Consider the following 60,948-nt stretch of genomic DNA (forward strand, 5'->3'; position numbering starts at 1 on the left):
TGTCACATCACACTCAGAAGATAATAGAACACATTATAATCAGTGATACTGTCTGCACTGGATGTAGACTTCCAGTATGTTCCAAATTGCCAGCGTTCCAAATCAAGAGCAAAGAGAACCTATTATAATTAGTGATGCTGTCTACACGTTGCACCATCGAAAGTAAACATTTCACTCATTCTATCTATTTTTGACATAGGTTATGCGTTAGCGCTACTTCCTACAACTGGACAAATAGATTTGGAACATTTAAAATGATGTGTTCAGTGTAGACATTGTGTTAAAGGATTGGTTCACTTTGAAATGAAAATTAGCCCAAGCTTTACTCACCCTCAAACCATTGTAGGTGTTTATGACTTTCTTCTTTCTGATGAACATAATCGCAGATATATTAATGAATATCCCAACGCATCTGAGCTTTATAATGCCAGTTATAGGGATCAATGAGTATGAGGTGTCATTCCATCAATCATATGTATGTGCTCCATATGGGGGGTAATAATGGCCTTCTGAAGTGAAGTGATGCGTTTGTGTAAAAAAATATTGAAGTTATGAAATAAAATATCTTCCGCCAGACTGCCTTCCGTATTCAACATATGCAGAAAGTGTAAAATTCTTGCAGTTCACAAAGGTTACACTACATCCTACACCTTCCCTATTCAACTTACGGAAAAAGTGTAACTGACATGACGGCAGTTTATATCTTCTTCGTAACTTCAATACGGAAGGCGGTCTGGCGGAAGCTTCATATTTTACTTCATAACTTATTTAAATATGGATTTTTTTTTACACAAACACATCACTTCACTTCAGAAGGCCTTTATTAACCCCCCGGAGCTGGGTGGAGCACATATTTATGATGGATGGATGTGGATGGAAGCACTTTCTTCAGCTCATAATCACTGATCCCTATCACTGCCATTATAAAGCTTGGATGCATCAGGATATTTATTAATATTTCTGCGATTATGTTCATCAGAAAGAAGAAAGTCTTATACACCTAGGATGACTTGAGGGTGAGTAAAGCTTGACATTTCAAAGTAAAAAAAAAAAAGTTTTAATAATCTTAATAATTCTATAACAATATGGAAGTACACACCACAGCTATAATGATACCGAACAAAACAATATAATCAAAATCATTTTCTGACCTATTTTTTTCCAGCTGATGAATGATAAAAAAATTTGGGAAGTTTTGGGAATTGCATGAAAAAGTTAGCATAATTCTAAAATTGAGTTGGATCATTTTTTTATCCGATAAAAAGACATGCTCATAAACTACAACAGAAACACATTTATCGAATAAATCCATTGATGAGCAAAAAAGAAACTCAACAGAGGATGGGATTGGATAACTGGACTAACCAGCAGATCAGTTTTGGGCCTATTATTGTACAACATCTTAAATGTTGTTTTAGTTATTCAGAAATGCCAGAACCGACATCAAAATCTGACATCAAAATGATTCGATATGCTATAATGTGACTTTGATTGTCAAATCAAGTCACTTTTTACAATACAGGGCAGAGTTTCCCAAAAGCATCGTAAGCTTAAGTTGATCGTAGCTCCATTGAAACAAATGGAGCTACGAACAACTTAGGCTTACGATGCTTTTGGGAAACGCTACCCAGATTGTTCAAAGCAGCTTTACAGTGATAACTGGAAAATTATGCAACAGAGATTGTTTCAGCTGTACAGCAGCTCTAGAAGAAAATAGAGTTATTGTTTAGCTTGAGTCAGTTCAGTGTTGAATTAGTTCCATTGTAAAAATCATCAGTTATTAATTTAGTGCATTTCAACTATATATATTCATCTCTGTAATATTGTTGAATTTTAGGCATCCCAACAAAACACAACATAATTCAACATTACAGTGTTTTTTGCATTTCGTCTGAGGTGCAAGCCATTTATGATGTAGGATAAAAGAGCCAAAGCAACTTCAATTTTTATTATAGATATTTTGTGCCAATTTCAGAGGAAGTGACGATTTTGTTTTCTTGAACACATGTGACAGAGATGGTGCTTTATTTGCAAATGTTTTATGCGATATTCCAATTTGCAACTTTGGATAGAGACAGCAGCTGACAGCTAAATTAGGATCCACCTAACTTTAAAAGCAGCAAACATTAACTGTAGTAACTGTCAATATTGTGTTTAAATATAGTTACTCAATAATAACGTCTTGTTTATTGAACTGTTGCCTCTAAAAGCAATATCACACTGTGCTGTATGTTTGAATGAACAGCAGGACTGTGATCACGATGATATTCAGACTAGCAGCATTCTTGTCATCTTGCTTAGGCTTAATTGAACAACTAAATTTGAAATTATATTGGGGCACAATGGAAAAAAACTCACTCGATAGCTGATGTAGCCTACCGTTTAACTCAAGCCTTTATTTTAACAGTGCAGACGTTGTTCTTCCATTCATTCTGTTACTGAGGCAAGTGTGAAACAAGTGACTCAGAAACAAGCTGTGGAGGGAAATATGCTCCACTTTATTGGAACCATGTAATTAAATGCAAAGCAGATTACCCAGTGAATTCATACATCAGTGAAGGCTTGATTAGAGCCTGAGTATGTGACTATTGGCTTTTCTCCATTGCCAAAATAAAGCTTTTTCACTTACATTCTCAGATGTTTGGTGTCAGACAAGTTTTTGTATCTTGGCAACCATTTAATCTCCCCTTAAACATGGTGGTGTCTTGTTTCCCAGCAAACTACTCAAAGGTATTGGCAGGTCAAATGTTGTCATGGTTTTTCAGCATCAGTAATGTCAGGAGTGTGTAAACATCCAAAAACAATGAAAACAATTTTTCAACTTCAAGTAAAAGGGATAGTTCTCCAAAAATGAAAATTCTGTTATCATCATCACTAATTTGCCAAGTTTGAATATGTATTGATTCACAAGATACGAGAGTGGCCATAATTTTTAAGATTTTCAATGAAAAATGGCTTAAATTTAAATTTTATGTTTTTAATATGAAACTTTTTAATAGTACAATGACCTCTTCGTATGTCAACAGATAAAGGAAAATTTGATTTCTCATGTCATGTCCCCTTCAATATCATGTATTTGTAACAGAAAAAGTGGTTACATAACTTAAGGAGATTTCTTATTGTCTGTGAGTGCTGTGATTGTTTTCCCTCCGGTCTATTGCTATGTATACAAGATGATGCCTACAGTGTTGTAGGACTAGGATGGACGCTGTTCCCATTTTCTGTTATGCATGAGTTTCTTTTGCATTTCTAGTTGTCTTTCGCACCCACTTAGTGGCCTCCATTTCCCTTGTTTAAATGTACTCGCATTCACAGTCCTCCATGCACAGGAGGTTCTCTGAAGTTAAGCAGAACACATTCACTACCACTTACCTTCCTCATTTACTTCTCTGTCATAAAACTTTTAACTCACCCACCATTGGGTCTTCTTAGCAGTAAAGGTGTATTATTATGACTGATGGAGGTTTGGGTTGGAGGAGCTTTTATGAGTCAGACAGGAGAAGTGAGAGTGCTCTAATGAAAGATAAGGCCATCCTCCACAGCACTTATCTGCATGACGCAGACCTCAAGACGCCCTCTTCTCTTAAATGTATTAATGCATAATCAATTCCTGTCTCAACACACAAAAAGAACTGTTGATTATTCCCAATGCATTTAAGCGCTTTCACAAATACATTAGGCTGTTGTTCAAAAGCAGTCAACTGATCAGAAAGTAATGTGTAATAGCTATAGGGATGTGCAAAACTACATATTTTCACAATCGACACTTCAGTGGGTTACCTGAACAATTACAAATAGGTATTAAGTAAGCATTGTATAATCAAGGAAGTAGAGCAAAAAATTCCATTCATTTTGGCCATAGAGAATCTGATTTTAAAAACAATCAAACTGACTTACTATGAGATTCAAGGTTAATAATTGATGAAATATGCTTCTGTTGGAGCCATCATTCAGTGTCATTTAAATTTCATTTTTTAAAATAGTATTTAATAGCCAAATTCCAGGTGATCATATAAGAGACAGATCCATACATATGCATATAACACATTATCTCTTCATCACGGCACCTGTTAGTGAGTTGGATATATTAGGCAGCAATGAACATTTTATCCTCAAAGGTGATGTGTTAGAAGCAGGAAAAATGGGATTTGAGCGAGTTTGACAAGAACCAAATTGTGATGGCTAGACTACTGGGTCAGAGCATCTCCAAAACTACAACTCTTGTGGGGTGTTCCCGGTCTGCAGTGGTTTCTATCAAAAGTGGTCCAAGGAAGGAACAGTGTTGAACCTGCGACAGGGTCATGGCTCATTGATGCACATGGGGAGCGAAGGCTGGCCCGTGTGATCCGATCCAATACAAAAGCTGTAGCTCAAATTGCTTAAGAAGTTAATGCTGGTTCTGATAGAAAGGTGTCAGAATTGCATCACAGTTTGTTGCGCATGGGGCTGCATAGCTGCAGACCAGTCAGGGTGCCAATGCTGACTCCTGTCCACCGCCGAAAGCACCAACAGTGGGCATGTGAGCATCAGAACTGGACCACGGAGCAATGGAAGAAGGTGGCCTGGTCAAGTGGATGTAAAAAAAAAAAACAGTAATATTGTGAAACAATAGCTGAATTTTCAGCATCATTACTCCATCTTCAGTGTCACATGATCCTTCAGACATGATTAGAATATGCTGATCTGGTTTTCAAGAAACATTTATTATTATCAATGTTGAAAACGTACACTCTAAAAAATGCTGGGTTAAAAACAACCCAAGTTGGGTTAAATATGGACAAACCCAGTGATTGGGTTGTTTTGACCCAGCAGTTGGGTTAAATGTTTGACCCAACCTGCTGGGTAGTTTTATTTAACTCAACTATTGTTTAAAATTATTATATGTCTAGCTTAAAATGAACCCAAAATATATGTTGGACATTAAAAATCAGACACATAATTACTAGAGGCAACAATAATAATCAAAAGATGAACATTTATTAATAAGCAATTTAATAAATATTTATTATTTAATTATTATTAATTAAACATATTAATTAATGTTATCTTCCAACCTATTTTGGGTTAATTTTAAAGATGCTAAAGAGGATCTTTTCGTCGACTGAGAAACCAAAGACTGTTACTGAGTTTTTGAAATGAGCGCATGCGTAAGAACAACCCCTCCCCCACCCCCACCCCCCCCCCCTCCTTTCGAGGGAACTCGTATTGGAACACGAGTGTTTACCACCGGCATTCGCTGTGTCGTGTTAGTGGATTCATTATGTCGGACTCACCGCAGGTAACTCATAATCTGCAGTTGTTACTCCTGTCTCCTGACAAAAACATTGCATGCGGCGCCTGTGGAGTGTGGAAAGTTACTGGAGAGCGCAGCCGCGCTCGTCTCTTACAAGGAACGTCATGGCAGTGATTGACAAGCCAGAGGGCCAATCGTTTACGCGATGATCGCGTAAACGATTGGCCGATGTTTTTAAGGCCCTACCTCGTGCACAGATTATGTATATTAATATTATTCCTTTCAGTGCACCGAATAAATAGTATTTTATCATTTAGTAAAGACAGTTTCAAGTAATATTGCAAAAATGTATAAAACAAAACATCCTCTTTAGCACCTTTAAGTGATCAATAAAGTAATTTTTAAACATTAGTTGAGTTAAATAAAACTACCCAGCAGGTTGGGTTTAAGATTCAACCCAATCGCTGGGTTTGTCCATTTTTAACCCAACTTGGGTTGTTTTTAACCCAGCATTTTTTAGTGTAATATACATGTGTCACGATCACCATGTGCCCCTGTCACACCCTGGACTACATCTCCCACGATCCTCTCTGCCAGTCACATGTTCTCCCCTCGTTAATCACCACACCCAGCTGCAGCTCATTACACGGACTATAAAGGACTCATACACACATCACCTCACCGCTAGGTCTTGTTTTCACTTGTGTTACACTTCCAAGCGTTTCTCCTGTCTCTCTGTCTGTTCCGGTTCCCGTTACTGATCCCCGTCTGGTTCTACTGTTCTGTGATTGATCGCCGCCTGCCTTTTGACTACTGCCTGTTATCTGACTACGATTCTGCTTAGCCCTTGCTGTTCCTGTTTGCCCCTGCTTAGACCCTGCCTGTACGACCACGCTCAACATTTAATAAAGCTTTGCAATTGGATCTCTGCCTGTGTCCCACTTCGTTACAACATGTAATATTTTTGTGGAAACTGTGATACTTTTTTTTTTTTTTCAAAATTATTTGATGAATAGAAAGTTCAAGACAACAGCATTTATATGAAGCAGAAATATTTTGTAACATTATAAATGTCTTTAGTGTCAGTTTTGAAAGTATAAACTTCTGCCCCCAAACTTTTGAACAACACTGTATGAATTTTGACTAGTCATTTGACTCTTGATTCATGTCCCAATGTCCCTTATAAATGCATAAAATCGATTAAAGGGGTGATATAATGCTACTTTTACAAGATGTAAAATAAGTCTCGGATGTCCACTCTGGGTGTGTATGTGAAGGTTTAGCACAAAATACCCAACATATCATTTTAAATTTGTCACTTTTTGAGGGTGAACAAAAATGCTCCATTTTTGTGTTTGTCCCTTTAAATGCAAATGAGCTGCTGCTCCTACGAAGAGGGCGGAGTTTCAAGAGCTCCTGTTAGTAGCTCCAATTACCTCATGAAGATTCACTGAAAATGTCAGAATCTGTTCACACTTTTATGTTCAAACCGGAGTTGGACAATGATGGAAAGACTCAAGAAGTGACAACATGTAGAATGCAACAGGACGTTTCTGAATGGTTAGTTGATGAATTTATGAAGCTGATGTGGGATATCTTAGTCATTGATTAACATATTCTGTCATGATAATATATAATTCGCTCATGTGGGAACTGTTGTAAGGTGCCTAAAGAGCCAGAGAATATATGCTGCATGATGATAGAACAGGTACAGTTTAGTATAATTACAGTTATAATTTGTCATGTTGGCATCTTGCTTTTATGACATGCTATTGCATGTGTGTTATGTACTGTATTGCAATAACATGGCCTTTCCCCTTTGTTGCGTGTTCTCGGGGGCAGGGTTTATGTAAATTTTAGAGCTAGAGATGTCACCATGTTTGTTGTAGTCCTTAAACAGAGAATTCTTTAAAAGAAAATATCTTGCTTTGAACTTTGAGCGTTGTAACTTTGCAGACGTTGTTTAGTAACATCACACACTAACTAAAATTAAAAAATCGAAATCATAATGAACCACCCCTTTAAATGAAGTACCTAACAATAATTTAACAAATATCTGAATGAGATATTCTGACATTATCTTCTCACATTATCCCAATTCTAAACTGTTATCTACACATCATCATGAAATATTCAATGCATCCAATCACAATGCTGACAAAGGCATCTGATACGATTGATATGCTAATGTCTTGTATTTTCAGACACATCACGTTTATCTCATAAAAAAGAGAAAAATCAACATGAATCAAATTAGAATAAGGAGCTCCATCTATCAACACCACATGCAGTGACTTTTTATTGTGCGCCCAGTGTTTCGATGGTGCCCGGCATCACAATGAGGCCTCTTGAAGCCCTGGAATTTCCATTGCTTTGATTGAGCCAGCAGGTATTCAAACTAAAAGTGATCCAAATACATCTAGTCTGGATGATTGACAGGTGAGTTTGGCATTTTTTATGTCACCTTATTAAGCTTCAGGCCCTTTGTTAATTATCACCAGCTTTAGAAGTAATTTAATCCTTTAAATTCAGTGTCATTACGCTGTTTAAATGCAGTTCTGAAGGACAAACTCTAAAACCTTTAAAAGCTTTCAAGAACATATCGGCACTCTGTCATATGTCTACCATGCAGGAAAAGGCCTGAATTCAATCTACCTTTATAAAAAATGGATTGATGTGTTTTTTCTAAGACAGGGAAAAACAATATTTCATGAGTCCAGCAGTGGTTTCCATGTTCCTCAATGATAGCTTTCATGTTGCCGATCAAATAGGTTTTTCTTCTGGAGAAATAAGATAAATAATCAAACAGGCCTTCCCCTTTCTAGGATGTTCAAAGCAAAACACAGACAGTGGGTAAAAGTTAATTTTACTACATATGCTGACAAAATTGTTTCATGACATGTTTGTCTTTCATGTGGAACAATAAATAGTAATTAAATAGATCAAATAAGCACTAAATTAACTAAAATAGTTTACCGCTTTTTTATTTAAAATAAAAGTTTATTAGAATATTCAGTTTTTTATTAATAATATTATACTAGTATTGTAAAATGTAAAATAGTGACTGAATGTTTATTATATATTATAAGGTTTATTTATTTCACGACAGAATGGAGTCTTATGCAACACTTAACGCAACTCTTTTGGGGTATTGAAATTTAGTTAAAAATAAAAATATTTTCATTCACACAAAACTGGCACATTTTAATTAGCCAGTCAGTGTCTATTTTTGCACAGAATATCTCTATCTATTTGCTGCAATAACTAGTTAATATAGAAAAGCTGAATGGGTTGATATAAGATGCGTCTATTTCAAGGCCACTAGCCTTTAGATCCAACAGAGGTTTCATCCAGAAAGTCTTTTTTAAGGCAAAGTGAGGAAGAGGTCTTTCTTTATCTTTATTTTTCAAAAATACAGCAAAGCCTTTTAAATGAGGAAAAAACTGTGCACCTTTAATAATACAACGTTACTGTACTTCGGCAGAAGTGTCATTGTTTTAAAGATAATACATCTTCTGTTTAGTGGTGTTTCGTTCATGAATAATCTATTAAGTGAATACATTTTTCTCTTTCACTTCCAATGACTCCCTTCACTGAACAAGGGGGGCTTGTTGTCATATGATGATTCACGAATGTGTAAAAATGACTAATAACCGTACACAAAGCAATGACATAGGACATTATTGAATGTTACACATAAAAACAGTCACTTGTTTCTTTCCTGAATGAATCAGTATTTTATTTATGCGTTTTGGCCATTCATTTACACGACAACGGCGTTTTGGTGGCCTGAAAACACTCTGAAACAGGAAATACGTCACCTCCACTTGTGTTTTACTAACGTCTAAACCTACCCCAACCCTAAACCTACCCTTACAATAATGCAAATACGGTAATTAAATGACGCAATATTGATTTGTGTTTTATTAACGTCTACACCTACCCCAGCCCTAAACCTACCCTTACAATAATGCGGCCATAGCTGTAGCTAGCTCCACTAGTGGAAGCAGGGGCGTAGTTTGCTGGGGAGGATCGGGGGGAGGTAACCCAATATTTCAACATGAAAATCACAGTAGATCTATACTAACATATGTATAATTCATTTATTTTGTAACAATAATTTTGTTTCTAATCGAATATGAGTTTGTCATAATAAATTAATCAAAAAATAACCGATTGGTAGCGCCCAACCAATGCGCGTTGCACTTTCACCAAAACAATGCGAATGCCACTCGCCGAGTGGAGCTCTAATGTTTGAATGGAGAGTACGGGCAGCACCAAAAAATGAAGAGAACTGTTGCCGTCTGTTTTGCTACTTCATTTTTCAATAGTTATAAGTGACAAAAGTATTCACATCGTTGTTTTTTTTCTTCCTTAATTAATCTGACTTTTGAACGAATTGGCTTGAATGAACGATTTAAGTAGCTCACTCATTAAAACGTCAAATCGCTGCCACCTACTGGCGGTTTCAATATTTAACAATTTCTTTCTTTTTAGAATCACTCCGTTATGTTAGAATTTGATGAATGGTTACAGATAAATTCCATAAAGTTATGATTGATAGATAGAGAAGAAATAAATTATCCAATAACGCTACACATGAATTTTTTATTAAAAAAAATAATAACAGGCAGTATACCAACGCTCAACCCCCCCAATGTTGAAACCAAATCTACGCCCTTGAGTGGAGGTGACGTATTTCTGCCCTTGAGTAGAGCTCCACTCGCCCCCTCGGGCTGCAGCCAGCCCCTATTGCATTTTCACAAATTCGTATGAATGGGGATCGTTTTGACAACGGTGTCGTCTGAACGCGGAAAATAAAAAACTGGAAAAACTTCTCTGTTTTAATCATATCGTTATTGTGTAAACGTAACCTTATAAATAGAGGCTGCATTCGAAATCAGATATTTCCCTATATAGTAGGCGAAAAACAGTATGTGACAAAAGAAGTATGTCTGAATTCCCAGTACTCAAGTAGGCAAGAGGCAGAGATTCTGAAGTGTGCATAATATGATGATGCACTCTACTATCCCATGAGGCCAAGGGAGAAGATTTGTGAATGGCAGTGAAGCGACGCAACTGTCACTGGTAGGTCAAATTATAATGACAACATGGTGAATGTAGTACATCCGAATTACATTCTACACACATTCATACTAGGCCTATATAACATACTTTTTTTTAGCAGTCGTAAAGTAATTATTCAAAATAAGTACCTACTCAAGAGAGATGCGATTTCAGATGCAACCAGAGTCAAAAAGTCACTCAAAGGATCTGAATGAACCTCGAAATCAGATTCAGTTTGACTCACTGGAATGAATCAGAATCCCCACCATTACATATTTTTCTCCTGTAAACAGTGAATTGTCTCCTGTTGCAAAATTACACAATGTTCATCAATAGCTGCGTTTCAAATGCAGGAACTTTCCCCAGGAACTAGGGGAACTAAGGGGGGTACTCGGTGTGTTTCGACTGCAGGAACCAGGCTCTTAATGAAGTTCCGGGTAAAAAGTTCCCCCCTCAGAAAGTCCCTGCTCCAGAGGTAGTAGTTTTTCAAAGTTTATTTTCATTATTAAACACTTGCAGTCTGTATAATTCATAAACACAACTTCATTATTTATAAATCTCTCCAACAGTGTGTAATGTTAGCTTTAGCCACGGAGCGCTATCAAACTCATTCAGAATCAAATGTAAACATAAATAAGTATAAGTAAATAAGTATAAATACCATACTTACACGATTAGACATGTTGCATGATGAACACTTTGTAAAGATCCATTTTGAGGGTTATATTAGCTGTGTGAACTTTGTTTATGCACTGTTTAAGGCAAGCACGAGCTCTGTGGGCGGGGAGAGTGAGCATTTAAAGGGGCCGCAGCCTAAATCGGCTCATAGTTAATGATGCCCCAAAAAAAATTAATAAAAAAAAATCTATGGGGTATTTTGAGCTGAAACTTCACAGACACATTCACGGGACACCTTAGACTTATATTACATCTTTTAAAAAGATGTTCTATGGCACATTTAAAAAATAAGACAGATGGACCGACGACAAGGTTCAAGCTTTATTAAGCTTATATGCAGAGGAAGAAATCCAGCTGAAACTGGAAAGTTGCGCAGAGTCCTACATCACCAGACTTAATCTTCACCTTTAGACCACGTCTTAATCTTTAGACCGTGATGGAAAGTTCCTGGGACAAATTGTTCCAGGTATTTTGTGGAAAAGCAGCTAATGCTGCTGACTGTGTGAGTGGATGTGTTCCATTGAAATTTTGAGTTGAAGTTGGATGATACAACAATCATACTGTCCTATCAAACTCAGAACAAAGGAAGCTTTCAGAGAAATGACGAGAGGCAGGTTACAACACCAGAAGAGCTGCAGGTCTTAGAAATAGAGAAACAGCCCAGATGTCAACACTCACTACAGCACTTCACAGATCACAAATCTCTGAGTGGCTAGAAGGAAGACACTTTTGAAACCAGTTATATATCATGCCTGGAGTTTGAGAATGTCTCAAACTTTTGAAGCCAAATTTGTGGACTGATGAGACTAAAATTGAGCTCTTTGGCCTGAGAGTGAAGCGTTATATTTGGAACAAACCAAATCCTCCTCAAAGTATCATGCTGTGGAGTTGATTTTCACCAGTATAGGAGAACCTGTTTCAGTTAGTCTAGGGAGAAGATTGATTTTCCATCAGGACAATGACACCAAGCACACTACAAAAAGGATTAAAAAGGTTTGCGTACTGGAATTGCTGCAGTTAGAGACAGGCTTGAATCCAATCGAAAATATTTGGTGTGACTCGACAATTGCTGTCCACCGACGCTTACGCCTAATCTAGCAGAACAAATTTGCATTGAAGAATGGGTAAAAAATTCCAAATGTAAATGTGTGACGCTCAAACAGTCAGACTCAAGAAGATCCACGGCTGTTTTAGACTATGTACAAAGAATTAACTGGGAGTGGAAAGGTACTTTTGTAAGCGAGTAATATGTTTTTCATTTCAAAGAAATAAATGTTTTGGTCCGTAAATGTGTTGTTGAGGGAGGAAATTTACAGATTGGAAACACAATGGGGAAGAATATTCTGTCAAGACATTGTATTTTTTTATATTTTTTAAACATTTGTTTTATAATCTTGCACTTACACCCCCAGCCACCCCCCCCCCACCCCCCCCCCCCAACAAACACACACACACACACACACACATTTCAACACACTGCAGCCGTTTCATGTGTGCTTCTTTGCAACAGGAAGATTCATAAGCACAAGAAGTGAGAAAGCAAATTGACAGCAAGTAACTTCCTTCCTGCTTGTTATTGGTGTCAAAACTGAATTCACTGTAGTCTATCATGACTGTGAAGGAGAGGCTATAGTGTTACTGCAGATGTTAAAAAGGGCGGTTAAGGCTTAATCTCCAATACAAAAATATTAGCATAATTTAAACATGATTTTAAAAAAACATTTTGTTAAGCCCTCGGGATATCAAAGGTAAATCATTAAAGGACACGCTTTTAACTTGCATGGTAATTTGCAAGAGAACTGTGACTACATTTATAATATTAATTAAATATTATTATGAAAGTCTATTGAATGCTTCAGAAGAAGATTTACATAATGACTCAGGTATGACGAGTCTACAATAATGAGATAATGAGAAGCAAGGAAAAGGTTTTGCTGTGGTTAAATAGGCATGTTTGACAAAGTTGATAAGCTATTTATGCATTGACAAATCAGGTTCACAAGTTCACCTCAACCCCGTCATGTAATGTAAAGGTGTGTGATGATAAGGACAATGGATCTGATGTGTCACATTATATTTATATTTCTTTATTTATTAGTCTATTAGTGAATATATGCAGTTAATAAGAACACTGGGATTTGATGAATGTCGCTTGAATACGATTTTATATATATATTTTTTTATTTATTAGTGAATCTGCTCAGCTACAATAAGAACACTGTGATCAGATGCGTGTCACTTTGCTCTTTCGAAATTCATTTTCTTTATTTTTATTTATTTTTTATTTACCGTAACTATTTTTAAACATTTCTAATTTTATTTTTGTGAATTTATTTATTTGTTTGTTTGTGAATCCATGCAGCTACAATAAGAACATTGTAATTTGATAAATGTTGTTTGACTACTCTTTAATTAGATTTTTCTTTATTATTATTTTTAAATTAACTTAGAGAATCTATTTACAGTAGGTACACTGTGATTTGATGAATGTCACTTGTCAAATTATTAAAATGTTTTTATTTATTTTCATTTATTTACATTATTTTTTAAATTAGAGAATCTATGCTGCCAAAAAAAAAAGACCCAAATGTCACTAGACTACTCTTTTTATATAGTTTGATATTTCACTTATTTATTTATTTACTTATTAATAATCTGAATATATGCATATATAATAAGGACACTGGGATTTGATGAATGTGGCTTACTCTTTCTTTTTTTAATTATTAAATTATTTTTTAAATTATTAAATGTTTAATTATTTTACTTTTTAAAAAAGTTTTTTTTTATTAGAGAACATGCAGCACTGCAGGACACTGGGATTTGATTAATGTCATTGGCATACTTCTTAAACTGTTTTAATTTTTAATTATTTTCAATTTATTTTTTATTATTATTATTATTATTATTATTATTATTTTAAATAAGACAATCTATGCAGCTATAACACATAATACTGAAATATGATGAATGTCACTGGTTACTACTTAAAATTGCTTTCATTTTTTATTATTTTAGGCTCGGTTTCACAGGGCTTAGCCTAAACCAGGATTAGACCTCAGTTCAATTAGGACATTTAAGTTGCTTTTATAAAAATACACTAGAAAATAACATTACTGGTGTGAATCTTGAGAAAAAACAATGGCACTGAGATATTTTAAGATATGTCAGTCCAAGTTGCTTTCAGTTGAAACAGCTCAAACATGCATTTTAGTCTAGGACTAGCTTAAGCCTTGTCTGTGAAACCGGGAGGTAAAAGATCTCAGTGAAAGCCTACAACAGGGTTCTCTAAACTTGGTCCTGGAGGGCCAGTGACCTGCAGAGTTTAGCTCCAACCCCAATTGACCCTTCGCCAGGAGTTTGATTGACAGGTGATCTAACCAATCATAACGGAAAATCTTAGCGATTTTGTCGCTAGATTTAGTGACTTCCCCGCCTTGAGACTTTTTTTTTTTTTTTTAAATAGCGACTTCTTGGACAAACTTTATCTAGATTCCATGACTCACCCACTGATCTATATTTATATTAATATAGATCAGAGGACTCCATGACGTCATCTAGTGACATTTAGTGACCAGTTTTATCTGCTTTCAACTGAAAGCAAGTGTCAACACTGAAGTAGGAGTAGATTAACATCAGTGGACTTAAACTTGAAAAATGCGGTGTACTGACGTCTTTCTGTGGTTGAAACAACATTCCTTCTGATGTTCATTCATGTTTATTTGATGCAATAAATTATTAGGAAGAGATGCTCGGCTCAGATGTATGTATTTTTGGTTCAGAAATTTGAAATTTGAGACTTTGTTTCATATCAAAAGTAACCTACTTTGTCTTGTCTGTCGACACGTTGCAGTGTCCTACAGTATCCATGGCCTAATATTATACTTTCATAGTCCAAACCAATAGAGCTGTTCAGTCATGAGGTAAATGCGTTGGCCAGCTCGGGAGGTTGCCATGAGTTCCCTCTAGAATTTCTAACATTATTTCTATTCTGGGATTTAACATGACAAACCGAAAACAACTTGAAACCTTAACTATACACAGAAGAGCTGAAGGGACTAGGCAGAAACCTGTACTCACAGCACAAAGAGCAGTGTCACTGAGTCAGATCACATTCAAAACATCACAGACTAAGTGCTCATTAGGGGGCCGTTGTCTCAAGCTGGCAATAGTGTTGGCTTTCCAATGATTCACAAAGACTGTCTTGTTGCCTTTGTGGGCAGCCATTACTCACTCACAGTATGGCAGTTGTAATTACTTCCCTGTTTCCCAGCATCTTGTGTTTACTCAGAGTGGACCTGTGGCAGTGCGATTGGGTGCAAATCATAAAACACCCTTACCTCCTCTAACAAAACACGTCATCTATGGCGTATCTCAAAGGCACAGCAATTGTTTAAGTCACACTGAGTTTTTGACCCTTCAGATTGCCCATGCATTTCAGGTTTGACCACCTGATGTTTTCCCATGAGGTCAAAGTCCAGTTTGGACGTAACAATTCAACATCGCACAAATCTCACAACTGAATGGCTTACTGCTACGAACTACTGCCTGTGGCATTTTTTTATTACTGAGTGTTGAAGCCGAGATGTGGCATTTTATGTCTTGTTCTTTGCTCTATTTATTTAGCCCAGTCTTAGCAAACTGTTGCTTTCAGCTTCTTTACTACAGCCTCACATCATCGATTCAATTCACACACTCAGAAAAAATTGTATTAAACTTTACAAGTGGGAGGACAATTAGAAGGTAAGCCAACTTTGGCAGCCTTGCAAATGAAAGTCATGGAGAGTTTGCAGGGTATTGAAGAGGCTCAGGATTAAAGCATTTGCTGAATATTAAAACACTACATCAAATGATTTCTATCAGATTTTTAAAAACAAGCTCTTGTTTACACTTACAGCCTTCCATCTCCACCATATTACCGGTAAGTGGCCTCTGGCAATAAAAAAAAGTCCAAAAATATAAACAGATGGAAAAATGTGACCTGTATAATAATGTCAAAGGGAAAATAAATGTTCATTTACTTCAAATGCACCATACTGACCTCACTAAATAGCTAGTGAGGTCATGTGTAATTAGAAAAACACGAATAACTGAGACAGAAGGTAAATAGATGGATTTAGTCATTGTTTACTTGCGGCAATTTCATCTGTGCCAAAACTTTTAGAAAGCAAGGTCCACATATGATGATTTATGGCTATTTTGCAACTCACAGAGAGCCTGATTATACATTATAAAGAACAGCTTATAACTTGAGAGCCATTTGAAAAACAATACCATCTGACTTGAAATATTTAATAACTGATTGCGAAATTTTCTAACATAATTTGTCATTATAATATGCAATGTCATGAATCTCACGAAGCCCCAAAATTAAGAAAGTAAATATGAAGAATTTGGGAACATTATGATGTTTTGCATTGTGACATTATTTTTAATTCAGCAATTCTCACCACAATTCAGCCTGCTTTACTTTTAAGCTCCATTATTTTCATTTAAATTTTATTTGAATAAAATCAACATAAAGGATCGTTTTATCACATTACGCTAATATGAGTCTGTCAAAGAATGCATTTTTGCACCACACCAGTGAGAATTTGAGGAGAAAATGTGCTTAATTGGCACGAAAACAATGCATCACAATATGTCACAAAGCAAGACATCTTATCCAATAAAGCTCGCAAACCTGTGCTAATTTAGAGACACTACAGATGATTCATTTAGCCATTCACAGTGCAGCACGGCCTAGTGCTTTACTGTTAAAGAAAAAAAATATATTAATAAGACATTTTTATTAAAACGTCAAATTCTTCAAGTGACATCCTTCCGCTAGAAGATATAGTCCCTGACATGACAGAACATCTATGGGAACGGCGCAGTGATATGATGAAGAGCACCGTATCACTGGTGCGCTGTACTGACAGATCACAATCTGTGCTCTTAAAACAGTTCTTTAAGGAAAAAAAATAACTTCTCATACATTTCTTTGCTCTGGATGGGTTTCATGAGAATCACGCATATGTTATTTTGGGATAAATTTCTCTAGGCTACCTGTTGCATGTCAATGAACGTTCGCTTCACTTCCGCTATTGCTTAAATGATGCGCCAATTCCTGTATAACAGCCGCTTTACCGATCTGATCATTTCTCCTCTTTTCCATGATCAAATCCTCCAAACTCTGAAACTCCAGCAGATGAAACTGTTTGTCAGGCAAGAGGAGCTTTAATCTGTACGGCTGTTTTCCTATCCGTATCTCCACTCCCATCTTGAACTCCCGTTTACCGAATTTGCACCAAGCGGCGAAACACTCCGAATTTCTCCAACTTAATTCTCTGTCTTTCGCGCCCACCTGCTCCATAGCGTTCTGCACCACCATGTCAGGACTCAGGGGTTTGAATTTGTACAGCTCATTTACAATCCTGCCCCTCCTGCCCTGACTAGCATCGGTCAGAAAACTGTTCTTGACCTCCGCCCGGTGCAGGTGCACCACCTGGAAGTCCCCGACGTACACAGCCCAGTGCGGGTATTGGCCGGCGGACACGAACTCCAGAAGGTCTCCGGGCTTGCATTTGTTCAATAAATTCTCCGGGCTAAACGTCTCCAGTTCCCTAGTGTTACTCTTCTCATAAATGCACTCGTCTCGGTGGTAAACCGCGCAGTCCAGCTCGTTGTAGTGCTTCTCTTCCTCCTTCTGCTCCGTTCCATCGACATGCTGATGATGATTATCATCCAGTTCGTCGTCGTCGGTCGCGAAAATGTACGAGACCCCGATCCGCGGGCCGTCTTCCTCCGTGTCCAGTCCGTTAGGGTCGGTCGTGGGAACTTCGGCGTAACTTAGGTGTGACAGTTTGTCAACCTGGTTGCCCATATATGCCACTTCAGCAGCGGACAGATGGAGTGAAATGAGCTCCACCTGTTACGAGCAGAGAGAGATGGACATCTGGAAGTAGATTCGCTGCGATGCTCCGTCTGCGCAGAGCTAGAGCTGCATTTGCTAGTTCCGCGCGCATCACAATTACAGACCAAAATAAAGTACTTTATATAAGAAGAGTTGCGTGTTATTGTTTGGTAGCCTATAACATCCAGTGTGTACATCCAATGATTCGTGTTGTTGTTGTTCCACGCAGTTAGTTAGTTACTTAGCAGTCCTGTCACACCTGATGTTTCCAAGCAGAAAGTTCTTCAAAGCTTCATTGAAAAATGAATAAAAACGTATCGGTATCCGAATAGGGAAAGGCAAACACGTTCTTCGCGTCCTTACAGCAGTGTAAAGAGGTTTGTTGTCTCTTGTGCAGCGAATATCAAAATGTTCCCGATGTTTTAGACTGCGTGTTGCTCGGGTCCATCAGAAATACGAACTAACAGGCAGAGCTGAAGAAAAAAAAACAGCCACAGTCACACTTACACGCGCTTCCTCATTTAAAGAGACATTACTGGAAAAGCATAACACAATTAAAAGACACCATCAAGAACCATCATTAATCTGATAAAACAGCTTCATTTGTGCTCTTGTAGGCTACTGAATATCGGGACCCACCGAAACTAACTGCTGTCTTAAACACATACAAACATAGCAGGCTATTAACTTATGTAACATGAAATAATGTAGGCTGCTTAAAGGGTTAGTTCACCCAAAAATGAAAAAAATTACTCACCCTCATGTCGTTCTACTCGTTCATCTTCAGAACACAAATTAAGACATTGTAGATGAAATCCGATGGCTAGTGAGGGCTCTGTTGAGAGCAATTCAAACTCTCAAGGTCCATAAATGTATTAAAACATATTTAAATCAGTTCATGTGAATTCAGTGGTTATATCTTAATATTATAAAGCGACACGAATACTTTTTGTGCGCCAAACAAAACAAAATAAAGACTTTTTTTTAACAATATCTATATGGGCCGATTTCAAAACACTGCTTCGGAGCTTTACGAATCGAATCAGTGAATCGGAACGCCAAAGTCACGTGATTTCAGCAGTTTAGCCGTTTAATAGGAGATCCGAATCACTGATTCGAAGCAAAAGATTCATAAAGCTCAGAAGCTTCATGAAGCAGTGTTTTGAAATCGGCCCATATAGATATTGTTGAAAAGTTTGTTTTGTTTTTTGGCGCACAAAAATGTTATAATATTAAGATAGAACCACTGAACTCACAAACTGTTTCAATTTTGGTACCTTTATGGACCTTGAGAGTTTGAATGGCTTTGTTCTCAATGTAAGCAAGTGGAGCCATTGAATTTCATCAACAATATCTTAATTTGTGTTCTGAAGATGAACGAAGGTCTTACGGGTGTAGAACAACATGAGGGTGAGTGACATTGAATGAATTTTATGAATTGTATGAATTTTATAGTGAGCCTAACAACAGTCTTTTCAACTGTTAATAAAAGTATTTAACCTCTTTTCAAATAAGTGACAAATTACATCAAGATACAGTTATTAATGTGGATAGTGCCAGTTTCGTTTTTCATGCACTGCTTAGAAACATGACAGGCTAGACTGAAGTAGATGGTTATATTCCTTTTGTATTCTGTATTTCTCTGTGTAAAACTTTCATAGGCTGCAAGCACATCTACAGTAAAAATGGATAGCCACCTGCTGTGTCAAATTTCCTCGCATACACACATTTCTTGAAATATTGAAAGTTTATGACTTCAGTTACTGACCTAGTTTTAAAGAGAGGGTCTCCAGATAAAACCAATTTCAATTCTTAAGCTACAAGAAGATTAATTATAAAATTAATGACAAAGTAAAACTATTACATACACTGGCCTTGCAAGTACTGTAGGATGGAAAATACAGAACTGCTCAACACAAATTGTTGACAGGCATCATCAGATGCTTTTTTTTTCTTCTTTTCTTCTTGCTATGATGATATGCTCCATTTCATGGCCTCACTGCCCCCTGGTGACACCCGGAATTTGTGTTGCTATAGTAATTACAGTCACCAGGGAGCCGGCCTGCCTGTAGCCGAGCCATCAACAACCTGAAGAAAACAGCTTTCTAAATGACAAACCGCATGCTAACACTTGGAATGGGTGTTTTTGTAACATATTTATTAGTACTTTCATATACTTTTTACATATTCATTTGTTATGACATATATTTTGGAGAATGGGATGGGCGTGAGAGGGGAAATGTAACTTCTGCACCCATTTAATTACAAGAGCATGTTCACAGTCCCATCAAGTACACTACAACAAAGAGTTCCTAAAATGCAGGGTGACTTTATAAAACTATCGGTTATTGTTTTCCCTAACACTGTGACAGGGTCAGGCACAGGGCCGGTGTTGTTTTGGATCATATCGATGCAGGAAGGAATGGACAGGGGAAATAAAGAGATGAGAGAATGGCGCACAATACACACAACGACTCTATACACTCATCATGCAGCACCAAGATCTCTAATCAGTCTTCATCATCATACACCACTATAAGGTTTGATTGGGAAAACACTGGCAGCACCCTCAGTCATGGCATGAGGGAAAAGGTCAGGCCACTGAGGAAGAATTTAATGCTGGATAACTGCATATTCGCACAATAAACTCTAAATCTATACTGATATTCAACACATCTAGGTACTGATGGATATTTGATGACCTTGTTGTCATTAATTGCAGGTTTGTGTGCCCGAGCAAGACTAAATCGAATTGTTAGCCCAAATGGGAAAGTGTTCAAACTGGCCTATTGGAATAAATGCATTTGGTGATACAGCAGTCTACCGGGCACAAAGCAAATAAGGCAGCAAGAAAGTAAAATAATAGTAAAAATCAACATAAAACAAGTTGGTCTTTGGTCTCGGTGAAGCAGAAACGCTTCTCTGCCAAGCAGAATTGAGAGACAAGGTTTCGAGCTGGAATATGACTCAACAACCGAATAGAGGTCTTGATTTACAAAAAAAAAACAAAAACAAAAAAACAAGAATAAACCTGAAAATCATCCACAAGCTTTGTGCAAAAAGTAAACCTCAACTTCATGTTTTCAAACTCTTAGTCAAGTAGTTTTTGAGATTTTGTGCAGTGATATCATGCATCAGGTCACAAAACATGACAATACGAGTAGGGTGACTTTTTCCAACCTCTGGATTGGTCCTATGTTTTCCAAGCAAAGTCTATATACACATTAAAAGGTCAATATAGGATCATTTGTAAATAGCTTTTCTATTTCGTAACTGTGTGACGTTGAGTAAATGAGGCGTGTGACTGAAACCGTTGGGATTTTAGAGTTACTCTGGACGCTCGCATCCAGATGTGACGGGTGGCGGCAGCGCTTGATGGCTGTGTGTGATTGAGTGCCACAGGTAACATGGTAACTCATGACATAAGTGAGTGGAGTATGGTGTGGAACTGAACAGGGTTATTTTGAGGGTGGTATTTTATGTGGGCTGATCTCTCTGTGGGGCAGAGATGTGTAGGGAGGGCGGCGCCCGACCGCTCCATTCCTTCAGCTCGCCGTCCTTGAAGAGCAGGTTGATCGCAGGGAGGGGGACGCCAGACTCTGCCGGGGGCTGACTCAGGGGACCCGAGACCCCACTGTCAGGGTCCGCGGGCTGTTTTCCGTCCTGTGAGGGATGGTGAAAAATAGTAAACTCACCACACATACAAAGAACATCTGACAGTGAAAAAATACCTGGAGTCTCACACTTCTTGCCCATTTTTATAGAGATTGCACTCTCATAGAGCAATTTCTAGCTGATGAAATATTTTACAGCAGAGCATACCCTGCTAAAAAAAAATCCAGCATAAAGCATCAGACCTGAATGATACCAGCTCCATAAACCAGTGGACTAGCATAGAAAAAGCTGTTTTCAAGCAAAACTGAGCAGATGTAGTTGGTCTACCAGCACTCCAGCTTCCAATGCTGGATATTTCAGCAGAGTAACTAGAATAATTTATATTCACTATAGAAATTTCATGACTGAATTGAATGACAGTTCCTGTTGAAGACTGTTATTTTAACTTCCAAGTTTTTCCATGATTGTGTTAGGGGCCATTCACACAGAACGTGTCTTTGCGTCTAAAAACGCGGCGCTCAGGAGTGGTTTTTAAAAAAAGCGCAGCGTAGAACGCGAGGGTCTCGAGACGGGCTTTTAAAACGTGAGGCAATAGAGTGCCCCAGGGATGACGCGTTTTTGTAGGCCAACCCGGAAGTTAGCAGCTCACGGGTTCCCTCGACTGAAAGCCTATTCATTTTTCCCATAGACTTTTGGAAAATCGCAGAAAATAAGCTCTGTGTTTAACAAAGGGTTATGACACTTACATGTTTTGTCTATCAAGATAATCTTTACAAGTTAACACAACATTTATACATTTTGAAGCCTAAATAAAGTCGTCAGATATAAAAAGCTAACAGTAGGCTATAAACGGACTACAGCACACCATGGTCGCGGATCAACGTCGTCACCAAGCTTCCTCAAACTTTATTTAGAAAACAACTTTATTTAAAAACATGCTCGCTGATTATGATCTGTGCTGTTATGAATACTTATCCACTTTTTCATGAGAAATGCTGTCATGATGACGTCTATAGTTCCCGCCAAAGGAAGTAGTCCCTTTTAGGAATTTGTTAGCAACCGCCGATTTTAAGACACAGTAAAAGTTTAAAAAAATCACAAGTGGGTTATAACTGGTGTGTTTTATGTCATAGATCAAAACGTGAAAGTATTTAGAGGCTTTGTTAACCACAGACCTTATTTCAGGCGATTTAGCAAAAACCCATTCAAAAAACCCATAGACTTTACGGCGTTGGAACCGGAAGTCCTAAAATGCTAACTCGCTTCCGGGTTTTGCCTACAACAACGCTACAACAACGTGTCATCCCTCAAACTAAGCTTGATGACGTCAGCAACCTGTCTGACAGATGTAAATCTTCTAGTAGCTGTGCGTGCAAACTGCCATCGTTAATCTTGCAGAGACGGCGAGCTTGAGCGGGGAGTTCTTTGGCGTGAGTGAGCAGGAGTAAGTATTCTGATTAATTATTTTGTATAGTATTTTAAAATGTAACGCCAGTATGCTTCTCTCTTGACGTCTCCCCGATTATCTGCGAGCTTCTCCTCATGTCTATACGGTAATTTCTCTACTATGCGACAGAGTCGAGTGGTTATGATGCAATCGTTAGCTTATTTTTACAAAAACTGTTTCTACGGGGCCATAATGTAACATAGAAGGTAATGGAGCCCTTTATACATTGTCGTGTATGTTTGGAAATAAATAATGGACAAATGGAGTCTTTAAACGCCTCAGATGTAAAGTTATTCACTGTCAAAGTGACGCCAAAATGAATGGGAGTCAATGGGGATGCTAACGCAAGTGAAGTTCTGCTACAAGATGGCAGCACGCGGCCGACTTCAACTTCCGGTCGACTTCCTTGGGCACTGCTGTAAATGGACTATATGCACGGGTTACTTCCTGGTTGTCGTTAAGCCAGCTCGAGCACTTCCGGTGAACTGTTAGCTGTTCATTCTGTAGTCGTTGTACATCGACACAAAACCATCTATGGTTGACTTTTTAATGTTGTATTTATATTTTAATGTAGTCATCACATTTACCTAATTTGCCAATAAACCAGTTTTATTGATTGCAATAAAGACGAAGCTATTGGGACTGTTTAAAAATGCAGTGTCTGTAATTAGACACGCACACACATTTTTTCCCAGCACTTCAAATGTTATTTTTAATGTGATGACCACAAACATTATTTGTTCATCCTTCTGAGATTGTCCCCACTGTAAAACCGAACGTTTAAAAATATAGGAAATTTAACATTTGATAGAAAACACTTATCTAAAAATAAAAAAGACAGTAATTAGCATTTTAACCACCAGATGGCGGCAAAGTAGCATTTATTTGCGCACATATCAGCCATTTCCTCTAAACGTTTTTCACTTCGTTTTTGACTTAATATTAAACATTATAAAATAACTAGGTTTAAAATACATTTTGTCAATGTGAAGTATGAAATACTCACAAAATCTTATGAAAAACAATAACTTTTATTGTGAATTACACAGAAAGCGAGCACCGTGCTCTCCCTTTGTAATCAAAGCAGCTGTCAGTCAGTGCAGTGCAAGATCAATGTTTTCAGCACACTTGTGAAAACACACATTTATTCAATTAATCTAACTAAAGTGCACAATAAATATTTAATTTTTGAAGCTTTTTTTCCACATAAAAGTGTGAAAACTAATGGTCGAATTGAATTTAGCCGAGGAGGAACATTGAGGTACGTCTTTATTTATTTATTTTTTATGCTGTCTTGCGTTTGAATAACTAAATTAATGCTATGCCACACTATTTAAGTGATTATATTCTGATTATAAACTAAGTATTACACTACTGATGCTCAACCAGTGCTCAACACACCAGCAAATGACATCTCACCGGAAGTTTTCGAGCTGGCTTATATTAATGCGGAAGTTCTAAAGAACGCTCCGTGCATATAGTCCATAGAAGCTCGCAACGCTTGCCCCGCCTCCGAGTTCTTCTGATTGGTCCACTGTTTTGGAACTGACATTGATGAGCGGCGCTGCGTGTAAAAGTTGAAATTCTTTTAACTTGACACGGCGTCTTAAAAACGCGGCGCTCATGTGAGAGGCGCTGCAAAAGACGCAAAAGACGCGAGAGAAGCACGTGTTTACATAGAAAAACAATGGGAAAGTAGCGCATTGGAATAGAAAAAAGCGTTCTGTGTGAACGGCCCCTTTTAAGGCCCATTCACACCAAGAACGATAATTATAAAGAACGAAGATAACGATAAAGAAATAGTTCTAAAAATCATTCTAAATATATATAGCACTGTCCACACCACAGCTATAATGATAACGATATAGAGAAACAATATCATTGGGATCACTTTCAGAAGTGTTTCCAGCTGTTGAACGATAAAACACTGACAGTCAATCAGAATCCATTCTAATTGAAGGGTTTGCGCATTTAAAATGGCAGATGAATTGCGGAGAAGTTAATCCTCGAGGTATAAAAAAACCCCACCACGGACAAAGTCAAACCCACCTTTCAATGATACTTTCATTTTATGTTGTTTTCCATATATCCATTTTCTTTACCTCAAATATCCATTTCAACAACATTGTCTTGCTTCCTTTGAAATTGCAGTGAAAAATTGTTTTTTTATTCCATTATATTGACTTCGTCAGCTAAATTCACTGCAAGCCCTACTTGGTTAGATTAGATTGATTACACTACTAACGTTAGCTATTCTCTCGAAATATAGTATGCAGAGGACATCTGGTAGTTAAAGCTGTGTAAATGCAACAAGAACAGCAACATGTTGTACACCGCAGCGCGTGAGTTTAGAATAAACAGGTTATCGTTCGTTGGTGTGGACACAAATATAGTTATCATTATAGTTATCATTCTTGGTGTGAATAGGCTTAATATGAATGAAATCTTTGAAATAAGACATTAGCACTGCTACTGTGAACTAAATCCACATTATATTAGGAACAATAATAAAATAAAATCAGTGAAGATTTACCTGGAATGAATGAACAAAACTGAGAACCTTTAATGCCAGTTTTCGACTGGAATGTAGTAGCTCTTGAAGACTGCAAAAGAAACAGAGTATGTTCCTTATTCTGTAGTCCAACGTTATCATATCTGTAGTAATTAAGGCTGCCAAAACTAACAGGATTAAATATGCTTAATGCTGCTCATTTTTTTCTTAACACAGTTCATGCATTTTTTCAATATGACATTGTTCAAGCAGAACAAAAAAAAGCACAGGTCAATCGCAGACTGTCACAGAGACCAGGTGTGATTTCTCACACCACCTATTTTGGTGTTATCTGTCAGTGTAGCTGGGACGATAATCAAAAAAAGGTAGAAATGACAATTAAACATGGCAAAGGTGATTTTTTTTTTTCTTCTGGAATACACACATTGAACTAGTATTCCAAAAAATCATGTTTATTTTATAGCATGTTATACTTAGCATGTTTAATTATAATCGAAGCTCAACAAACCGTCATTTGTACTAACATGAATGAGAAGATTATACAATATACAAAATATACAATGTGCAGCTGTACAGTGCAATAACTATATTTGTATAGTTATCATACATTAAACAAATATTTAAATCATTATAATATATACATTTCCATGGATAAAGGGATACTGCTGGGATCGGGAAAGTAATGGGCTAGATTCAAATGTGCTTAGCCAGAAATGTTTGCAGACATGCAAACACAGTATTTTTAAACACCTTTATTCACAGTAAAAAAAGAAAAAAGATTTGGTTGTCACCTGTCTTTGCTGCAAAGTTTGTGGGAGACGATCCTCTGACACACTTTGCGGTTTAGCTCAGAGCTAAAAAGAGGCATCCCAAAACAAAGCTCCAGAGGAACCCATTCATCCTCACTGGACGATCCTGGGAGAGTGAGCAAACATGATTTTCAAAGCACCTCATATTGATTAGCATTACCCTCTAATACTCTCAGCTCAGTTTAACAAATTCTGGTATGCTGAAATGCATTCCGCATGTTTTCTCCCAAAAAAAAAAAAAAAAAAAAATCTGCAGTTCTGGCTATCAGTCAAAGAACACCTACCTTCTGTTCCCTGTTTCTTGCTGCAATCTCCGTTATTCTCCTCTGTAACCAACTCGAAAGATTCATTGCTTCCACTGGCATCAAGCACTCCGCTAAGATCAGGGTCTCCTGTGAGGAAAACAAAGAGAGTGAATCTCATTGAGACCCTGAAAGTAGCTTTTAAGTTTCACTCTGATTTGTGATGCAATCAAACATGTGGACTGCAATTAAAACATTAATTGAATTAGAGACCTGCTCTAATAAAACACACTGGTGAGAGCTTGAACCGGTTTTTCTCATTCTAATCTAATTGCAGCACTTATCAATACAGCCCGGAGTGGCTAATGATCAGGGGGTCGTCCTTATCAGACCTTTCAGAGATTGGACAGTGTGGATTCAGAAGAGGCTCTTAGACCCACCGTCGGCGTCACTGGGTCGTCTGCGATGTCTGTTGTTGTGGTTGAGCATGGTGATGTAGCCACACTGGTGCTCCAGATCCACTTTGTCCCGCAGGATCTTAAGGGCTTTGTGCGCACACATATTGGAATATGAGAACTCTGGGAGAGGCAACACAAATCAGAGCGGCCAGTTAGAAAGGCTGGGCTAAAATGAGGCAGAAAGACATAGAGGCCCTAAACACAAAATATCATACTTTTTGTAGGTTTAACTAATGGCATTTAGACATTTGTGTATCCAAATACTGTTTCAGGCCACTGTATGCATAGAAAATAGAGATTTTACCTGCTTTAAGGTCTTCGTCATCAAATGGGAAGGGGACGTGGACAGTCTCACCATGTCCGTGCATTCCATGACCCTGAACAGAGTGATACATTTTGGTATAACTTAGAAATGAGAAATGTTATATAGTACTTAGGTATATGAATATGTAACTCTTGGGTGTTCAGGGTGTCCTTCCATTACCTGAATGAGCACAGCTGAGTGGGTGAGGGCATCATTCAACATTGTTAGCACATTGGATGTTGGGACAACCCCGGGGTCATGACCCCATGATGTAATAAGCAGCCGATCATAGGCCTGCGTAACATGCCAAATGAAAATGTAAGCATTATTTCACTTTAAAAGATGTACGTATTTTTGTTTTTACTTGGAATTACATTTATATAAAATAATATAAAATGTCTTTAAATGTACAGTCCACACTATCTTTCTTTTTTTTAAAGAAATTATTACTTTTATTCAGCAAGGAAACATTTAATTAATCAAAAGTGACAGTGAAGACATCTATACAAAGGTTCTTTCAAATAAATGCATTTTTTTCAATTTTCTATTTGTCAAAGAATCCTAAAAAATATAAAATTTTCCACATAAACATTAATGAGTTTTTAATTGCATTAAAATATCAAATAAATGTATTTAAATATTTAAAAGGAATGCTGAATGTAATTTTATTTTTATTAAATTAGAACGCACAATAAAATACAAAAAAAAAAAAAAAAGAAAAAGGAAAGAAATATTTGAATACTGAGACTGACCTGGAAAATATCTGGCAGCTTTCGGAGTCTGGAGCCCTTGGACAGCAGCAGTGAAGGAGGGCCTTGACCAGTGACAGAATACAAATACAGCTTGAACCAGATGGAGCTGACCTCAGGTATGGCTGGACCGATGTGCTGAAAGAAACACATCAGACAAAATAAAGATATTTTAACATACATGGCCAACATTCAAGCAACAGCTCCTAGTGACAAAACATGTAATGCAAAGTGAAGTCATTCCAAATGCACACCGTAACTTATCCCCCAGGACAAATACTGACCTTATTTGCGCTTTTCAAAATGAAAGACATCCAAACAGCAAAGAAAATTATGGAAATGTAGACATGTAGTCAGTGGGTAGTGTTTTATACAACGTGCAACTTTTGTAAAGAAACCCAGAGGCAAAGAAAGACCTATTTAGCTTGAATCATACTCTCAAGAGGACAGGGATCTGACTGCTCACTGAGCACAGTCTTGTAAGTCCCAGTGATCGCACATCCTTCTCTACGGGTCTGACTACAGTCTCCTGGGTGAGCTGGGGCTACCTGAGGCGTGCAGCTGCTGATTGGCCGGATCTCGTTGCTGAGTGGCGCCATGGAAACTAACAGTTTGTAGTTCTTGTTCAAAACACGGCTGCAGGTGGCAGGGTCCAATCCCAGCAGGCTCTCACAGCGGAGGAGGTCCAGAGGCAGGCCTGATGAGATACGCAAACATGCATTAGTGCCAACCAGAATGTGTGAACATGCATGTACTTGTACCACTCCATAATTGAAAGAAAATTTAATTCAATAATGATCATACAGTGATACAGTTTAAATAAGGACAATGATAATGATTACCTGTCAGAATAAAACTACAAGCCAGTAATGAATCTTGTTCGAATTTCAATAAAATATTTGCTGATGTTTGACAGAAAACGTACAGATCAAGGTTGGGAAATATACATATAATTTTTAGCTTTTATATATTACATTTGACATACTCAATATGTATACTACATTTGATATACATGTATTTGCCTTTGCTATGAAATTACTTAAAAAGCGATTCACTTTTCTAATTTTAGAATTTTTATTAAAATTAAGAAAGAGAAATTATTAGTTTGTCAAAAGCCAATGTTGCAAATGTTAATGGCAAGAAATAAAAAAAGAGAGAGCAAAATGCAGAATTTTAACTAAATGAACAAAAGGAAAAATTATTTTTTAATCATTTTATTTATCTGCAATAGTTATTTAGTTCACCCAAAAATGAAAATTCTGTCATTAATTACTCAACCTCATGTCGTTCCAAATCTGTAAGACATTCATTCATCTTCGGAACATAAATTAAGATATTTTTGATGAAGTCTGAGAGGTTTCTGTCGCTCCATAGAGATCCAACGCAACTACCATTTTCAAGTTCCAGAAAGGTAGGAAAGATATCATAAAAGTAATCCATGCGATACCAGTGGTTTAACCTCAATTTTATGAAGCGACACAGGTGCTTTGTTTGCGCAAAAAAAAGCATAATTTACCACTTTACTTATGAAAAAATTGATCTGTATTGACGGTGAATGTGGTGGTTGCGTGGACTGTCAATGGAGGGACAGAAACCTCTCAGACTTCATCAAAAAGATCTTAATTTGTGTTCTAAAGATGAATGAAGGTCTTATGGATGTGAAACGACATGAGGGTGAGTAATTAATGACAGAAATTTCATTTTTGGGTGAACTAACCCTTCAATTGTGATGTAAATGATTTCTTGAACAATTTAGAATGCCTGATTCATGGAAATTATCTCTTTTTTGTCAGTGACAGTATAATATTTAATACATGATTATTTCATTTATCACCTGGGTTTAGCACATTCAAGCCCTCAGATACTGAGCCATACCTATATTTGGTACATCAGGGCCCTGATCAGGCGTGAGATCTTTGTTGTAGCGCAGAAAAAGTATTGTGTTCCTGAGGGTCAGCGCATGGTCAAAATATCTCTGAGCCTCTCCTTCAGCGGTGCTCTCCACCTTATAACATAAAAGCATCCTTATCAACCTCAACAACACAAAGAAAGTCATTACATGTTTGTGAGTGTGAGAACATGTGCAAACAAGAAAAGAATAACTAAAGGTTGAAGAGATATTAAGGGAGAGATGCAATAGCCTTTATGCTTTTGTGTGTGCAAGAGATGTGACAGCAGTGCCAAAGTGAAAAATCTGAGTGTGTGTGTTGCATAATCAGCCCCTGGCGGTGGCCCCTTTCTATTTCAATACAAGCACAGAGACGGAGATTGTCTGTCCACTGTGTGTCCCTCAGCCTCTTTTGTGTCCTATAATAAGGGTATTACCTTCTCCAATTCCATTAGAAAACTGTCCAGGGTCTCATCAGACAATTTCCCCACCTCAAACATCGTCACGGCGTGGCTCTTCAAGTTCTGAGATGAAAAGAACCACATGACATCCCGGTATTTAAAGATGAAATACAAAAAATCTTTGATAATTGTTAAATCTTAGACAATTTTAAATGTGCTTGTGTATGAATGCTCCTCTAAGTTAACTAAATCAGCGGTTCTCAAACGGTTTAGCTTCAGGGTCAAGCTTTTAAACTGGAGTTCAAGTGGTGACATAACAGTACTAAAATTGTTTAGTGTACAAAATTGAATTTCGATGGTTTCACGCTCTCGGCAGGCAATAATTCACCACACTAAACACATTGCGGAGGACACAAATTGTGTTTTGCCCTTGTTGCAAGTAAACTAATATTTAACGTATTCTGGGTGTTTTTCTTTATCTTGAGTAGTTTTGTTCATGGTTTTGGAGGATAAAGGGCAAGACACACAACCTATACATATTGGCATATAATATATATCAGAAATACTCAAATCTGTGAGTGAGACACTAACGGGAGAGAGATTGCCCATCATGAGGAAGGCGGTGAGGGTGGAGTCAAACAGGAAGGCGATCCTCTTAGTCGGGGCCGCTGGAATACTTAAACTGCTCACACTTGCCGTGTCTGGAGGATAGAGAAAAATCACAGTCATTTAATCCACATTATTATGATTTATGTACTGATTGGAGCCAGACTAATGTTTAATAATACACTGCAGTAGAGTGAGTTAGTGTCTAATGGATGAGTAGAAAGCCGTTTATAATTTAATGTATGCTGTTGTGCTCTCACCCTGGTCCTCTAGGCTGGTGGTGTCTGTATCAGTGGCTGAGGAACCTGCCTCCATCACTGGACTGCCACCCTCCCATGATAGCAGCATCTTTTGGGGGTCCATAGTGCCTCTGTCAAGTTGACACATGAGACAAACATTCTCATGTTAAAACACAATAAACACCAGACTAAAAGGACGCTTGTCACATTAGAACAAGATTTTTTTTTTTTCAGCTAGTAAAAAAAAATTCTGTCCCACTTTATATTAAGTGGCCTTAACTACTATGTACTTACATTTAAATGAATCATTTGATGCACTTATTGTGTACATACATGTTTTTACATTGTACTTATATTTTAAAAACACCTGCATATAATTACATCTGTAATTAATTTATGTAATTACATTTATAATTACACCTTACCCCTACCCTTAAACCTACCCATACCACCAAACCTGTCCCTAACCTTACCCGTATCCCACCTCAAAAGCAGCAAAAGTGTTTTGCAATTCAATATGAACTCAATAAGTACATTGTAGTTATTTTTTGATGTAAGTACATACCTGTAGTACTTAAGGCCACTTAATATAAAGTGGGACCAAAAATTCAATTTGTGATTAGGACTGGGTATCAATACAGATTTCCTGATTCAATTTGACTCTGAATCACAAGATTTCAAGATTTCAAAACAATTTGTTAGTGTAAATTTTGTGTAAAAATGTCAGGAGAGTTTTACAAATGACCTAACTGTATAACATCAAAAACTATAGAATAACACAAGACGTGTCACTCATATTGTTTTGAATGGGAAAAAGTGCAACGCGCAATATGGCGAAATAAGTCCCGCCTTCTAAGTAAGAGCCAATCGCCAATTGGTAAAGTCATCACGTCACTGCAGCGACCGTTAGAAGCTCCGGTTCCTATAGAAACAGTCAGCGCCTCCAAAATGAGACACAAGAGATGCACACTTGGGACTGCGGATGAGCTTGATCAAGCCAGAAAAATACTTTTTTTTTGTCATGATTCGACAGTTCGACAGACAGATTTTGTCAGATTTCAACAGTGATTTCAAATATGAAATTTAATCGAAAGCTTGGCAAACAGCTTTTGAGAATTTGATGTTTCCTCATTCAAAGAGACAGGAGCTGCACATGCATACACGAGAGACATTTCAAAGATGGCCACCGAGTAAAATGTCATGTCTTAATGATAACATGCATTGTGACTGTCACACTACAGATTTTCAAATATTTAAGCCATTACAGATTGTGATACAAAGCTAACACAACACAATAATACAGCGAAGGAGATTTCACTATGAATAATCAAATGCTTTCCTTCATGGGAAATTAATAAAAATAAATAAATAAATAAATAAATTTTTGTATTATTATTATTATTATGCATTAATTGTTAAGTATGCATTATTATTTATACTATTGCATTATTAAAAATAATTATTAAAAGTATTATTTAACTATCTTTTTATTTATTTTATTATATTCTTTTTTTATTACGAATTCGTTTAAAATTATTTTTAAAAAATAAATAGCATTATGAATAATTATTATAAATAAAAAATAAAAATATACAAATTAACAAATAATTTTATAAATACATAAATAAAATGATGAATAGAGGTATGATAGAGGCAGAAAATGCATCTGTGTGAAGTAATGCATTTCACAGACATCTAGACAAATTATGCATCAACTCTAAAAATGCATCAAAAGACCTTAAAATCTTTGGATTTTAATAATCGATTTTCATTTTCATTCATTGGAAGGAATTAATCGCAAAATGGATATTTTTAACCAGCCCTTTTTGATCATATTATCCAAAGATATGGCCACCTGTGTAGCCCACCAATAATAATAGGGCAATGGCCACTAAGACCAACCATACAGATAAAATCTCTGTATGTGTGAATGGTCCATTTGGCTGAGTTTGAGGTTTCCACAACAGTTTTGTTTGTTTTCAGGCATGAGCCAGCACTAAAAGCCTATTCATCAGTGTCAGGTATGTCTTCTCATACTTGAGTCTATTGACCGAAGGGGCACTCTTCCATGAGAGGTGCAGCTGGTCCGGGCTGATCACCTGACCCTTTTTGATAGCGAACCCCAGGCGACAATACATGGACACTGCATTCTGGAAAACAACAGAGAAAAGTCCAATATTCATTCAGCATTCATCCACAAACCAACTATGATTACAGACTATAATTGCATGTTAACACCATTATGAGCAATTCGTTCAGTCTCTGAATTGTGTTTGGAAAACATCCACACATCTTCATGAATAACCCATAGCAATATCAGAAACAGCTTACTAATAATAAACATTATCAAAGCAGCATCCTGCCAAAACACAATTTCCATCTGCCCTTTTCACCTGACAACAAGAAACATAAAATCTGTTGCATCCGGCTCATTTTGCGGCTAGGTCAACCAAGCTAAGGTTATGAATACATATTCCCTTATTTTTCTAAAGGTTATTCTCTACATGGCTATAAGCACAACTCAGAATGGTTCTAGGTGAAGTGGAACAGAAAAGAAAATTGCAGTACTGTCACATATGAAGATAACACTATTGGGTCTGAGAAAGACTGAATGGTGCTGGAGAAAGTAGGTCAGGATTTGGGCTCCATACAGCCAGATAATATATTCCCTCATTGTGCTATAAATTATGATAAGAATGAGAATTTGAATATCACTGCACTCTATTTTTAGATGTGTTGATTAGAATTCTTACTCTACAATGGAATTATTGAATATTTTTATTTTATGTGAAAGTATTCGTTATTCATTTAAAGTCATAATTCATAATTCAAGAGCAGAATGAAATTCTGTGTAAATCATTAAAGAATAACATTCATAAAACCATTCTTACTTAAACTGAAGCATTGACTGCTTTTATGATTTACGATTTACACTCAAAAAATTTGTTCATGTTTCATAAATGAGGTCCAATATTCAAGCTTTTCCAATTAAGGTATTTGTCTTCAGGCACATCCCTGCCAAAAGGGACCATGTTTGCCACGTAAACACTGACAGCAATGGATCTATCCAATCATACTCTATGTCATCATCATTTACTAAATGAATAGGTTTTCAGTAATAGGATGACTGCAGGAAACGTTTCATTCTATTGTCTTAGCAAAATGTCAAAGAGATAATGAAAATGAATACTACCTATCCTGTGTAAAAATAAATTCATTGGTAAAGATCGTGTCCTTTGAGTCACGTCAGTGCTGGCTTTTCTAATAAGGAGTTATGGGTTTTCATGACGGATCGGATCTCATGAATAAGCTTGTTTTCCACTCTGCCAGATACTGAAATGGGGCTGAACAGCTACAAAGGAAATGTGTGATCACAATAGTTCAGTCTTCATTCTCCTCAGTCTGCATCATACATTCAAAGAAGGACTCATTTCACAAGCCATCAAAAGGCCAAAGGATTTGGAAAAGTGCCTTTCGGGGTTTTTTTTGTTTGTTTGTATTTTTTTTTTTTGCAGTGGCAGTAATTCCAGCACCGGTGCATCCTGGATTTACCGCCCTCCCAGTCAGCTATAAAGGCATCATTTCATATCAAACATTCCTTGTAAATGGCCTTCCATTTTCATCCCTGCAAGACACGTACCTTCACCAGGCCCAAGTCGATCTCCAGTACATTAGCCAGCTGAAATGACAAACAGAAAAGTGGTATGAGAGGCTCAAAAAAGAAGAAGAATCACTGAAAAGAAACGAGATGGAATTTCAAGTGCACTGCAAAGAGAAAACTGAATATGTACCTCCGACACATTAGTCTGCTCATCGATGGAAACGAAGATTTTGTAGAGAAGCGTTTCAAAATAATCACCCTGGACTCTGTTCATGACGAACCCCTCAAGCGGAGGCACTGAAAATGAGAACCAAGAAGTGGTTGTGTGGGTGAGCTATATACCCTAAATATTTTCTCTGCTATTATTCCAAATGGATTTATGATTCCCATCATCCCCTTTTGCTCAACGATTCTCCCATCTGCTCTTGCGTACAATCTATACCTAAGCGAAACTCAGGATGGATAAGCAAAATCCTTTCAAAAGGGTCATTCAAAGCAAACAGCCTTTGGGATTTATACAAACTCACCAGAGGACTTATAAATAAAGCCTATTTGATAAACTGCAGTGCATACCTGATATACAGCTGTCATCTGATATGGGCACATCAAGATATATATAGCCCCGGTTGTACAAACCTGAAAAGAAAAAAAAATTAGAAAATGAATAGATTTCTTGTACTGAATGTACCATCCATAAGAATACAGGTCTCCAGACTGCCACCAAATGGTGGCATTTTGCTACCACTTTTTCTACATGTATGACTACATTTTTGTTAGAGGTCGTACTGTTACTAGCTGCACACTTTTTGATTGTGTGCTGCCATTATCTGCTGGCATGGAAACCAATCATCTGCACAGGCCAATGGACAGCTCTGTGCAGACCAGTACAGACCAGACATTACTGTAGAAACTATGGTAATTTGGCTGAAATATTAAATATTGAGTAAATATAAGGATGTTTTTATGTAATAATTATGTAATATTTAAGTGGAGTGACAATAGAGTGCCCCAGGGATGACGCGTTTTTGTAGGCAAAACCCGGAAGCGAGTTAGCATTTTAGGACTTCCGGTTCCAACGCCGTAAAGTCTATGGGTTTTTTTGAATGGGTTTTTGCTAAATCGCCTGAAATAAGGTCTGTGGTAAACAAAGCCTCTAAATACTTTCACGTTTTGATCTATGACATAAAACACACCAGTTATAACCCACTTGTGATTTTTTAAACTTTTACTGCGTCTTAAAATCGGCGGTTGCTAACAAATTGCTAAAAGAGACTACTTCCTTTGGCGGTGACTTTAGACATCATCATGACAAACGGGACTTTTGGACAGCATTTCTCATGAAAAAGTGGATAAGTATTCATAACAGCACAGATCATAATCAGTGATCATGTTTTTAAATAACGTTGTTTTTTAAATAAAGTTTGAGGAAGCTAGGTGGTGACGACGTTGATCCGCGACCATGGTGTGCTGTAGTCCGTTTATAGCCTACTGTTAGCCTTTTATATCTGACGACTTTATTTAGGCTTCAAAATCTATAAATGTTGTGTTAACTTGTAAAGATTATCTTGATAGACAAAACATGTAAGTGTCATAACCCTGTGTTTTTAAACACAGAGCTTATTTTCTGCGATTTTCCAAAAGTCTATGGGAAAAATGAATAGGCTTTCAGTCGAGGGAACCCGTGCGCCACTAACTTCTGGGATGGCCAACAAAAACGCGTCATCCCTGGGGCACTCTATATAAATATAATTTACCTTACATTCTGTATTCCATATATATAGTCTTCAGAGTCACAGGATCCTTCAGAAATCATTCTAATACTGTATGCTGATTTATTATCTATGTTGGAAACAGTTGTGATGCTTAATATTTTTTATAAATTGTGATAATAATTCTTTGATGAACAAAAAGAACAGCATTTTTTTTTTTTTTTAAATAGAAAGCTCCAAGTATCACAGGTTCCCCAAAAAATATTTAGCACAACTGTTTCCAACATTGATAATAATTAAGTATCAAATCAGCATATTAGATTGATTTCTAAGGGCCAGTCATTCAAAAAGTTTAATATGGATCAGAATTATCTGGATTTGGAAATCGCATGTTTTGGTATCCAGGATCAGGTAATCCATCTTACTTTTGTGCTGGGTTTTCAAAGCAAATTTGGATTGGATCTCCCTGATCCAGATACACACTTTTTCAGATTACCAAATCTAGATTACTAGTGTTCTATGGAGCCCCTAAAGGGACATGGTGATAGAAAGAATATGAGATGGGGGAAAAAAACACATTTCAATGCTTTTGCATTCTCTCAGAAAAATTCCATGTAGCTTTCACCCGAGAAACTTTGCGTTCGCCTGCAAAGAAATTTTGACTGGTTCATCTCTTATGATTGTGCCAATGTAGTTTACAAATAGTGATACAAACACTTGAAATCAAATATTATAATATATTTACAGCTGTTTGGGGATTATTTTATGGCACCAAAATCGTTTTTTTAATTTAGGTTAGGTTACCGAAAGGCTAAATATGTAGCCTAATGTCTATTTCTAATTTATTACTTTAAAAGTTAACTAATCAAGAGCAAAACAAAAAAAAAATATATGTGTATGTATATAACATGATAAAAATTATTATTATTTTTTTTTTTTTTTACCAGTTTTAAAGTTACATTACATAAAAATTAAATTTTTGTTCCTGAAATCCACTCTTCTGATGGGATCAGTATAATCCAGATTTTTTGGATCAAAGGTATCCCAATCTTACTAAATAGTTTTGAACAATACAAACTGATGATTTTATCCAGATCAAAACCAAGATTGTATTTTCTGATCTAATCTGATTTCAGAATCCTTTTTTCCTTTTTAACAACCCATTTTCAAGATGTGATCCAATCAGATAGCCGAAATCCGATCAGATTACATTTGAACAACCGGCCCTAGAGGATCATGTGGCACTGAAGACTGGAGTAATGGCTGATGAAAATTCAGCGTTGCATTACAGAAATAAATTATATTTTAAAGTATATTAAAATAGAAAATCATTATTTTAAATTGTAATAATATTTCACAATATTCTTTTTTTCTGTATTTTTGATCAAATAAATGCAGACTTGATGAACATAAGAAACTTCTTTCAAAAACATTAAAAATAGTAATGTGTCCAAACTTTTAACTGGTACTGTACCTTTTTTATCTGTGTCCCAAATACATCAATGCTTTAGTGCCAAATGTGATTTTAATAGACAAAATATGCAAGATTATTGTGAACTGCATTTATTGGTCACAACTATTATTTGTTATTTGCTATAATTGATTTGTCTTTAATTTTTCATTTTAATGGCTCGGTCACCAGTGCTACCAAATCAGTTTCAACATCTGCGGTATTGAAAAATGAAGACAATCAAAGTCATCATCACTACATGGCATTATAAAATGAATAACATCTAGATTAATTGGTACACTGACTTGAATTCATGCATGAATCATATCCTGATTCAATATTATTTCAGTGGTTTTTCCTTTACGTTGGCCTCATAGAAGACTTAAACTGTCTCAGTGACACTCACTCAGAACCACGTTGTACTCCATTGATCCAGCCAGCTGGGGTCCAGAATCTATCAGCTTATCAATGGCTGCCTTCTCCGCCGCAGAACAGATCTGGAATCATCCAGCACAAAAGGCCACAGGTATTTCACTCCAGTTACAAACCTTCAATTGAACAACTAGGAGAGACTTTGTCCTCTGACAGTTTCATGCAGGAAATATGACAGAAAATGTAGCTGTTGAGAATAATTTGGTTTTAATCTTTTTTCTTTCTTTTTTTCTTTTTTTTTTTGAATTATGTAACCGTTAATGGTGTGTTAGAAAAAACAGACTAAGTTGCATCATATCAGAAATATTAAATTAATATTTAAGTTCTATTCTTAATCATTCCATTTCTTTGAAGTAATATTCCTTTTTTTCTTTTTCCAAAAGGCTCATTTTAATTTTATAAATAAGACTAAATAAACATAGTTAAATGAATCCATCTTACCCTGATGTCATCCTCTGTGATGTATCCGGTCTGTACCACCCACCAGGGCTCTACTGTGATCTCCACAGGTTTTGCTGGCAGAAGATCCCGAGCTGTTTTCCTCCGGAAGAATTTCTAGCCACAGACAGATGCTGCTTAGGCAACAGTGTGAGGTTATCACTGTGTGTACAAAGCACTGCTCTCTATGGATTATATCTTTCATCTTCAAAGGGACCCATGAAACCATCCAGATTTGAGAATCATCTAATGAACATCCATGTTGAAATCCCAGGACAGCTTCCATGGAAGTTAACCACAAGATCCTGATTGATGTACATTGTAAAACCAAGAACGACTTACTTTGGAAGACCTGCACTGGTTCATTAGGTCAATGTACTGGTTCCTGCCGATCCCAAGTAGCCTCAGACCTGAAAGGTTAACAGTGAAATCAGTTAATATGCTAATGGATGCTAATTATCAAATGCTTTATGTGTGGACACCCAGGGCTTGACATTAACATTGAATTGTATATATACATATATACATTTTTCAATAGCAGTCTTTTAAAAAGGCATCTGAAATAATAAATTAAGTGCAATGTAGTGTTGTCAAAAATATCAGTTTTTCGATACTGAAATATTTGAAATGCTTCCAATACTTATTTCCCGACAGTCCTCAGAGAAACTGTCAATCAACTGTGAATCACGACGACACGCCCCGTTTCTATAGCACCAAATTGCTAGCTAAAATCAAACTTATCACAAAAACGAACAATTGAATATAAATCAGCGTGATAACAACTACCTTAAATGACCAAAACCATCTTTCAGAAAATTTTATTTGAAGCATAATTTATTTTTATGTTTTAACTTAAGTCTCATTCGTCTGCATTGAGAGGGCGGGGTTTATGACCTGTACTGCATCCAGCCTCCAGGGGGCGATCAAAGAGCCCACAGCTTCATTTTTCATGACGTATGAGACATACCCGGTCAAGCCCTGTGGACACCTAATCTGCAATCTATGGCCCCGTTTACACCAGGGTCGAAAATTAACGATGGGGGGTCAAGATAAAGGGGCAAAAAATGCCCATGCACAATTAAACAAAATTTATTACGGCTGCCGCGATTACAGTTAAATGTTAAATTAGTGTTCATTGCAGCATTACATTTAGATCATATCTCTTTTTACACGTTTTTGCAGTGTTAAGCATTATAACCAATCACAATTGGTTAAATGTAATTATTTGACATTAAAGACAAGACAGATACAATTAATAAGGCAATTATAAAAATTGCCCATACAAAGGTGAGAAATGCCCCTGGAAATCAACTCTCTCTCCATAAACATGAAATTCTGAGCCAAATCATTACTTGAACTTTGGATGTTTGTGCTTCATATGAACTGTGCTTATGCATGTTGATGTCAGGCAAACTGAGGACCTTCAGTGAAGTCTTACTTACATATATGTACATTTAAAGCACAATGGAGGATAGACAAGTGAGCAGGCGGCCCTTTCATTTTGTCCAGGACACATTAGCTGCATTTACACTAGTGAGTTGCACTTTCAAAACACGCTTCGAAAACTTTGCGAATAATTTGTTTCGTACCAGTGATTCAGAGTGCCTATGAAACTGCCAAAGTCATGTTATTTCAGTAAACAAGGCTTCATTACATCGTTTTGAAATGTTTTAAAAATTCAATGGTTTGCCACTAGCGGGGTGATAATCTCTGCAAACCTATAAACCAGTGTCTTGTCTATCTTTTATTTTTAAGTTTATAAATCTGTAGACATTTTTAATGACACATTTGTATAATAAAAAGGAAGCGTTTTAGTTAGTAGTCTCTTGCTGGACTCAAACTCTCCATAAAACAAGCCCTACAATTTAACATGAATAAAATAATAAGTAATAAAATAACATAATGTGGGCACTTTATATTTAATGGTGTAAGATGATTTGTTAATTGTTAAATTTAGAGTTTTTGTTTCATTTACACCGTTTTGACCAGCAGGCGTCACCAGCGTTTGGTGTCTCGATGCTTGGAAGCAAAGCAATTGGTTCAGTTAATTCAAAGTTTCAAAAAGCTTAGTTTACACTACAAATGCAATGTGGTTTACATGTGTTTTTGACAACCTACAAATGTGTTTTGCTTGTAATTGGTAGGACATCATGGATGTCCTTTAGTGTTCAGAGGAACCTCTGTGACTTCAACATATTCCTCTATGCCCCAGATCCTGCTTTCCTGGGGCCTCAGCAGCCTGTCCCTCCCCATGCATAGGACACAGTGGTCTAGGATCATTAGAAAAGGCCAGGCCTGACTGAGACATGCCAGGCATGATGCCAGAGGCTGTAGGGTGAGCTGTGAAGGGCACAAGAGCAGTCTCACTTCAGACTAACAGATTAGAGCGAGAGACCCATGCATAGCCTGCTGGCTACCTTCTGTCTACCCAACCTAAAGACCATGTTCTCTGAGATCTCCGAGCATGCACAGCCAGCTATGGTGGGCCAAATACAATTATTTGTTTCATAACATAGTTTAATGTTGTGCTATTATGCCAATGATTTTGTACCCAGATGCTTTGGAGTGCACATGTATGTATGAGAGGTTACACTATAACGCCCTCTACACAATTCACTTTAATCTATGTCTGCAATTCACATAAAAGTGATGACTTCAATTCCCATTGGATATGTCAGCACATCTTTCATTTGAATAATGATAAGACATATGGGTAAGACATATGGGTTCCATGCCTTCTTTTTCCACAAAATAATACAGTATGTGATAGTTTGCCTTGTTGTCGTGTGCTTGTAGACTATTATATTGCTCCTTTGTGGTGATTTCAGAACTCGTATTCATAAATGCGTAATCCAACTAGCTGTAGGAAATACCATAGTCCAAAGTCTGAATACATTTTATATCAATGTCTGACTACTTACACAGTAATTTACACTTGAACTTACGGAAATATTGATTTCAGTGCTATAAATTCGGTGTTTGAGGAATACTGGGCATACTGTGCTTCTAAACTACATTTATCATTTCATTTTATGGGTCTTGCTTGATATTTGATATTTATCATAAAAAAACAATAACTTAGAAATTATGATTGCTGGCTGAATCATTTGAAGGACTAATTTTTGAGTTTTACCACTCTATAGCTTTAACAGATTCAACTTAAATCAACACTATTTAATGTAATTTTAACATCACCTAAAGTAATTTTAAATGTTACTTTAACATTGGACAGAACATGCATTTAAATATATATATATATATATATATATATATATATATATATATATATATATATATATATATATATATATATATATATATATATTCATAATTTTATAAACATAATTCATATTTCATTTTTTGATAATGTGACGTTTTACAGACTGTTTCATTAGTGTAATTTGTTAACATTTGTTAATGCAATAGGAATCATAAATTAACAATGAACAATAAGTACAGCATTTATTATTTTTGGAAAATGTTAATTTCTACATATAGGAATATATATATTTAACATTTCAGTTACAATATAAATTAACATTAGTTAATGCACTATAAAAGAACATGAATTAACAATGAACAGAAGTACATTCATAAATTAATATTAAGCTAGTGCTATAAAAAATACTGTAAAAATTTTCATATTTAATTTATGATACCTAAAGCATTAACTAATGTTAACAAATGTAACCTTAATGTAAAATGTTAACCATGTTCCTAAATTCATATATTTGACATTTTTAAATATTATTTCGCTAATCATAATTTCTGAGTAAATGCATTTATGCTGCCTCTGAGCAGCATTAAACTGTAAATGTATCTGAAACCTTTGTGGTATGTACATGGCAAATTTGCAGTGTAAAGATGGCATTGCTAAATTACTTCCAAAACAATAGCTAAACACATGAATTAAAATATTTTCCGTACTTTCTATCTCTGTGCCACTTCATTTTGAGTGGCCAATGTTCAGCCATCTCTAGTGGCTTGTGGCCTCGTTACTGCGCATGAGCAGTCAGCAACAGTAACAAATAATGATTCCCAGTTCAGACAGAGAGAAAACAACTTACAGTCAGCAGCAGTGAAGTTGGGCAGGGAATCATAACTCTTCTCACAATTCATGATGTCCTGAATGAAGGGGGAAAAGATTAGGTTGTGTACTTCAAATGAAATGAAGTTTCAAAACAATCGTTCACCTAAGAGTTATGATTGTGTCATCATTAACTCTTCCTTATGCCTTTCAAAACCCATATGACCATCTTTCCTCCATGGAAATCAAAAGGAAATGTTTACAGCGGAATGTCAAGCTGCTCTTTCCCATATAATATAAGTGAATGATGACCATGGCTAATCTTTGTCACACAAAGCATCATAGGGCTTCAGATGATGTAAAATACAACCTGGTTGAAACTCTGGTTCCCATCCACTTTCTCTCATGCTGGGTTGATGCAGAGAATGAACAAAAAAGGATCTACTTGCAGCAGTAAGATGTTTAAAGGTGCCCTAGAACTGTTTTTTAAAAGATGTAATATAAGTCTAAGGTGTCCCCTGAATGTATCTGTGAAGTTTCAGCTCAAAATACCCCATAGATTTTTTTAAATTAATTTTTTTAACTGCCTATTTTGGGGCATCATTATTAATGAGCCGATTCAGGGTGTGTGGCCCTTTAAATCTGGTGCTCCACGCCACAAGAGCTCGCGCTTGCCTTAAACAACATAAAAAAAGTTCAAACAGCTAATATAACCCTCAAAATGGATCTTTACAAAGTGTTCGTTATGCAGCATGTCTAATCGCATAAGTACAGTGTTTATTTTGATGTTTACATTGATTCTGAATGAGTTTGATAGTGCTCCGTGGCTAACGGCTAATGCTACACTGTTGGAGAGATTTATAAAGAATGAAGTTGTGTTTATGAATTATACAGACTGCAAGTGTTTAAAAATGAAAATAGCGACGGCTCTTGTCTCTGTGAATACAGTAATAAACGATGGTAACTTTAACCACATTTAACAGTACATTAGCAACATGCTAACGAAACATTTAGAAAGGCAATTTACAAATATCACTAAAAATATCATGATATCATGGATCAGTCAGTTATTATTGCTCCATCTGCCATTTTTTTTGCTATTGTTCTTGCTTGCTTACCTAGTCTGATGATTCATCTGTGCAGATCCAGACGTTACTGGCTGCCCTTGTCTAATGCTTGATCATGGGCTGGCATATGCAAATATTGGGGGCGTAGACGCCGAATGTTACGTAACAGTCGGTGTTATGTTGAGATTCGCCTGTTCTTCGGAGGTCTTTTAAACAAATTAGATTTATATAAGAAGGAGGAAACAATGGAGTTTGAGACTCACTGTATGTCATTTCCATGTACTGAACTCTTGTTATTCAACTATGCCGAGGTAAATTCAATTTTTGAATCTAGGTCACCTTTAATGAAAAAATACAAAAATAACAAAATAGTCAGGTAACTTTAAACACTTGACACACGAACAGAACAACCTCTCTATAATGACAAGAATGAACCGCCAAGGATACAGTGGACTATATATACACTAGAGAACAGAGGAAGTAAGCTCAACTACAAACAAGTGTGTAACTCAAATCAGTAAACAAAGGCAACTAACAAGGAGATCAGACAAGCAGGAAAGCAAAAACCAAAACTAATGGTACGTTTACTTGACAATGATGACATGATTTTTAACAGTGTTAGGGAAAATTACTTATAAAAAGTAATGAATTACAATATTGCGTTACTCCCTAAAAAAGTAACTAATTGTGTTACTTAGTTACTTTTTATGGAAAGTAATGCATTGCGTTACTTTTGCGTTACATTTTCTCATGTGGGCTGGGCTGTTTGTTTTTATAATTTTTGGCAAATGTAAAGGCCTTTTCACACTAAAAGTGACATGAATAAGCCTCAGACTGAAGGAAATGCAAATTCACTAGTCTAGTCTAGAATAACCATCACAGCACAGTGATGTGTAACCATTTACCCAGCGCACACGACGCCTCTGCACTCCCGATTTCTCTCAACATGGGGACAGGAGAACTGTCAGTCAATAAATTGGAAAACAAAGTAACTTGCATTACTCCTTTGAAAAAGTAACAGATATTTTGTTGTAAATTTAAAAGTAAAGCGTTACTTTACTAGTTACTTGAAAAAAAGTAACCTGATTAAGTATCTCGCATTACTTGTAATGTGTTACCCCCAACACTGGTTGACAAAACAATTCCTGTTCACACGGATCTGTGAAAACGACTAAAAATGCTGTATTATGCTGCCAGGCCAGTAGTTGGCGAGGTCACTTTGTAAAGAAACACTACACGACAATAAACTAAACAAGTAATACACTGTTAAAAAAAAAAAAAAAAAAAAAAAAAAAAATCAGTAGTTTTTACAAAATAATTTTGGCAGCTGTGGTTGCCAGAATAATTTTGTAAAAAAAAAAAAATACAGAAAAACTGTAAACACATTTACAGAAGAAACTGTAAATTTTACAGTATAAAACTGTAATTTAAGAAAATTTGAATGCAAACCAATAAATTCAACAATGCACACTACTACTAAAATCTGTTTTGTACCTTTACCATATACTGACAACAACCATAATAATGCACGTGGTAAAAGAGAAAGCCACATGAAGAATCAGAGTTCATCACAAGTAGCTTTTCCACAAGCTGAAGTATATACTAATATAAAGAAGGTGCACAGAGTCATTCACGCAAATGCAAAACACCATCATGGTAACCCACAATACTTAAATAATGCAATAAACGTTCATTAAACAACAGAAGATGTAACATAAAACCCTAATGATAACTGATAAAAAATTATTAAGAAACATGATTATTTAAACAAAATACTTTCAAATGTGGAGTGTCACACAGGGAATTGTGGGAACATCAGTTTACAGATTTTGACTGTAAATTACACATTGATTTTGTCTTTTCTACTTACAGCATTTTACTGTGAAAATTGCATGAATGTCTGGTTAGAACTTTTACAGTTTTTCCCTGTATATAATACGGGAACTTACTGTTAACCTATTTAAAATTTTTTTTTTTTTTACAATTTAGCGTTTTTACAATATTTTACGATAAAATCACATTCATTTTTTACAGTGTACGCATGCGCATGACGTCACTGTTTTCACAAATTTGTGTTTTTGTAGCTTACATGGAGATGATAACAGTATCATTTTCAAAAACTTGCCCTTTGAATGTTGTTTTCAAAAGTTTGCAATTTCAGGCCTCCAAAAGGCTGTTATCATGTAAATGAATAGTCAAAAGGCATAAAAAGTTTTACGCTGTTATTTGAGTGTCGCGTAAATGGCCCGTCAATCACAGACAAACCAAACATAACCCTGAAACTTTCATTGTATGGAAAAGAGCAGCATTAAAACCTTTTCTTTTGTGTTTCTCAGAAGAAAAAAAGTCACACAGGTTTGAAATGACATGACAACTTTCCCTTTATGCTCTCAGAACATCAGAATATATATTTCAAAATGTATTAAGACTAAAACGTACTGCTGGTAAATGAATTTGTTTAAGTCACACAGACAGAAAGCAGACACTGTTGTTTTGTACAATTAAATATGGTAAGCTGACACATTGCATGAGTTATCTACAGTAATCTTCATAAGCTCAAACAACAAATACCCGTCTGGAGCATTGTCAGAATGCAGAACTTATACTTTAATGATCATTAACAAGAGCAACAATAAAATGGTTAACAGGTAATACTTCTCTATCATTAGAGGAAGAAAAACAATTGCATACTAGATCAGTAAAACACTAAACGCTTGGATGCTAGCCCACGTCTACCATATGTTGCAACAGTTTTCACAGCATCAATGGTAACTGCAGACCAAATAATTTGGAAGGGCTGTTTGAGAAAATTAAATTAATTCTTTAGAGATGTGGCTTACACATTGTGCTGTGGTGTTTAGGTGGGCAATGCAGGTTTGAGTTTAGCATCATTTGCCACTCCTCCCTATTCTCCCCATTATTGTTTATCCGCTCTTAAAGGATTAGTTCACTTTCAAATTAATTTTAAATTTCCTGATAATTTACTCACCCCCATGACATCCAAGATGTTCATGTCCTTCTTTCTTCAGTCAAAAAGAAATTAAAGGTACAATATGTAAAATTTTTGCAGTAAAATATCAAAAAAACACTAAGCTAGTGTTATATATTTTGTCCAGCTGATTACTAACAATATCTCTAATGTTTTCAACGAATTGTAAATCATGAGAAAATTCCCTTTCTAAACAGTGACACGGGGCAGTGCAGTCGACTGTCAATGACGTCATATACCTTTGTTACCGCCTTTACTGACGTAGAAACCACATGACAACAGTGCCGTGGACAAATGCGGAAGTAGTGTCTAGCGTCCAGCAAACCACCAGCTTGCTTCAAGCAGTTCCTTATTTACTTCTTGCACGTTTTATGGTGGATTGTGTTACTTATTTATGGAACATAATTACTGTTTACCATCTGCCGCTGGTTCTGTCGACAAGGACAGCTCCCGTAAACTCATGACCGGAAAAGCGGAAGCGGCGCCGGCGACTGTGTCATAATAAAAGTCCTGCTGCTCGTGAGGCGTGTGTTGATCAATCGCTCCAGCTCCTCGTTCAGCTCCACAACACTCGGTCCTGCTCTGCTTCATACTACAGTAACGTTAATAATCACATCCACGAACATGAGTCCTTCCAGACTCCAATCCCTATTCTTTTGCACCGTCCGTTGAGATGGAGACCACATATCCCAAGTTTCCGCTCTAAAACTTGCCGTCATCAAACTACGCCTTTGTTTTGAATAGGCTTCTAGCGACCTCTAGCGGAAAAAAATATCACAAATTGTACCTTTAAGGTTTTTGATGAAAACATTCCAAGATTTTTCTCCATATAGTCAATGGACTTCAATGGAGCCCAAACGGTTGAAGGTCAAAATTACAGTTTCATTGCAGCTTCAAAGCGTTCTACATGATACCAGACGAGAAATAAGGGTCTTATTTAGAGAAACCATTTTCTAAAAAAAAATTTAAAATTATATACTTTTTAACCATAAATGCTCATCTTGAACTAGCTCTCTTATTCTTCTGCTCTATTAGAATTCCGCCAGTGTAGACACTGCTAAGTGTATTACTGCCCTCCACAGGTCAAAGTTTGAACTAAATGTTATATTCTCACACTGGCACATAGAGTGCCCCAGGGATGACGCATTTTTGTAGGCAAAACCCGGAAGCGAGTTAGCATTTTAGGACTTCCGGTTCCAACGCCGTAAAGTCTATGGGTTTTTTGAATGGGTTTTTGCTAAATCCCCTGAAATACTGTCTGTGGTAAACAAAGCCTCTAAATACTTTCACATTTTGATCTATGACATAAAACACACCAGTTAAAACCCACTTGTGATTTTTTAAACTTTTACTGTTTCTTTAAATCGGCGGTTGCTAACAAATTGTTAAAAGGGACTACTTCCTTTGGCGGGGACTTTAGACGTCATCATTAAAAACGGGACATTTGGACAGCATTTCTCATGAAAAAGTGGAAAAGTATTCATACACAGCACAGATCATAATCAGCGAGCATGTTTTTAAATAACGTTGTTTTTTAAATACAGTTTGAGGAAGCTTGGTGGTGACGACGTTGATCCGCGACCATTGTGTGCTGTAGTCCGTTTATAGCCTACTGTTAGCCTTTTATATCTGACGAATATTAGTTCAAACCTGTGGAGGGCAGTAATACACTTAGCAGTGTCTACACTGCTGGAATTCAAATAGAGAAGAAGAAGAAGAGGAGAGCTAGTTCAAGAGGAGCATTTATGGTTAAAACATATACATTTTTAATTTTTTTATTTATTTATTTATTTTTTTTTAGAAAAATTAGTGATGGTTTCTCTTATTTCTCGTCTGGGACTGCACTGAAACTGCACTTTTTAATTTCTGAAACTTCAACCATTTGGAGGCCATTGAAATCCATTATATGGAGAAAAATCCTGGAATGTTTTCATCAAAAACCTTAATTTCTTTTCGACTGAAGAAAGAAAGACATGAACATCTTGGATGACATGGGGGTGAGTAAATTATCAGGAAATTTTAATTTGAAAGTGAACTAATCCTTTAACAAACAATTAAAAACAATTACAAAATACAAAAAAAAACTTAAATAAACACATTCCAAACATTTCAAGACAAACTTTTCAGTTTAGTTTTAACTTTAAGAGTTTAAGAGCGAACCTCCATGATGCTGATGTAGTAGGAGAAGGGGGTGACCCGCAGACCCTTGACCATGATGTCAGACAGGTGGTAGGGGTAGAGCATCAGATGCTCTCGGCTGTACTTCAACAGCTCCTCGTAATACTTGCGTTCATCCTTCTTCACATGCCTGACTGTTAAAAAAAAGAGGTTTTTGACAGTGTTGTGGGACACTAAATCAGGGCAATGATTCAGTCATTATTTCAATGTAATTACATCTACTAACAGAAGCTACAATGAGCTCTTTGGTCTGCCAGAGTGGAGTGAGAAATACATTGGCACATTGTCAGAATGAAAAATAGGATTTATGGAATCAAATGGAGTTGATCTAACACTTACCTAGGTTATTGCGGAAGCGTAGCTGGTTTCGGATACTGTACAGAAGAACCTGCTTGTCATATTCACGTTGCGAGTTTCCAAGACTCTATGAATAAAGCAAGATCACAATTAAAAGGCAAAGCTGGTACAAGAGAAAGCGTGAAAACATTTAATCCCAACAGATTCAGTAACACAATGCAAGAACAGTAAACACATAATGTGTGACACTATTTATGAGAATGTGAATTTGACTGTGAATCTGAATTGAATGTGAAAGAGAAATCAATTAAGTCAAAAGACATTTCCACATAAAAATATATATTTCAACATTTTATAAAGTATTTCCAGCCACATTTTCTATATTATAAACATTTATTGTATAGCCCAATATTCCTACTGCATGTCAACATTTGTCTAATTTTGTTTTTATTTTAACTTTTTGATGCATGGTTTCCAATACCCATTCTATTCTAGTTTCTATTGCAGTGGACAGTGGATCAAACTGCTTTAAAAAAGAAATTTAATGATAATAAAAAAAACAATAAAACAAATAAAACAATGCATAAATATTATAAAATGTGTGTGTGTGTGTGTGTGTATATATATACATATACTTGTTCACTGCAAAATAAATTAGAATTATGGGTCATAAAACAAATACATTTTGTATTTGAAAAAAACAAAACAAACAAACATTATTTAACAAAATAATCATCAGAGCGTTACTGTCTCAAAAGGAATTTTACAATAAACATCTGATACAAAGTTGAGACGCACACATTTCATGTAATTATATATTTATTCAAAAAGGGCAATTCCAGCTGTCTTTAAAACAAAAACCTGTTCAATTGTCTATCATTAGCCTACCTATATCTATTGATCTGATACTCATGGACTGGTGTCATGCAGAGGAATCTGATGACAGTGACGACGATGATGATGATGATGATGATGATGATGGTGGTGTGTGTGTGTGTGTGTGTCTGTGTGTGTGTAATTACGGATGAATGAATGAGATGAATGACAGAATATCTGGAAATCATGCTGATGCTGTGAATTATTATGCAGGTAGGGCAGGCAGCGATGGCAAGTGTTCGTGTGTGATAAAGACATGTGAGCTGTGTGTTACTGTACCTGTTTGACATTTGCTGGCAGTTTGTTCCACGGGTAATTCTGCCTGATGTGAAATTCAACGTCCGTGTTCATTGCTGGACTCGAGCTCCACGGTTATTCAGATACTTACGGGCTTTCGGGTAAGTCCGAGATGACTATACCCTCCCGGTACTTATTCAGCGATAAGTCACCGTTGAGCTATTAAATATCTCCTTTGCGAATGTTATTTTAGCCTTGACAGTGAACGTCTACTTCCTTGTTGTATTTCTAAGCGAGCCTTCGTCACGCTTCTGGCTATGTACGTCACTTCCGCTCAGCGCGTGACGAAAGGGGGTTAGTTGGAAGTGCGGTAGTAATGTGAGGTCTGACTCATTTTTGCGTATCTTTCTTTCAAACGGTTCGTTTCAGTTCGACAAACTAATTCGGCGGTTCTTTGCGTGGTTCTTTGCCTGACATCCCATCATATCGCTGTTTATTATGAGTGTCATGTTATGTTTTATTAATCATGGTTCTACTGTAATTTCATGTAACTTATGCCAGTTCAGTTATTGCAGTCATGATTCGGTTTAGTCTTTCAGAACCTAAACAGGCTATACGTTCGGACTGCTGGGACTTATTTAGTCCGATTCGTGAAAGAATTGTTCGACCGTTTTTTAAGTGGGTTCAACTGATTCATGGAAAAGATCCGACTCAAATCAACAATTCTTCCACAAGACAGACATCATTGCAGAACAAACATTAATACTCATTACATGTAGTAGGGGTGTAACCAAAATAAAGTCCGAAACGCATTACACTAAATCTTTCCTCACACCTTTTTATAAAATATTAAGTTTTTGATGTTCGCACCCAGACAGCAACATAGTCTGGCCCAGATCCGGCCCACATGTGGTACATGTGGTTTATACACGGACTAGATGTGGGCCAGATCTGTCCCGTCACCATGTTGCTGTCAGGGCAGGTTCCAATTTTGTCTTTTACTGGTTGTAAGAAGATCTGCACATTTCTGTTATCATATTATTCATCTTTAAAGACATAAGCATACAAAATGTTTCCTAAAAACTAGAGGTATCTTCAATGGGACTGTTTGTGTTGAGAAATGCATTAACCACACCTATGAGCAGCATGGTAATGCCACTAGGTTAGAAAACATGCAGTAGGCAAAGCAAACGCAGCAGTGTTCATTCCAGGGAAGAGGTGGCATTGCTAAAGATGTTGCTCCCTCGCTGACATTCCAGACTCCATGGCATTCAAGGACTGTCATATAATCCGCCTAGATGCATGTTTGTTTTTCTTTCCCTCTCCAGCAATCTAAACATGACAGTAATTCATCTTCTCCCAACACGATGATAGGGCTATAAGGAGTATCCGCACCAGTATCTAGCATTCAGCTAATCTGAGATGTATTTTTTAATTTGCTAATTTTCAATTGAAAGTGAACTAATCCTTTAATCTGTCAGTATAGGACTTCCAGTTAGATGTATGCAATTTACAGAATATAAAAAACAGGTTGAGATATGCAATTCCCTCTGCATATTTTATTTTGATGTTTTTGTAGGTCTCCTTGACTGTTACATTACATTACATTAGCCTAAGCCAGAATTAGGCCTTATAGTTCAATTAGGTTTAATTAACATTTAGGTTAGATTTAAGTAATATTTATAAATGTCCACTGGAAAAAAAAAAAACATTACTGGTGTGCATCTTGAGACAAAACAATGGAACTGACATATTTTAAGATATGTTAGTGCAAGTTGCTTTCAGTTAAGACAGCTCAAACATGCATTTTAGTCTGGGACTTTCTTAAAGGGTTAGTTCACCCAAAAATGAAAATTCTGTAGTTTATTACTCACCCTCATGCCGTTCCACACCCGTAAGACCTTTGTTAATCTTCAGAACACAAATTAAGATATTTTAGTTGAAATCCGATGGCTCCGTGAGGCCTGCATAGGGAGCAATGGACACTTCCTCTCTCAAGATCCATAAAGGTACTAAAACATATTTAAATCGGTTCATGTGAGTACAGTGGTTCAATATTAATATTATAAAGTGACGAGAATATTTTTGGAGCGCCAAGAAAAACAAAATAACGACTTATTTAGTGATGGCCGATTTCAAAACACTGCTTCAGGAAGCATCAAAGCATAATGAATCAAGTGTATCGAATCTGCTGTTCGGAGCGGCAAAGTCATGTGATTTCAGCCGTTGGCAGTTTGACACGCGATCTGAATCATGATTCGATACGCTGATTCATTTGTGCTCCAATGCTTCCTGAAGCAGTTTTTTGAAATCGGCCATCACTAAATAAGTCGTTATTTTGTTTGTTTTTTGGCGCTCCAAAAATATTCTCGTTGCTTTATACTATTAATATTGAACCACTGAACTCACATGAACTGATTTAAATATGTTTTTAGTACCTTTATGGATCTTGAGAGAGGAAATGTCATTGCTCCCTATGGAGGCTTCACGGAACCATCGGATTTTAATTAAAATATCTTAATTTGTGTTCTGAAGATTAACCAAGGTCTTATGTGTGTGGAACGGCATGAGGGTGAGACAGAATTTTCATTTTGGTTGAACTAACCCTTTAAGCCTTGTCTGTGAAAGCTTGTGAGACTAGATATACTGATAACCAAAATAAGTAACAAACAATAAAACTATATGCAAGAAACCAAAAACCATGAACTTGCCTTGAACGAAGCAAGCTTTACAATAATCTGTCTTGAAAAACATCTGATATACGACAAGAAACAGCAAACATGAGGGGTTAAAATACACTGATGAACTTAACAAGACTAATTAACAAGAACCAATGATGAAACAAGACCCCCTGGATACTTCAAAATAAAATACAAAATTGTCATATCAAAATAAAAAGACATGAACATAAAAACAAGATAAAGAGCATGTTGGAAATGAATGTCCGTCTTAACAAGCAGGTAAATAGCCACCTGTTGTGGTCTTCTCCTTATCTTCTCAAACAAGAGGCAAATCAAGGTAACCGGGCCTAACGGTTCAGCTGTTCACCACATTCATCCTAGCCATCAGCACTGCACTATATTTACCAGCTTCCTGGGTTACACAAGCCTGCCAGGGGGTGTGCACAAGCCCTCGACCCCTTCCTCTGTCCTCCGGATAAGCCGAGTTCTCTGTCACTGCCATAGTAAACACACAAAAAGCATGGTGCACGGCCCACCGCTGTGGGAACAAACAAGGGGAGGGTCACATGTGAGACCCCGAGGACAGCAGCCCTCTAGACTATTCTAGGTAACTGGAATGTACACAGCGACCTCATGGCAAACTCCAAACTTGAGACCTCATGTCTTTCTCCATGACACTTTTGACTGTCGTCTTTGAGAGAGAAATTTGGGAGAAATGTATTTGCTTTTATCCCGCTGAACTGTCTGATTCACATTGGAACTTGAGTGTAAGGAACAAACAGGTGAGTTCAAGAGCTATACTATAAAAATATAAACAAGATTGAATTAATGTACAAATTGCAGATTCTGATATAGGGCATTTGCTTTTCCTGAATTGTCCTGCTCGTTTATAATGTTAAATAGTTCAAGTCTCTAGTCTGAATTCTTATTTATTAAGGTTCTCTTACTGGTAGTTATTGTCACTCAGCCATTTTCACAACCGATAGTTTGCTGTCTATTTTGAAGCTGTCTTTTTTAAACGAGTGCCACTGAAATATGATATGGTATCTTTTTTTCTTTGGGGAATACTTTCAGCCTTGTTGTGGTGTCTCAGAATGGTGATTAATAAGAAGAAAAAAACAATTAGCATCCCAAAATAGAGGTCAGACAGGCCCATGTGATCTGGAGTGAAATAAAATCAGTAGCTGTCTCTGGGGTGATTAGATGACTTAGTGTTGATAATAGCCCCATGAAATGTCCTCGTCTAAATGGTTAGGCTGTCAAGGGCAAACCTACCGAGGGGATCAGAAACAGCTGGCAAGTGATACAACGACGTTGATAAACTTAGCTTTGATAGGGAAATGTAGCCAAGCGCTACACATGAATGCATTAAAATGATTTAAGGGACACTGGAATAGAACACAGTGGAGCGGAACATCCTGGGTGATAAAGTAACAGAGAAAGAGAGCTTAAAGGGGGGGGAGGATTGGTTGTGTGATGCCCATGACAACAGCAACCAGTAACTCCTTACTCACTGTGACTGAACGCTAATGTTTATTTGCCATTAAACTCTCAATCTTTCCTCTCTGCAGCATGGCTAGTACATCAACAGAGGTCTTTCCGTTCAAGGACCAAGAGCTCCCTGCTCACCTCCTGTTTCAGTTGAACATATTGAGACAGGAGCAGATCTTTACCGATGTGATCTTGTGCACCGAAGACAAGGAGATCCCGTGCCACAGGAACGTCTTGGTTTCCAGCAGCCCATACTTCCGAGCCATGTTCTGCAGCAGCTTTCGGGAGAGCAGTCAGGCTAGAGTGGACCTGAAAGGGATCACATCGGAAGTCATTGAATGTGTCGTGGATTACATCTATACTGGTACCATCACCATCACCATGGAGCTTGTGCTGCCCCTGATGCAGGCGGCCTCCATGCTACAGTACGGGAGGCTCTTTGAGGCCTGCTCCACTTTCCTACAGGAACAGCTCAATCCGGAAAACTGCCTGAGCATGATCCGGCTCTCAGAGATCCTTCACTGTGAAAGCCTCAAGGAGAGAGCCAAAGAGATGGCCGTGCGGTGTTTCTCGGATGTAGCTGCTTCTGAGGACTTCTGCGAACTTTCCCTTCCCGAGCTAATGTGCTACCTGGAGGACGACCGACTGTGCGCGGAGGAGGAGCAGGTTTTTGAGACGTTACTTGCTTGGATCCACCATGACCCCTTCTCCCGTCGAGGAGCCATTCACGACCTCTTCAAGAAGGTCCGGTTGCGGTACATCCATCCAACGTACCTCTTCCAGTTTATCGCCAATGATCCACTCGTCCAGTCGTCTACGCTGTGCACAGAGATCATCGAGTCTGTGCGACGCCTGATGTTTTCTGTAAGCGCCAAATGCACTCGAGAGCTGAAGCCTCTCTGGACCACGCCGCGTCGCTACACGTGCCGGGAGACTCTGGTGGTGGTTGGAGGCCGCAAAAACAACGAACAGACGTCTCGGGAGGCACTTCTCTATGACGAAAGGACACAGCGTTGGCAGTGGCTCGCTAAACTACCTTTGCGGCTCTACAAGGCGGCGTATGTCTGTATTCACAGCATTCTGTACGTGGTGGGAGGCCTCAGTCTTAGTCTGGTATCTGGAGACAGTGCGGTTAGTGCCACAGTGTACACTCTCTCATTGAAGACAAACCAGTGGAGGACCGCCGAACCCATGCTGGTGCCACGGTACGCCCATCAGTGCGTCTCCTACCTTCACTTTATCTTCGCTCTTGGTGGAATAGGGCCGAATAAGCAGATCTCAAATATGGTAGAGCGCTACAACAGCATGTTCAATCAATGGGAGGCCATGGCGCCGATGCCCACAGCAGTCTTGCACCCTGCAGTGGCGGCCAACGACCAGAGGATTTATGTGTTTGGAGGCGAGGATGCCTTGCAGAACCCAGTGAGACTAATACAGGTAACAAAAGTCATTCAGAAAAGATAATCTGTGCTTCGCTCAAGGTGTGATCCCTCATGACAAACGCCACTCATCTTTCCAAGGTTTATCACATCTCCCGCAACTTGTGGTCTAGACTGGAAACCAGGACAGTGAAGAACGTCTGCGCACCTGCTGCTGTGATAGAAGACAAGATTTATATTGTTGGAGGTGAGTAAATATTGTAAGAAAAAATATGTAAAATACAAATATCAATTTTTGTCATTTATTTATTTAAAAGAGACAATTTAGTTCAGGGATTCTCAAAATGTTTGACTTTGACCTCCCATTGCTCACAACAATATTTAAAGGGTTAGTTCACCCAAAAATGAAAATTCTGTCATTAATTACTCACCCTCATGTTGTTCCATACCCATAAGACCTTTGTTCATCTTCGGAACACAAATTAAGATATTTTTTATAAAATCCGATGGCTCAGTGAGGCCTGCATTGCCAGCAAGATAATTAACACTTTCAGATGCCCAGAAAGCTACTAAAGACATATTTAAAACTAGGGATGTCCAGATCCGATCATGTGATCGGAAATCGGGCCCGATCACGTGGTTTCAGACTAGATCGGAATCGGACTTTACCTCCCGATCAGGACTCGGGATATATATGTATTAGGGGTGCAACGGTTCTCGGTAAAAAAAAAAATCGAACCGTACCGTATGGTTTGTTTAAAATAGCAACGTGGAAAACAGATAGACATAGTTCAAATAATGTACGTTTCAGTCGATGGATGCGCAAAACGATAATCAACAAGCGTGGACAAAACAGTCACTCTTTGTAAACTGTTAACTGCGAGTGCCGTCTGCTCTAATGTCCAGTCATTTACACTGTCATCACCCGGGTGATGATACAGGTGAGACCTGAACAGCACACGTTGCTATCTGTGTTTAAACTAACTCATTTAAGCCTTGCTGATTTAAACCTTCAAGAACAAGACGCGAAAGAGAACTCGCACGCGCTGTGAGAAGATTTGTGTGCGCTCATCCGAAGCGCGCACACGCTTATTCCAGTCAGCGCGCAAATACTGAGTTATCGTTCAGGTCTTGCGCTTCAGCGGACAAATTCATACAAAAATTATTTAAAAATGCCCGTCCTAGCGAGTATCCTAGCAAACATAGTCGGTTATGTCTTAAGTGAACGTATATTAGTCGAGAAAGACATCGCATGTGTAACAGTATAGGTATGTAGCTACTGGATTGTGCATGTCTTAAAGGGAGAAAAACTATTCCGGCTGCCTGTTTTTAATGTTAAATAAAACAACAAATAACAAAGAAATCACTTACTGCTCTTGACTGAATAGTTTTTGTAACTTCAATAATGATTAATCTTTATTTATTTTATACAGTAAAGATAATATGCAGTGCTATTTTATATTTGATTACTTTATCCATTTTATGTACGTGAAAACAACTGTTAGATACCTGAAAAACCTGAAAAGCACTGTTCCTGGATCTGTTTTTTCGCTCTTTATTCTTTTTCATGTATTATAGAAGTATCGGATCGGGACTCGGTATCGGTAGATACTTAAAATCAAATGACTCGGACTCGCGGGCAAAAAAACGTGATCGGGACACCCCTATTTAAAACAGATCATGTGGCTACAATGGTTTAAGCTTAATGTTATGAAGTGATTAGAATACTTTTCGTGCACCACAAAAACAAAATAACAACTTTATTCAACAATATCTAGTGATGGACGATTTCAAAACACTGCTTAATGAAGCTTCGAAGCTTTACAAATCTTTTGTTTTGAATCAGTGGTTCGGAGCATGTATCAAACTGCCAAAGTCACGTGATTTCAGTACACAAGGATTCATTACGTGATAAGTGTTTCGAAATTTCAATGGTTCACCACTGGGGGGTGTGACTTTGGCAGTTTGATACGTGCTCCGAACCACTGATTCGAAACAAAAGATTCGTAAAGCTTCAAAGCCTCATGAAGCAGTGTTTTGAAATCACCCGTCACTAGATATTGTTGAATGAAGTCGCTATTTGTTTTTGTTTTTTGGTGCACAAAACGTATTCTCCTCTCTTCATAACATTAAGGTTGAACCACTGTAGTCAAATGAACTGTTTTAAAATAAGAAATATCTTGATTTTTAAATGATCTTGAGTCCCCCTAGTGGGGGACCCTTGGTTGAGAACCACTGATTTAGTTGAATAACTGAACAATGACAGGCAAAACATACAACAGAATCATGGAGTTATATCTGAATTACACTATATAATTGTTATAATAATAATAGAACAATTATGTAAAAAAAAATCTACAAATCTAAATGGCATTAACAAATAGTCATAAAAACCTTTTAATAGTCTATAGAACATAAAATAAATTCACAGATTACTATTATACAATGACAAAACTTGTATAATTTAGCCTCAAAACTAAACTCATGTCATAATTAATAGAGCAACATTCAATAAATGTTGAGATGAAAATTCTTGCCCCTTCCTAGCATCATACAATACTCCAACCATGAAATATTATGCATCATTTGATGAGTTGAGGCATTAATTAAACTGTGTGTTGACAATCCTTTTAGGATACACAAGAAGAGTGATTGCCTACGACACCAAAGCTAATAAGTTTGTGAAGTGCGCGAACATGAAGGAGAGAAGGATGCACCATGCAGCTACAGTCATCAATAACAAACTCTACGTGACCGGAGGACGCTTCCTCAACGCTCATGATGTCATCGAGGACTCCGACTGCTTTGAGTGCTATGATCCTAAAACAGACGTGTGGACTTCTAAAGGATCTTTACCGTACAAACTGTTTGATCATGGTTCACTATCGCTGATCTGCATCTCCAACCGCCCCAACCCACCATGATTGCTTAGAGGGTGCAACTTCTCTGCTTGGGCGTCCCGTTCGCTCCCCTGCTCATTAAGGGAAATGAAAATATGAGGCCACAGCTGAGACTGGAAACCATCTGAGGATGGATGCGTTCGTTTGTGGATTGAGTAGATCTCAGCTGTGGCTTTGATGGTATGCTGCTGGTGCTCGCCAGCATCTGTGCCGTCTTAAATCAAAAGAGATTTGAGCTGGCAATTGCAAGTGTCACAGTGGACCTCAGGGAGTGAGCCCAGGACCTCAGAGCAAAACGGCAGACTTATGCAATGCACAGCTGTCCCTGCAGAACTGTGACCCAAAAAATCTTCAGACAGATGTTTCTCATCAGAACAGCTTGGGCAGCCAAATTTTAGTCAATAGTGCCTTGTTAGCCTGAATTTAATTGGAATGCAGGAGATGTGATGATCTGTTTAGCTAGTGTAAAATCTACAAGCATGAGGACATGCCTGTGATGAAGTAATTGGTGAAGTGAAGAGAACATTCCCTCAGAGCTATGGTGTGTGGTCAGTTCTATGTAATTAACAAAGGCCAAAAACAAACCTAATGGATCATGAAATGCTTGATGTACCATGTACGCTAAAAGTATGTGGACACCTGCTTGTAATTAACAGAGTTTAGTGTTTCTGCTACACACATTATTAACAGAAGCATAAAATCAAGTATACAGCCATGCAATCTGCTAAGATGAACATTTTCAGTATGGGGCCTGTATCTGTTCCAGCAGGATAATGTGACAGTGACCTGTTGTAATGAATCAACTAAATTAAAAAAAAATTGATGTCAGTTTTAATTAATAACATCTTAATTTTGTATGGGGTTTTTTTTAAGCATTTTAATTGGTTAATTTGATCTAACCAAATATAAATAATACTTATTGGGAGGGGGGGGGGGCATGGAAGTTTGCCCAGGCTCTTCTGGGTAACCACTGCATTTCAACAACTTTCAAACTAATATTTACAATTAAAATGTTAATTATCATGGAAATCTAAATGTGGCATTACAGAAAATCTATGTGATCCAATTATGTGCATCACAAAAATAGCAGTATTTTAAATTAGTAAATTAATTTAATATGAATAATAAATCCATTGAAATAAGACTTTAATATGTTAGGTTTAAGGGAAATAATTAAGATTAGATTTTTAGCTGATGCTAGTTGTCATTTGCTATCCTGAACCATTTCCATGATCTGAATATATTTCTTGATTTAGGCCTAATTAAATTTTCTTCTGATGACAAAAAGGTCTATATGGACAAAATTTTCATCAAGGAGAACTAGCGTGCCATGAGATAGTGAGAATTGGACCCTAATCTAAAGTATGTATGTATGTATATGCATATATATATATATATATATATATATATATATATATATATATATATATATATATATATATATATATATATGCGCAATATCACACGAGTAGCCATGTAATATAGCTGTATATCAGCATGGCTGTGATTCGCCCATAGGCAATTACAGCGTGCTGATATACAGCCATATCACACAGCTACGACAGCACTCAGATGGGGGGGGTCCTGACCCCCCTGTCCCCCCCGCGATTTACGCCCCCCCAAAAAAATATAAGTAATAACCACGCTAAGTATTGTACATAAATTATATAAACTTAAAATAATTATGTAAGTAGTGAAGCAATACAAACGCAAACGGGCGTTTTAAGTTTAGAAACATTTTGAGTCACCCCTCCCTTGCCTCACAGTGGTTTGGTCCACCGCGCACGTCACACTCGCGTGTGTGTAGATTCTGTAGAAGTCCGGCGGCGCCGGCGGGAGAGAACAGTTCTACAGACAGATTAGTTCCAGTAAGTCGGCTGTCAAGGCTATTTTATTCAAAAACATCGGATGAAGTGATTATTTTCTCTATTCCACCCCCTATATATATATATATATGTGTGTGTATATATATGTATATATAAGATTTTGAAGAATATTTTGGCCAATTTAGTCAGTTTTTTTTCATTGAACCAAAGAGAAACAATGAGCATAA

At 37.1% G+C, this 60,948-nt stretch overlaps 3 protein-coding genes across 3 annotated transcripts; 1 reads left to right on the top strand and 2 right to left on the bottom strand.

The window, feature by feature from the left end:
* Positions 1-15,637: 15,637 nt before the first annotated feature.
* Positions 15,638-18,349, bottom strand: lratd2a (LRAT domain containing 2a). Its single transcript, XM_067411419.1, has one exon. The coding sequence runs from the start codon at positions 17,841-17,843 to the stop codon at positions 17,037-17,039; it is 807 nt and encodes a 268-aa protein (XP_067267520.1). The 5' UTR covers positions 17,844-18,349; the 3' UTR covers positions 15,638-17,036.
* Positions 18,350-20,010: 1,661 nt separating this feature from the next.
* fam91a1 (family with sequence similarity 91 member A1) lies at positions 20,011-52,327 on the bottom strand. The gene is made up of 24 exons (XM_067411394.1): positions 50,487-52,327; positions 49,374-49,458; positions 49,017-49,168; positions 42,841-42,898; positions 39,116-39,183; positions 38,777-38,890; positions 38,310-38,400; positions 35,318-35,380; positions 34,935-35,041; positions 34,784-34,822; positions 33,181-33,293; positions 31,165-31,274; positions 30,890-30,999; positions 30,335-30,421; positions 29,885-30,014; positions 28,558-28,706; positions 28,013-28,147; positions 27,441-27,554; positions 27,261-27,333; positions 26,939-27,076; positions 26,541-26,648; positions 26,239-26,362; positions 25,469-25,538; positions 20,011-21,536 (listed from the first exon to the last, which is right to left on the bottom strand). Exons 1-24 carry the CDS (start codon positions 50,556-50,558, stop codon positions 21,351-21,353), a joined length of 2,496 nt encoding a protein of 831 aa, XP_067267495.1. The 5' UTR covers positions 50,559-52,327; the 3' UTR covers positions 20,011-21,350.
* A 702-nt stretch (positions 52,328-53,029) lies between these two features.
* On the top strand, positions 53,030-59,750 carry klhl38a (kelch-like family member 38a). Its single transcript, XM_067411577.1, has 4 exons — positions 53,030-53,907; positions 54,697-56,053; positions 56,137-56,242; positions 58,630-59,750. The coding sequence occupies exons 2-4, from the start codon at positions 54,698-54,700 to the stop codon at positions 58,917-58,919; spliced, it is 1,752 nt and encodes a 583-aa protein (XP_067267678.1). The 5' UTR covers positions 53,030-53,907; position 54,697; the 3' UTR covers positions 58,920-59,750.
* The last annotated feature ends 1,198 nt before the right edge of the window (positions 59,751-60,948 follow it).

Source organism: Chanodichthys erythropterus, chromosome 15, assembly GCF_024489055.1.
Source record: "Chanodichthys erythropterus isolate Z2021 chromosome 15, ASM2448905v1, whole genome shotgun sequence".
Taxonomy (NCBI): Eukaryota; Metazoa; Chordata; class Actinopteri; order Cypriniformes; family Xenocyprididae; genus Chanodichthys; species Chanodichthys erythropterus.

Bases quoted from the DNA above. Each gene is read 5' to 3' on its own strand.
- lratd2a (XM_067411419.1), bottom strand. From the start codon at position 17,843: ATGGGCAACCAGGTTGACAAACTGTCACACCTAAGTTACGCCGAAGTT.
- fam91a1 (XM_067411394.1), bottom strand. From the start codon at position 50,558: ATGAACACGGACGTTGAATTTCACATCAGGCAGAATTACCCGTGGAAC. The intron at 27,334-27,440 runs GTAATGGAAGGA...CACTCTGTTCAG, and splicing joins ACTCAGCTGTGCTCATTCAG to GGTCATGGAATGCACGGACA. The intron at 26,649-26,938 runs GTGGGTCTAAGA...TTTTCCTCACAG, and splicing joins ACGACCCAGTGACGCCGACG to GAGACCCTGATCTTAGCGGA.
- klhl38a (XM_067411577.1), top strand. From the start codon at position 54,698: ATGGCTAGTACATCAACAGAGGTCTTTCCGTTCAAGGACCAAGAGCTC. The intron at 56,054-56,136 runs GTAACAAAAGTC...CATCTTTCCAAG, and splicing joins ACCCAGTGAGACTAATACAG to GTTTATCACATCTCCCGCAA. The intron at 56,243-58,629 runs GTGAGTAAATAT...CAATCCTTTTAG, and splicing joins CAAGATTTATATTGTTGGAG to GATACACAAGAAGAGTGATT.